This window comes from Amblyomma americanum, chromosome 11 (genome assembly GCF_052857255.1).
Source record: "Amblyomma americanum isolate KBUSLIRL-KWMA chromosome 11, ASM5285725v1, whole genome shotgun sequence".
NCBI lineage: Eukaryota > Metazoa > Arthropoda > Arachnida > Ixodida > Ixodidae > Amblyomma > Amblyomma americanum.
Window position 1 is genome coordinate 60,112,658 of NC_135507.1, and position 72,089 is coordinate 60,184,746.

The 72,089-nt window shown below is 43.6% G+C and overlaps 2 protein-coding genes across 3 annotated transcripts in view; both read left to right on the forward strand.

The window, feature by feature from the left end:
* LOC144110633 (uncharacterized) overlaps nucleotides 1-4,699 on the forward strand; it is a 13,167-nt gene extending 8,468 nt beyond the window's left edge. The window contains exons 2-3 of one of the 2 annotated variants that reach the window (XM_077643669.1): nucleotides 1,666-1,753; nucleotides 3,206-4,699. In XM_077643669.1, the coding sequence (XP_077499795.1) occupies nucleotides 3,253-3,951 (699 nt within the window). In that variant the 5' untranslated portion in view covers nucleotides 1,666-1,753; nucleotides 3,206-3,252 and the 3' untranslated portion in view covers nucleotides 3,952-4,699. Of the gene's footprint in view, nucleotides 1-938; nucleotides 1,754-3,205 lie in introns of those variants that run through there. The other variant, XM_077643670.1, reaches the window with a different exon arrangement.
* Nucleotides 4,700-17,693: 12,994 nt separating this feature from the next.
* Nucleotides 17,694-56,525, forward strand: LOC144110806 (uncharacterized). The gene is made up of 9 exons (XM_077643898.1): nucleotides 17,694-17,808; nucleotides 27,739-27,826; nucleotides 29,279-30,015; nucleotides 43,814-44,075; nucleotides 47,918-48,066; nucleotides 49,370-49,605; nucleotides 50,616-50,715; nucleotides 51,423-51,531; nucleotides 55,348-56,525. The coding sequence occupies exons 3-9, from the start codon at nucleotides 29,326-29,328 to the stop codon at nucleotides 56,007-56,009; spliced, it is 2,208 nt and encodes a 735-aa protein (XP_077500024.1). The 5' UTR covers nucleotides 17,694-17,808; nucleotides 27,739-27,826; nucleotides 29,279-29,325; the 3' UTR covers nucleotides 56,010-56,525.
* The last annotated feature ends 15,564 nt before the right edge of the window (nucleotides 56,526-72,089 follow it).

Sequence of the window (72,089 nt, forward strand, 5' to 3'; positions counted from 1 at the left end):
ATACAGCTTCTTCCCACATACCATCATAAGCTGGAGCTGCCTGCTGGGCGAAATTCATTCACTTACACTTCCATATTTTTTGGCTGCCATTGAATGTCATTAACACCTATGCTTTGTTCGTTTTATATTGTATCTATTATGTACCTTTATGTATGTACGCATGCATGAATCAACATATATACGCAACTGCTTACCATCTATCTTACATCCCTACTCCTGCAATAGGCCCTGTGGGGCTGCAGTAAGTATAAATAAATAAATCAATAAATAAATATGAATAAGCCGCTTGTGAAACTCTGCCTACATTCATGACTGCCGCACAGAATTTCTCAATGACAAAAAAGAAGTGTGTCGTTTAAGTGTTTCTTCTTAAGAAAGCTAATCATGTCCTAAAGAATTCTGCACGGCACTCAGTGTAATTGGCTAGATGCTTGAAAAAGGTGAATTATGATTTGTATGGTCCTATACTACTAAGTCTGAAGTGAATCTCTGCCGACATTCATAACCACTGCACAGAATTTCTTTGTTAAGAAAAAGCAATTTGTCAAAGCGTTTCCTGTTACTTGAGAAGGCTAATCACACACTAAAAGAACAAAGCGGCATGCTGTGTAACATTGGATGGGACGCTTGGAAGAGATGAACTATGACTGGTATGTTTGGATAACACTAAGTCCGGAGGGAAACTGCTCAGATTAATGATTGCTGGACAAAATTTCTGTGTGATGAATAAACAGTCTGTTGTTAAAGTGTTTACGTAAAAAAGCTGATCACACGACTTTATTATCAGCTCAAAAGTTTTTATGCCTTTTAATTGTTCAACTCACTAGAACTTTAGGTAGCTAATTTTGTTTACTGTTGGGATCGATCAGTGGAGTAATGTGGCACCTTATAGATAACATTTTTTAAGTTGTACCATACTACTGCGAACATAAATTGCACAGGCCTTTTCAAGAAGTGTTTAATCCCTATTGATAATTTTTGTATTGCTTTAGGGCCGGAAAACTGTAATAAGTGATTGTGGAATTGCGTTCATTTGAACATGTCTTCTGTGTTGTGTAGTCCATGCTGTTGAGTAGCTGTCTAAAACAACTGTTGAGGATAAAAATTAATTGCCTCAAAGTGTGCCATAAGGCTCCATGTTATACGTTCAAGCAGCTTTGAGGGGATGCTTGTCGGAGATATTGGATGATAGTCAACGGAGCTTGGGAGGTTACTTTATTCGAAGATTGGTATTCTTCTTGCTTTTTCTTGCTTATGAGTCATGTGAGTAACGAAGGAACTGTGATCAAATCGCTGCTTCCTCGTTTTAATTCACTGTAATGCTAAACCCAGCCTGCCTCAAGTGATGGAATGACAGCAAATGCAGAAGCAGCAATTATATTGCAGTTATGTCATGCCGCACGTGACCTATATGCACACGTTGACGTCACAGTCATTGTTCAGATGTTGAAACTGAAGAAGCAGGACTGAAGAATTTGACTATATATTATTTACTGATCATAGTTAAAGATCACGTGATGATTCATGCATAGTAGTGTCTTCTGCATCATTGTAGAGACGAAAACCTTCCATCAAAATTAGGTGTTCATGCTTCTTTAACAAAATACTGTGGTCTGCAGTCTTGCAGTTATTCTAATCAACTTTTTGCTCTGTTTCATTTTGCAGGCATCCAATGCAATACTGGCGACCAATGAGTGCACAAGCTGCCGGACGGACCATCTTCTAAAACCACTGCTTCCAGCATAGTCAGGCTGTACTGCTTGATGTTCATGATGTAAAATAGCATAATTAGTGATCTCAGACTTTGGTATCGTTGCACAAAATGAGACGTATCAGACCCTGCCTTGTTAACGCCTGGAACACTACCTCATCGTTGCAGCAACCAGCCATGACGTCTCAGTAGTTAGGGTGCTCGGCTGCTGACTCAAAAGACACGGGTTCAACCCCAGCCGCTGTGGTCGCATTTTGATGGAGGCACATTACTAGGAGGCCATGTAATGTGTGATGTCAGTACATGTTGAAGAACCCCAGGTGGTTGAAATTACCTGGAGCCCTCCACTATGGCATCCCTGATATCCTGACCTGCTGTGCGATGCTAAACCCCATAAAACAGCCAACCATCATTGCAACGTGAACAATGGATATCGTGAAACATTCTACAGGTGGAATTTTTCATGATTGCTGAGGAAACCTTGGGATCCAGTAGACATCAGCACAAGTTGCAGACGAAAGCTAGAGCGTAGACAGAAAAAAAAACTGCAGTACAAAAAGTGCATGTGTTTGTGTGGCTGTGCCTTCTGTGCATCATACTCTGTCTTGCTTTTTCCGCTGTAGTCTCACCAGTTTAGCTTCTCAGTTTCTATTGTCGTTTTGTCACCCTTTTGAGTTTCTGTGTCTCATTATTTCATGGCTTGTTGTTTTCTGTACGCTTCTGCATACATCTTTATAATGTGAGCTCTGCACAGCAATAGTAATACCTTTTGGTGTGCTTTCATATTTTGTAGGGCGATTTTAATCACTACTGTTTTATCTGATGTCTACAGGAGCTTCTAATGCGAGTGCTTGTGATCCTATTTACTGTTGGGAAATACTTATCTAGTCTGGTTCATTCTGATTTGCTATTAACAATTCATGCTTATCTTTATTGCTATGTATTACATTGGTGACACTGCTAACAGAAATGGTTTTGTCCTTGTGGTTTTCAATTTGACCATTTCCATTCTGCATTCATTTCATCACACGACCAATCCTTGTTTATGCTAGATTTAGTAGAGAAGTTTTGCCTTAGTAACTTTTTTTACTTCCTTTTGAGAGACAGAAAGAATACACTCGTTTCTGGCGTACTGTATCACTACTGAAAGCTCATAGACATTACGTTATTCGTGCAAAACTCTTGGGCAGGTTTGGAAGATCTCCATGAAGCCAGGTATTATACGAGCACTTTGTCTAAGTTGTTCCAACTCATAAGCTGGCTACAGAGTATGCTCATTGCTCTGAGTAATTGTTTCAAGGTAAAACCTCCCTCCAGCTCCATGGATATTTACAAATACTAGGAAATTTTGTTTAAAAACTCATCTTGCTTTAAGGCTCAACTCATTGACCTTGATATAAACAAGTTAAATGTGTAATATTGCCACCACCAAATGTTATACTAACACACATTGTCTCGTATTGCTCTGAAAACACCCTGCCTTTCTTTGTGCAGGCCTGGTCAAAGCTGATCCCAGGCTTGGAGTGCTGTCTGGAAAGAACATGAGTCAGCAGCTGCACCAGTCCCCCCACTGCAATCGGAGCTTCATGAAGAAAAACCACCCAGACCAGCACCTTCTCACCCAAATGGATGACCATCCCTACAAGTGTGACCATTGTGGGAGCAGCTTTGCTCAAAAGGTCACCCTGATGCACCACCTTCGAATCTACACTGGTGAGCGTTTATACAAGTGTGACCACTGTGACAGCAGCTTTTCTCGAAAGGGCCTCCTGGACCGACACCTTCGCACCCACACGGGTGAGCGTCCATACAAGTGTGACCACTGTGAGAGCAGCTTTGCTCAAAGGGGCACCCTGGTGCATCACCTTCGTACCCATACGGGTGAGCGTCCATATAAATGTGACCACTGTGACAGCAGCTTTGCTCAAAAGTGGAACCTGGTGCAACACCTTCGTACCCACACGGGTGAGCGTCCATACAACTGTGACCACTGTGGGAACAGCTTTGCTGAAAAAGGCACACTGGTGAAACACCTTCGCACCCACACGGGTGAGAGACCATTCCAGTGCCAGCTCTGCCCCATGGCCTTTAAACGGAGTACAGCCCTTGCTAAGCATGTGCGAGCACATAAGAGTGAAAGACCTTATCAGTGTCAGTTTTGCACAGTGATGTTTAAAGAAAAATACAGTTTAAAATGCCATGAGAACAACAAACATGCTTCAAAAACCACAGTTCCTTAAAATTTTGATACCGTTTCCCAGCATTAGATGTTAAAACTATTGCTAGCTAACTTGTCTCACTTTTTAATTTGCTTTGTTGTAAAGAAATGGCATTTACATTTCTTCAAAGTACTACCGCACAGAGCAATCCTTCGGTTGCTTATGCTCCTCCATAAGAAACGTGAATATACCAAGCTGGTACCGTCATGAATGAGACTTTAATCGTGGCATGTGCAGGTATGATCATGTCGTCACTTTATTAGTTTCAGTGCATTGAATGATGTACGTGAATTGTGGTTGCAGTGTTTGGCACTAGGGAGCAAATTGACTTATTTACGTCAGTGCAATGTTGCGTTCTTTTGTGGGTTTAATGCCACCAGAGAAGCATGCTGTTTCATTATTCTTTTCTTGCTTATATTGTGGCTGTATTATTGGGACTCAAGAGCAGAGAAACAAAGCTTAGCCGCCTGATGATAAAGATTGCTCGCTTTTGTTTGCAGGTTTTTAGAGTTTTCTCTTGGTTTAAATTTTTGAAGGCTTTACTGCACTAGATTCCTGTGCATTGTCTGTGTTCGAATAATCTGCTATCATTGCATGTTGCATATTTTTAATACAAATTGCATTGCCAGTCTTGACAAACTTGCTTTATAGATTTGGAGGCAAACATTCACCTCACTGTCTCAACAAAAGTTGTTGTCCTCATCATGGTGGGTGGAACAGCGCAAACAGACGAAAGACAAGAGAAAGACGCTGACAAGCGCTGACTCGCAACTAATGTATTTATTGAGAACATACATTTTATACTTAAAAAACACGTCACATGTAACAGCAATTGCGCTGGCACTTTGAAAGGTTACATCGCTACACACTTATCAACTGCAAGGTACACACTCAACAACGAGCCTCCCCACTCCCTTACTTTCAGTTCATGAATTATATAAAAACGAAACCTCCTTATCAACCAGAATCAAGGAAGGCTGGCCAACACACTCTGCTTGCCTTTTTCGAATGAAATATGCCTCCATAATTTCCTGGCTGTTTTATCTCTGTGGCGAAATAAAATCTTTCTTTTGGTGACCAAGGGGCAGCATTTTTTCTTTTTCTTTTCCTGTTTTCCGCACTCGCGGCAGTGATCTTTCAGATGGGAATAACTTGAATCCAAGAGTGAATTCATGTGCTCACACAAATAGTAATGCAACGGCCGGTTTGGCCTATGTAAACTTTCTTACAATAGAGTGGAAGCTCATAAACTACAGAGAAGGTGCAATCGACCAACCGTTACCTGTGTGCCACTTGGCATTGGAACAGGCTAACACTTTTATTTGTTCATGGCGATTGCTAATGGCTCGGCATAGCCCACTCAACATTTACGGAGCTGAAAAAAACGACGTCGACTTCGAAACGTCCAGCCACATTTGCCAATATGTGCTATCTTGTGTACATACGGAATAACAGACAGTTTCTTATGTAACTTTTCGCTTTTTGGTTTCACAAATTCCGCCCTTACCAATTGCAAAAGCTTTTCACAAGTTGATGAAATAACACTGTGTGAAAACCTGTGCTTTTTAGCCGACGGACTTGTGACAGCACATTATGTGGAATGCAATGATGACACGAGTTCTGAAGGCCAGACCGAATGCAAGACGTAGCAACTCCTTTTTTTACAATTTTCGAGTGCCTGGAAGAATAGTTTAAAAGAGGTTTCTGGTACATTGGTGAATACTCCCAACACACGCGGTCATTTTTGAAAAACAATTTGAGGCTTAAAAACTGGAGAGCATCTTTTGATGGAACCTCTAACGTGAATGTTATTCTCTTTACACTCTCGTGAAAGAGCTTCAAGATGCCCTGGTAGCTTCGCCGGGAGCGTCACGAAGAAGTAAGGACTTACGTTTTCTGGTTGATTTTTTCGAACACAACAAATAGCGGCTTGTTTTGTCCGATAAAGAAGGTCCTTTTGTTGCAGCCCCAGAAGGCATATTTGCAGAAAAGGCTTTCGAAGCCGCCGAGAAGTGCTTCAAATGGGTTAATGTAGATTGCAGTGGTGTAAAGTAGCGGGCTGTTTCACTGCTAAACGAGTGTAATTTTGGGTCCCTGGTGACGACGACACTAAAAGTGGAAGGTGATAAGTTAGATTGGTTTTTCTCTGCAAAAACTCATAAAAGCAACATTCCTATCAGAGCCATCGTTTCAGAAGCAGGCACTTGGCAATACTCGGTATCCAGTTAGCTGCAAAACCATCTTTCAAAGTTAGTTGTGGACGATCCATTTGTGGTTGACAAAGCAGATAGGTTGGCCCAGTTCCTAAAGCTTAGTAATCCGGCGTTGTGCTCGGGCTTCAGTGCCGACATTGAAGACCTATATTATTCTCTGCCTCACAAAGTCATGTTGGAAGCAGCCAAAAAGTGCATCGCTGAAGAAAATGATGAAGAACGTTTTATGGGTCGATGGGGGTTATCTGCCAAGACGTTTCTTGAAATATTGTCGTTTTATTTAAAATCCACATACGTTGGGTGGCGAGGTAAAGTGTATGTGCAAAAAAAGGGGATATGTATTGGATCGAAGGATTTGTAGACGATTTTCTGGTGCTGGTTGAGAAAGAAACTTCAGCAGGAGGATAGTGGATATCTTGAAGCTCTTTCGCGAGAGTGCAAAGGGATTGTCATTGACATTTGAGTTTCCATCATAAGATGCTCTCCAGTTTTTAAGCCTTAAATTGTTTTTGAAAAACGACCACGTGTGTTGGGGGTATTCACCAAGGTCCCAGAAACCTGTTTTAAACTATTGATCCGGGCACTCGAAATTTGTAAAAAATGAAATTGCTATGTCTTGCATTCGGTCTGGCCTTCTGAACACGTGTCATCTTTGCATTCCACATAGTGTGCTGTCACAAGTCCGTAGGTTAAAGACCGCAGGTTTGCCGGACAGTTATTTCATCAACTTGTGAAAAGCTTTTACAAAAATTCCTGTTGGAGAAACTCCGTGTTGGAGAAACATGAACAAATAAAAAGTGTTAGCCCGTCCAATGCCAAGTCACAGGTCACGGTTGGTCGATTGCGCCTGCTCAGTTGTTTATGAGCTTCCACTCTATTGTAAGAAAGTTTACATAGGCCAAACTGGCCGTTGCATTTAATATTCGTTTGTGTGAACACTTGAATTCACTCTCGGATTCAAGTTATTTCCATCTGAAAGATCACTGCCGCGAGTGCAGAAAACAGGAAAAGAAAAGGAAAAAATGCCACCCCTTGGTCACCAAAACAAAGATTTTGTTTCACCACAGAGATAAAACAGCCAGGGAAATGATAGAGGCATATTTCATTCGAAAAAGACAAGTAGAGTGTGTTAGTCAGCCTTCCTTGCTTCTGGTTGATAAGGAGGTTTTGTTTTTAGATAATTCATGAACTGAAAATAAGGGGGGTGACGGGAGGCTCGTTGTTGATGAGAGTGTACCTTGTAGCTGATAAGTGTGTAGCGATGTAATCTTTGTAAATGCCAATGTAATTGCTATGTTGCTGATATGTCACGTGTTTTTCGGGTATAAAATGTATGTTCTTCTCAATAAAATCATTAGTTGCGAGTCAGCGCTTGTCTGTGTCTTTCTCTTCTCGTCTGTTCGCACAGTTCCATACAACATGAACTGTTACCAACTCGCTCAACTTTCCATCCTTCTTCAGTGTTGTTCTGATTCCATTTTACAGCGGCAGTTTTGGGGTATTTAAGGATTTCTATAACAAGCCTCTTTATAGTATTATGCTTTACTTACAGAAACTCAAGTGAACATGCTTTGGTGACTGCATTTCTCAAGGCGCCATTGACTTAAAAAATTATTTCATTTGAGGAGCATCTTGTGGAGTTGCATTTGTTAAAAACCAGTGAACTTCGAGAAACTTCTACTTCATCCTTAGATTTAGCTATGTGTTGTGAGCATTAATACTTTTGAAAACAGAGGTGTATGCCAGAAAAAAGGTTTTACTTGACGTTTCTGCTCCCAGCACTGGGTCCTTGTTCATACCGAAGATGCATTCTGCTGGTTGGCGTGTCTTTGTTTTTCAGATGAACCCTATGTCTAGACAGTATGCCATTGCATTCTCAAACTTGCGCTTCAGTATTATATCTTTTTTTTCATGAATTTGATTTGGTCGCAAATGGTTTACTTCCTGCTTGGGAGTGTTTCATCAGTTGTAATTGCGTTACCAGCTTCCAGGATATGTAGTCAATCAAATCAATAAAAATTTTTTCATCCATGCAAAGTACAAGGATATAGCGCCCACAGAAAGCTGAAGCTGTCAGCAGCTTTGCTCTCAATAGCACCCTGATGCACCACGTTCGTACCCACATGGGTGAGCGTCCATACAAATGTGAGCACTGTGGCAAAACGACTGCCTTTACACATGATGGCAGTGCAAGCACATTGTGGACATGACACGGAGATACGCCGAATAACAACTGGTCGCTCCATTTATAGTGTTTCTAAATTTATGGGCCGAAAGATATGGCATGAGTATACAGAGATGAACTAAAAAAAATACAAATAATTTATTCAGCCATTCTTAGATGGAGCACACATGTTGCAAAGAGCGACGGATCAAGCAACTAAAAGAAAACGAAACCAAGCACTTCGACTCTTATTGATGCGATATGAATGCAAGCATTTCCTTCTTTATAGATCCAGCACTTCGGATTATTTGTGTGCGCACGTCTGCATGTTCGTCGGCTTCGTTTTAACAAGGAATATTTCAGTTTGCTGAAACAGAAATATAGATTTGGCAGGTTGGTCCATCACTATTTGGGATGACTACACTGTGTGAACAGCAGTTTTAAACCTGTTTTAATTACCATTATATATATGTATTAATACTTTTATCCCAACAGATATTTAAAACTATTGGGCCCTTGTTTTTATACCACAACCTCATGTGACATGCAAGGAACAAGCACTAAACTATAGGAGAATTCCGGTGAAATATCCCGTACATATTGCATGCAGAAGGTTAGAATCATACACCTCCATGGGGTGGCAGCGTAATTTAGGTGGTGTTGCTAATTTAGGTTGGCATCCACATGTTCTTGATGGTTGAAAAAGAGTAATATTGTAGTAATTAAAGACAACTGCACAGAAAGGATGTTATTTGGCGGAATGGTACTCCAGCTGTACATTCACATCTACTATCGAGCAGTAAATGTAGGCTTTACACTACTAAGCACAAATTTGCATACTTGTTCAATAACCGATCAGGGATGTTAGAATATTGTAGAAAATAAATTAAGGACTGCATAGGATTGGGCAAGTTGGTCAGACATGCTAAAGGGAAGAATGGCGCAGCATGAAGTAACGAGGACAGCTGGAGAGGACACACCCGCTTGAGCGTGTGTGCATGTGTGGAAGGCTGTTGCCTTGTATAAATTCAGCACAGTGGCAGCCAAACAATAAACTTGAAATTTGGCACTTGTGCATGTGTGTACTCTCCTGTCGTCCTCGTTACTTGATGCTGCACCATTCTTCCCTTTATATTTCCAAAAATAGTCATGCAAAATTCATGGACGACATGCCAAAAAGAAATGTAAAATGTCAATGAAATGGTGACCGCTGTACAAGCCCACATGGCTTCACAAATGTAGCAGGAAAGCTAAATTGTGAGATCTATAGGCGAGGGATGTAATTGCCACAATGATTCAAGATAATATTAAGGAAACTTGTATCACACAGCTTCGTCAACCCGGGCACACAATTTTTGCACGGAAGCTTTGTAAGCTGATTCCCAATAACTACATATAACCTAATACTGTGTGTCCCTGGACAGTGGTTGAGAGCAACAAATGCTCGTTTTCCCTTCAAGTGGCATCATATCCATTGTGTGAATTCCGCTCAATGCAGGAAAAGCACAATATTCCAAACGCTCATGGTATCGGGATTGCTTGTTTCCAAACTGTTGATGGTGCAGTGCACCTAAAGAAAGTAGCAAAAATGTGAGATCTTTGCCCCCCCCCCCCACCACGTCCCCTGGATTTGTCCCGCTTACCGTCTTCCCCCTCGCTCTCTTACGCTGACCTCCTCAAAGAGAATGCGCAGGTATTTCTGCGCACTCGTCGGCTGCCGGGCACCACAATGCCTCTTGACGTGGTCACCGCGTCACCATGAGGTGCAAAAACTTTTTTTGCTTGTTTTTCAGTTTTATATCGTCGCGATTAGCCTGCATCATGGAGTGTCCGCTGGCACGTGCCCACACTGCGTGATGTGGTGCTGCTGCGTATTTAAATGTTAAAGCAGGCCGGAAAAAGGTTAACTTTATTTTGTATTCCTCAAGGGAAATGCGACGAGCTGCTTATAAAACAATGGCTGCACATATAGGCAAGACGGACTTTGTCCAGACGAAAGGGACTCTTTTGTGTGAAGTACTATAGATATCTTGGTGTTTTCCAGCATGCTTTGCGGAGCATTTGCAAAATTTAAGAAACCACGTTATTTTTGTCTTCTCACAGTTGCTTTTATTTGTGTGACCATTTTCAGAAAAGTTTATGTCCGCGCTGGATTAGGTGGTAGGTTGAGAACAGTGAACCCAGGTGAACTCACAATCAGCCTTACTAAAGCTGCAATCTTTTATCGTATATGAATTTAATGTGCATCTAAATTCGTTTCAATCATTGGGCACATCTCTTTTCTGGCTGCTGAGCTCTTCATGACGGAAGTGGCCTTTCTGCTGTTGAGAACACTGAATCCAGGTGAACTCGCAATCAGTGGTAGCAAAGCTACAAACTTCAATCATTCATGACTCTAATGTGCATCGAAGTTAATTTTAATCATTGGGCATCTTTTTTTTCTTTGCCCTCTGAACTCTTCTTTACAAAACTGGCCTTTCCTCTCAACTTCTTCATAAATGGCATATAACATTGTTGTTAATGTCTACATTTTACTAAACTAAACTCTATGAGATGTCTTTTGCACACCAAAAGTCCCTTAGTTTCATTTGAAAGCTATTTTCAGCAATCTGTATCATATCGGCGGCAGCAGCCTGATTGCGCCCATTGCAGTACAAAGGCCGCTCTCATATCTCTCCAACTAGCCCTGTCTTGTGCCAGCTGCAGCCACCCTATACCTGCAAACTTCTTAATCTCCTCCGGCCACATAACTTTCTGCCGCACCCTACTACGCTTGCCTTCCCCTGGGATCCAGTCAGTTACCCTTAGCGACCATCGGTTATCTTGCCTTCATTGCATGCCTAAAGTGGAAAATTTTCTTGCCATTTAGAGCAAGCCTTGTGGTTTGCTTCTTTGTTGTCATGAGGGATACAATAATACTGAGGATGATTATACTTGGGATGATAATACTTGGGATAATACGGAGGGATGATAATACTTGTGCACAGCAGGTTTTACTTTCAGGAGCCGGAACAACAAGCCCTCCCCCCCATTGACCCTCCCGAGGCATCTTGTCTCTCTGGTGCGTGTAGGCAGGTTCAGACTGCTGTGCGCAACACGCCCTGAGAGTGTAATTCAAGGAGAACTGAGGAGGAAAGCAGCCGACGGGATGAGAGGGATGAGAGTGTCGCTACTTTCACAAAGACAGAAACAACAAACCTAACTTCGCCACCTAGCTGAATATAGGCTATTTCTGAGAACAGATAAGTGCACAGTGGACAACAGGCCCTGAAAATTGAAAAATTGGTTTTTGAGGAAAGGAAATAACGCAGTAAATGTCTCACATCATCTCGGTGGACACCCGAACCACCACCATAAGAGAAGGGAGGAAGGTGAGAATGAAAGAAGAAAGGAAGAATGTGTTGGGAGTTGGGGTAGTGGAGCTTTCCGGAATTATTTCAACTACCTGGAGATATTTAACATGCAATGATATTGCACAGCACACGGGCACCTTTTGCATTTTCCCTTCATTGAAACGCTGCCACCGTGGTTATGTTCAAACCCGGGTACTCCAGGTCAATACCCGAGTGCCCTAACCACTGAGCCAGCACTGGGGCCTGCCTGCTCCTTTCTAGCGGAGAAAGTGGAGGTAAGACAGACCTGCTGCAACGTGACAGTAACACCTGGTTGATCGCAAGGAACTAAAAACGTCGCAGCCTGTTCCGTACGCATAGCAATTTTGTGCTTTCTGCAATATCAATCCTTTGCACTTTGTGCCGTAGTTTATTTTTTATTCAAGAAGTGTGCCGTGAGGCATAAGTTGAGAAAAGGGGAAGGAATGGAGGAGATAAAAAGTTAAAACGAGTAAAGACCCATTTTGCTGAGGTAGCCGCAGAGGTTGCAGATAAAATGATTGTTCATGGTCCACTTCACATAGTCACGCTCACAGTTCCACCGCAGGCCCACCTCCGAAAGAGCCGTTTTCTAATAGCTGCCGTCGCTGGGCATGTCCACAACAAGTGAGGCAAATCACAAATGTCCGCTGCAGCGCCACAGTGAGGGCACCTGTCAGTTGCTGGCAGATCTTTTGCACGCCACCGATGACGGACAGATATGGTGTCAGAGCCGCCCCTGCCCGAATCTGGAGCACGGTTACCTTCCCCTGCCGAGTAAGATTACGTGTAGAGGGTGCGAACACTGAGGAACTGTAGCGTATTCGCTGGCGCAGAGCTTGGGAATTGTAAACATGAGACAGGAACGAACCTTGTGGAAGAGGGGAAGTTGGTGGGTCGTATGGTGTGTCAAGGTGCATGAGTCGTAGCATCCGCTTGAATGTTATGTGGATCCTGAGCATGGCACAGTGGCTACTGTGTGCAGAGCACATGAATTGATTATGTAATCTGGAATGTCCATCGAACAGCCTTAAGCTGTTTAAGAGCGGCGAGGGAGTCGGTGTAAATGTGAACTGTATTGAATGTGAGAACGAGCCAAAGGGAAGCAGTGGCATTGTAAATGGGTTGAAGTTCCAGTGCCCAGTGAGTGCACATATCCACGGTATATGTCGCACATAGAGTTAAGATGCGAATGGGAGGGACTATACAGAGCAGTAACTCCCCTCTCTCTGCAGTATGTGATGCATCCGTGTACAATATGCACCGTTCAGTCAGATACACAGCTGATATACCGACGGTGAAACAGTGGGGTGATTGTATGTGAGCTGGCAGTAGTAGTAGTTTTTAGGCGGTCAGTGGAGGCCAGCAGCTCTGCCATGGTTAGGACAGAAGTAATACCATCGGAGGGCTCTGTAACGGATAAGTCAGCAGATGTAAAGGTGCAGTCATGTTGTGGAAAAAACTGACAGGCTGATTATTGTGGAAATGTATCCTTATCCACATTTAGCGCGAGACGAATGCTCTCTGTGTAATCTACAACCTGAGAATTGGGAGCTCCATGGCGTGAAACACTGTCCAAAGATGTCGACTGCCCTGCGTACAGGACAAGCGGGCACACCATGCCGCCCAGCGTCGCCAGCTGCCTAGCCGCTTTGCAGAGCGCCGTGCACGTGCGGTAGCCCGGTGAAGAGCGGGAAAGAGATAAACCTGGATTAGACTTTCCATGTTTGGATCTGCACCAAACCCTGGCCAACCACCCACCGCGGGTATGTGCCATCATATTTCAGGCAACAACAACAACAGCGGGAAGTGCCGGTGGGTCGTCGGGTTGATGACGGTGGAGGGTGCACAGATTCAGGGGGGTGTATGTCCGGGTTTGGGTAGTCCATTTACAGTATAGTGGTAATAGTGTGCGTCGCGAAAACAGCAGACAGAGTAGAGACAGTGCTGAAGACAGGTTGAGTGTAAACAAACGATTGTCTGCGCGTTCTAAGTCCCATGATGTTATGCGTACGCTGCCGTATATTTTCTGTAGACGCGAAGGAGCGAGGGAGATAAAGATAGGGTTCTGATCACTACTCGAAGTATCTGAATCAGCAGTCCAACGACGTTAGTGGTGCTTAACCACCAAGTCAAATCAGGTGAGACCACCTCGGAGCGGTATTCGGGTGGTTTAAATGTTGAAAGGAATGATCTGAATGCCTGCCTTGGGTGTGTGGACCCCTTGAAGAATCCTATGGGTAACACCACGCGCCGTAGTAGTCTGCTGGCGTAAGCAACGTTAATTGAACCAACTTAGTTCCATTAACGTTGGGCGTAAGTGCCATGGAAAAACATATTGCTCAACTTACGCGCTGTATGATTCCACAGCGCTTTAGTTTGTGACCCAACCAGTAAACTGCATGGCAGCCAGCTTGCAGATTTCACGAGCCAAATGTGCGAAACAGAAGAAAAAGAAACGCTAACCACTGGCACTGGTTGACACAGAAAATAAAGCTGCATCGCTATGAGCATCAGTGATTGCAACAAATTCGAGTGGCGAGGTGCGTGATCATAGCATGCAAAAACTGTCGCATTTGCCTGTTTCTGCGCGACAACTTTTTTTGTTCTTGTACTGCGGATCTGGCTGCATGCGGCTCAATGCATGTCAAGCCGCAGCATGTCGCTAATGAAATTGGGCTTTGCCTTTGCGCGTGCTTTGCGGGTTCCTGACGCGTTCGCACTTTTACCAATCGGAGCAAAGCTCTGCAAATGTGTAGACAGATTCAAATCATTTTGCCGCGGTCAAAGCTGTCCGGGTAGCCAGGGTTAAGACAGTTGACTTTGATGCAGGTTGAATTAAGTACTTTCATTCAAAGTGGATAAATCATATCGCGTGCACCAGCTGACAAGTAAACGCAACAAGTGCTAAGGCACTGATTGCACTGGCGCTTGGCCTCTAATAAGTGAATGCGTCTCTGTGTTTTTCTGTGCGAGTCTTGCTCACACAGTCGTGAGAGAGATTATCGTAGCTTTGGCGGTCGTGACTATCGATGCACCATTTACTCTGTTTATGCGGTCCCTTCTGCTTTTCATCGCACAGCTAGCGCAATGCTCCGATTGTCGCGCTGTTTGATTTTGCGCGGTGGCCATAAAAAGCGTGGTACATATGCGCCGAGCAACTGTCATAACTGTCATTGAAAGCACTGCTGTCTGTTCCGGGGCCCGATGGAGGCGATGCATCCGGCGGTACTAGTAGCCACTTGGTCGCGCCGAAAAGTTGAAAGAGCATAGCTTATTAACATTGCTGCTTCAGCAAAGAAACCACCGCACTCTGCTGTAGCAATGAATAACGATTAAGTGTTTTAATAGCCGGAGCCAGGCCAGAATAAATCCTTGGTACCTTTCCATTGGAGTATTTATTTTTCCTTCTACGTGCGCTAGAAGCATCTATGGTAATATTGTTAAATGCACGAAGCATATAGACGTTGCTGATTGGGGCCTTGGAGTTTTATTTTGATTTGGACTGCTTTGCTTTGTTTCATTTTGCAGGTATCCTAACTGATGTTGAAAAGACGAGGACTGCAAATTCCTAGCATAATCTTAAGGGACTCATCTTTTAATGCTTGTGTCCTCTAAAACAGTGTATCCTTTGGTCTGACTATGTGTTGAGCATAGTTCAGTGTAGTAGTAGTAATAGTAATTTATTGGCGATATTATTCTATATACAATATGCCCTCAAGGTGAGGCTACAGGAGGAAGACGAAATATCCTCCTGACGAGGTCTACACACCGAATAATACATCCTGAACAACGGTGGCAGCATTGACAACAAAAGAACACTTTCACAACAATAAACAAAATATATTGGAATTGAAACAGTGAACAATGCAAAACATGCTGAACAACGATTAGCAGTAAATGCAAACACTTTCATGACATGCACATTTGGGTAGAAAAGTAAACAATGCACGAAAACTAAGTATACAGACTTAGTTTAAATTTATACACGAGGAAAAAGAATCCAGTTTCTTCTTAAGTGCACATACACTATGATTTTTTACAGGAATTTATGCAAGAGACTGATAGTACATAAGAATACAATATGGTTATCTATAGCTTGTTTTCCATAGTTTGTTCCAAGTATTGCAGTGGATGGGGCGACCGCACGTAAACCATATGTAACGTTTCTTCAATTATAAGCATTCCGGAAAGAACTGAAATTATGCTTAACTTTTAAAAAATGTGAACAGCCAAACTCAAATTGCAGGAATAAAAGAAACAGTGAACATGAAATGTTTGCAAAAGATTTGCTTTGACATCTGGGCATGAAAATAATGAACGCAGAGCCCTTTTCTGAACTGTAAAATTTATATGAATCAGTTTTGTTGCAGGTACCCCACACCAGGTTGCAGTACACAAGGTGGGAGTGAACAAGGGCACATTGTTTTTTAACCTGTAGTGGGAGCAGATGCCTTATGTGATAGATAACACAAATAGACCTGGCCATTTTCAGTCTCATGCAGTTTACGTGATCTGTCCACCCCATATCACTGTAAAAATATACACATAGAAATTGGCAAGTGTGGACTTGCTCGATGTTCAAGTCATTAAAAGCTAATTTGATGTGATGATCTAATAGTTTGTTTTTTGGATGGAAGAGCATAAAATTTGTATTGTTGATGTTTTATTGCAGTCGGTTAACAGAGAGCCAAACCGCGAACTCAGTTTAAGCCAGGCATCAGATTGCTGTTCAAACACTTGAAGACGAGCCAGAAGAAAGGCATTAGTATCGTTGGCATACAGCATAATATTAGGAGTTAATGGAATGTTGACAATGTCAATTATGTATAAAGTAAATAAAAGTGGCCCCAAAATTGAACACTGAGAGAGACCGAAATTTACCGAACCAAAACTAGATTCGATTTTACATCGTCAGCTTGAGCATACTGGATCCGTACAGTTAGATAACTCTCCAAAAGTGCATTTGCAACCGACTCCATAAGTGTCTCCTCTATAATATAGTATGGAATGCTTCACGGAATCGAAGGCGTTGCTCAAATCAAAGCAAAATTCTAACAAAAGAAGCCTATTTTGAAAATTATTAATTATAGCATTTTTAATATCAAACAGTGCTGATTGGGTTCATTTACCTGCCTGAAAGCCATACTGTTGGGGCGGATTAGATGCTTAGCTTGTAATAAGTTATTTACTGGCCTGAAAAGTACGCGCTCAGCTAATTTTGAAAACAGAGGCAATACCGAAACAGGACGATAATTGTACGGGTAATTTTTGTTGCCTCCTTTGAACAACACAGCAACATATGCAACTTTTATTTGCTGGGGAATACACCAGAGAGCAGCATTCTATTACAAATATGAGTAAGGAGTGCAGTTATAGCATTAACAGCACATTTTATGGAAAAAACAGCAACTTCATCAACTCCAGATGAGCACGTGTTTCCAAAAGCTTTAATGATGGAAAAACATCTACTAAAATAGGGGACAAAAATATAAAATCAGTATTGCAGGAGGGCAAGTAAGAATCTGCAGTCTGAGCTAAGCGGCAGCTAAGAGAAGATTGGTATGCTCTGGCAGTTAAAAACTGTTTGTTGAGTATATTAGCAAGTGGGTCTTTGGTGTAATTCATCCCATTGATTGATTTTTAGCTCAGAAGGATGATCATTTTCCCTGTTCTCTTTGATAGCCTTAATAGCTTGAGAAAGTAATATAGGGTTGTATAACAGAAATAAAGACTTTTTAAATCCATGCATGCGTCCCCTTTCAAGTATTCTTATGCTGGAAACCATGGTCAGCAAATTTTGTTAGCCTAATTACTGCACGAGATTGCCTTGTTTATTTATAGATTACTGGCCACACTACAAAATGAGCTTTAGCACGTGTGGCCCCACTTTTCACTGAAAATACCCTGCCTTTCCTGCTGCAGGTGTGGTTACAGCTGATCCCAAGGTCGCAATGCTTCGTGGGGAAAAGATGAGCAAGCAGCTGCACCAGTCCGCCCACTTCAGTTGGAATCCTCATAGAGCCACACCTTATCACCCATACGGGTGACCATCACTTCCAGTGTGACCACTGTGGAAAGAGCTTGGCACGAAAATATGACTTCATGAGGCACATTCATACCCACACTGGTGAGCGTCAACACAAGTGTAACCATTGCAGGAGCAGCTTTCCTCAAAAGCAAATCCTGGTGGCACACCTTCACCCCCACACTGGTGAGCGTCCGTACAAGTGCCAGCTTTGCCCCATGGCTTTTGCACGGAATGCAACCCTTGCAAGGCATGTGCGAGCCCGCAAGAAAGAAAAACCATATCAATGCCAGTTCTGTACAAAGGTGTTCAATGAAAAGCACCTTTTAGAACACCATGAGCTCAATACACACTCTGGAAAAACTGCACTTCTGTAAAGGTTTGTTGCCTTTTACTGAAATTGGATATGGGAGGCATTGCCAGCTAACAGCATAATAGCCTGATTGGGTAAAAGTATGCAAATTTCCATGGCCTCAAAGTAAACTGGCACCGGCCAATTTTTCAGGTCCTTTCTCTTATCCATAAGAAGTGTGATCATACTGAGCTGTTTCTGTAATTGACTGGGACTGGCATGGTATGTGCAAGGGAAATCTTTCATTGGAACATGGTATTTTGCACCAAGAGTAAAGTTTGGGTGTATAATTTAGTTACACCTTGCTAATTAAAACTTCATGGGACCAGTAGAAATGTTTGAATTATTGAACCCCTTCGAAAAAGACTAACGCGCACAGCTTGTATCACAGCAAGTTTACTTGATGAAAGATTGGGAAATAGTCGCCTGGTTTTGAGATGAAAACAGTGCAACAATGATTATTTTTAGCATTTCCATCAAGTCCTTTTTGCACGTGCTTTGTCGGGAGCATCAAAGCACAATGTCTTCAAAATGGGAAGGGCCCCCCTGAAGGGCCTCCCCGAGAGAGGTGTGCCGGCCTCTCCACAGGATGCAGTTCACGTTTAAAAAGGGCTTTTTTGTGAACTGTTTCCATGCCGGTCATTCCTAGATGCAACCTCCTTTCGGGAGCCCATTCGAACTAACCAATGCGAGATTCGTAGCGTCCGAATTAGTGGGCATCTGATGCCACAGCCTTGTATAGAGATTGGTTCGGACCATGCCAGCAATTCAAATTATGTTCGTAATTCCAAATTAATGAGGGTTTAATTAACGAACTCTTACTCTGTGCATTACTGACATTATTTCTTGTCCTTCCACCAGAAAAAGCATAGGCAGGTGAAAGAAAAGTGTTTTACAGTGTGCTGTGTTCTTTTTGTGTTTTACACTACCATGAGTACATAATGCTTGCTGTCTTATTGGGAGACAAGGACAAGGAGACAAAGCCCAACCTCCAAATGATATACGTTTCTTGCTTTTACTGGTAAGTTCTGAGGCTGTTCTTATTGTGTAAATTTTAGAAAAAAGAAAGAAAACTCTGCCACACCAGTCTTGTGCGTTATCGTTTGTTAAATACCGTATTTACACGATTGTAAGTCGACTCGTATGTAAGTAGGCCCCCCATATCACATTTCAGAAAAAATAAAAACTTAGAGTTGTTTAAGCTTGGCCTTTGAAAATAGAACGCAATAGCATTATCCTGCGGCCACCACTTATCATCAGCCGCTATCCGTTGCCGCGTGCGGGCATGCCTTCGGGCACATTCAAAAATGAAGATTTATTAGTCACTGGACTACTCCACACTTGTGCCATCGTCCAACTAGCGCTGCTGTTGGGATTGTTGTTTAGAGAAATCCCGCACTTCGCAAACAGCAACATCACGACATTGCGTGGAACAGCTGAAATTTGTACCTCGCTTCAGCTGCCACACCTGTATCACGTGTTGCAAACGTCGAACTTCCACCCTGGCATGCAGTTTGTTTTTTTGGCGTAAAGAACGACAGGAATCTTGAGTTTAGTCGTGAACGAGCACCGGTCGCTTACTGGACCCAAAGCACAAATGACGACTGACGAAGCACTACATTAAAAACTTGTGAAACGCGGCCGGCAGCAGTGAAATGCGTCAGAGCCAAAGAGAAACTACGCATGAGCAGCGTCGGGTCTTCCATAGGCTACCGACACTCCCAGGCGCCGCTATCATTCCAAATGGCGGTGTCGCCGCAATTGGAACAGCAGCCCTTCCATCAAATATTGACGCTCCCTTGAGCGCTGAGGGTGCAGTTAAAAGCAAAAAAAAACTTCGAGGATGGTTATTAAGAGTAGAACACGAATGAGTTTTTGGGCCGCCGCTCATCAGCAGCCGCGATCTGCAACCACACGTGGGAAGTGGAGAGGAGAAGGTGGGTGCCGGTTTCCTGCTTACCAACAGCCGCCTTAGGCCGTCGCGTGGGGGGGATCCCGGTTCTGCGCGTTGACATAGCAGCTTCTCAAGGCCAGCACCAGGAATGATGCGACAGAGCCGTGCAGCAAAAATGTAACCACGCTGTAGCATCCCTGATATATTGTTTATTTCACCTTTATTTATGATTTCATGCTTTGGTTTCGATCGTAAATCGACCTCCTCACTTTGGATTTTCAAATTTTGAAAAATAGTTAGGCTTACAATAGAGTAAATACGTTTAATGTAGTTTAAATTTTTTAGGCATTGTATATTCAGGAAAGCGAGTCTTGTCAAATATTATTTCAGTTAGGTGACAGAGTTGTGTGTTGCTGTCACAACAGCACTTCTTGTCTTATTCCATTTGACCTTAGTGGCTTTAACATTTCAGTATTTTTGCTGTCAGCCCTCACAGATGGGCTTATCGAAACTCGGTGAACTTGCTTTGGTGATTGGATTTGACAGGCGACCATTGACATAAAAATTATCGTAGTTTAAAGCAGCTTGCGGAAGTAAAGGTTTCAGACAGAATTTGAGCAAAAGATTTTCTCCTGTGCATTTAGAATTTCAGCAGTGTGGTGTGGGCTCCAATACTTCAGCTGCTTTTTTCATGTTGTGGGTTAACCAGTGTTTAACTGCATTGTAGTTGAGAATTTTTATCAGTTGTAACTGTATGATGTAATTTATGAGATTTGTGTATAAATCAATAAAATTTTCTGTTCATCTTCTCAGAGCACAAGAATGGATTAACCCTAAGGAGCTGAAGCTATTGATAGCTTTGTCAGGCAACTGCCTGTACACGATGACAGTGGAGATACGTTATATACATATAAACTTGTGTCATGTGGCATAAAAGGTCAATTAGATGCCGATGGGCTTAGTGTTGAGGAGTGCATATTATTTCTTTATTTGCAATGAAGGAGTGGTTTGAAAATGCTTATTTTGCAATGGCATCTTTCTAGGCAGCCTGTGGCAGGAGGCGACGCTCATTCGCTCCCATTTTCAGTAACAAGTTCCCTCACATCGTGAACACTGCTGGATTCAAAAAGCTTAACGCTTTTATTCGAGTTTCCACATCAATAGAAGCCTGTGAGTTCATTGACCCCCAAAACCCTGCTGCCTTTACAAACACTCAAGCGGGCAGTGGAGGCGGCCAGTGGTTTTGTCTGCTACGGTACTCGATTTGCTTTCGTTCGCTTATCATGCCGTTTGAAAACTTTTTATGTAGAGCTGTCTAGGCTGTCCAGTTTTAACGACTGCATCAGTGAGCAAATATAGCGCTCGCTATATTTGGCTTTGGAATGACATTGCACACTTTGTCATGTCATCTTCAAAGCACTTGCCAACTGTAAGCGAATGGCTGCCACCACGAGTAGACTGTGAAACAGAAAAAATTGTTCTGAAGTTTTGTTATGCGTGTGTTGCACTCACCCCCGGCGCTCCCATCCAAAGGTGACACGTGCCCCCCCCCCCCCCCCCCCCCCGTTCCTTGGTGCTTTAAATATACATCGCCTTTGAAATGGCGTTCCAGACTTTCATTATCTGTTCTAAGGTGCACTTGGCTTTTCTTTACAAAGGGACGACATAATCTGTTTACTGCGAAATCATAAAACTGGTTAGAAAATTTTCTTGGCATGTATTCCTATAGGGCGCGGTTATGATCCGGATGCATTCCAGCTTAAGTGGATTGAGGCGCAAACTCCCTCGATTGGGGTGACCACGGCGGCGGCGGCGGCGACAGAAGCAGCATCAAGGTTGTGTTGGGGATGTTAATTGAAAGACAGCTGCGACCTCGACGGAGGTCCCATGTTTCAGACAACAGGCCGGAGGGTACAAGGATGTTCATTCACACTCTGGGAATCGGCGTGGCTCTCCTTTCCTACGGAGGCATCGACCGGATCGGGACCGTATTGGTGACGTCGATGCAACAGTGTTCGAGGATTCCCCTGTCCATTGACCGAGCTGTGAGAGAGTATCAACACCGCCTCCTGCCGTGGGCATTACCACATTGGGCCTCTTCGATTATCCACCTCTTTCTGCCTGCTGGCTGACTTTGGGTTGCAAGAGCGCGGAGCGAGGCGCTCGATTTTCTCCAACTGCCCTGCGCACTTCCGGTGGCTGCCCAGAACGTGTTCACTTTTTTTTTTATTTTGACAGTGTACCTACTGGCTGGGTCAGCGGTTTCGGGCTACCACTGGCCAGCCAGACTTGCCAGGACGATTTTGTGGTATGGTAGCGAAAAATGGTTGTGGCCATTTTTATATAGACTAGAAGGACCACGGTTCTTTGTGCGATGTTTTGCGCGATGCAAGCGCTTGTCTCGACTAGACCATGGTGCATATCGTCTCTGTCGCCAGCAGTGGCCGCCTTTTGTGGTAGTTTTCGCTGTTCATTTATTTGGTTTGCATACGTGTGTGTGATCCAAGTTCGATCATCTCACCACCTCGAAAGCACAAATTTTCGCTTCATATTACGATCGCATGGATATGCACAAAATATTTCTGCTGTTAATTTCGTGCGCCCAGCTCATATTGCAATGGTGTTCGAGGCCTCTTTTGAGAGCGGCCGCGGATTCCTGCTCCCAGTCTGTGCGCATAATTCATGTGCTGAACGTGTTCATCGAGTTGTAGCATTGACACAGCATCGTATAGTATTTGCTGCATTCTGCGCAAAGGAAAGGCAGATATGCTTTGAGAAATGCTTGATTGATTGAAACATGTCCCTTGTTAAAAGCCCTCACCAGCACATTGCTCGAGGCATCTATGCGAGCATATATGTGGAAACACAGTTTTCACATTACGGCAGCCTAGGTGCGCTGATTCTGTCATCGTCAACTGTCGTAGAGCTTGATGCTCGGGCCTTCTGCCACAAATGGTTAAAACATCTAAGAAGTACCATACGCATGCATCTGCTCGTGTTTGGCTAATTAAAAACCTAAAGAGAATTCTCCAGCGCGGATCATAATGCAAGCAAATGCACCGCCGACACGCAAAGCAGGATTGTAGTCCCTTTCAGTCAAGTGCTAGCCACTATGGTAGAGCTGTGTTACATACAGATACGATACGCAGCTAAATTTGTACAGTAAACCTGCTTGCTCTAGATGCATTCAGCCAGCTGATAAGCTCTTTGGTCGAGATTATGCGTGCATTCCTTGCCGGCAGCAAAAGATAGCGGCTGACAGACTACATTTGAACGGAACGTATCATTATTTCAGATTGCTGGTTGGGAAATGAGATTTCGGCAATTTTGTATTTTGTTCGCATCAAGATGGGGCTTGTGTTCAGGAGGCATCACCGGCACAAGGTGTCATCCGCGATGGATAACTTCAAGGTAGAGGACCTCCTTGAAATTTTGGGAAGACTGGGCATTACAGTAGACCCCACTAAAAAAAGAGAAGCGACTTTGGGCATTCTGCGGGCGGAGGATGTGACAGTCAAGGAGGCAGACAAAACTTCGGAAACGATTCCCGAGTGGAGGCTCCTAGACAAGAAAGAACAGGAAAGGCAAAAACTTTGCGAGGAATGAGAAAGGGAATGGCAAGCCAAGTGTCGTGAGAGACAGGTTGAGCTAGAGAAACTGCACGCACAAGAGCTGCAGGAGCTCACACCTAAACTTCAGTTGCTGAAATGGGAAAAGGAAGAACTTGTTTGAGAAGTTTTCGAAGAGGAGAAATTTTTGCAACTTTCCTTGCAAATGTTCAAGTAAATTTGCGCTGAGGAGGAGCTAGACCAGGACTGCTGGTTAAAGACGCTGCTGACCATCCTCCCAGGTGATGTCAGCGGTGTATTAGTGCACCTGACCGACGAGGAGGTCAGCAACTATGAGACGGCGATAAGAGCTCTTTAGGGGTATTTTGCCATTCGTGTAGAGGCCCACTCTAAAGTACGAAGTGAAGGAAGCTGGCAGCGCTCCCATCTGAGTGTCATGCGACCTGCCCAGGAACCCCGCTTGGTCAGCTAGTGACACAGCTAGTGACACAATATTAGGTCAGCTAGTGACACAATATTAGCCAAGTAATGGAGACAACGCTTTGCTGTAAAAGAGTGACAGTGAGTCACTTGAATGCACCGCTGAAACCTCGGGCCAGAACGCAACGTTGGTGAGAGCGTGGTTGAGATCAAGTTGCGGGACAGGGAGTTAGGATCATTAGGTCGGATAGCAAGCCTTAAGAGAGAAAGTCGTTAGGCCCAGCAGAAAGTAAAATGCAGTCGAGACAATTTGGGGGTAAGACGTGCAGTGACTCATCGAAAGCGTGAGCCAATAGTTAGAATTCAAGTGGGATATGCAGCTCGGTACTGCATCAAAAAGCAGATGTGAAGGGTGAGGGCACTGCTAGAAAGGAAGGCACGCAGGACTGAACAACCAGGGTAGTGTCCAGAAGGCAGCTGTGCGCACAGAGAGCCAATCCATGCAATAGTTTCCAGAGAAAGGACAAAGTATGGGCACAAAACATTGTAGCACTGAGGACTGGTCAACATTGTAAATGCCTTAAACTGTCACCGCGGCTTTCCAGATGCGATAAGCACCGCTCTAAGGCCAAACTGACCAGACGGGTTCAGAAAAAGCAAAAGCCACTGGCCCCATTGTGGCGACACTGCAGAAGTCCTTTCACGGCAAGTGAAACTTGGGGCAAGCGACAGAGTAGCTCGCACTGTCCGCCAGTCAAAACTCTAGAATCAAGAGGAATACATACAAGGATTTCTTTCATCCTGCCCAGGTGTTGGGGAGGTGTGGCCGGGGTACGGAACATATAATTGTCGCATGGCGTCTGGAGCTCGCAGATGTCAACATGCACTTAAGACCTTTGGTATTTGTCTCGTCGCAGCTACTTAAGCCACTCTGCCACCGCGCAAGGTGCGACTCACGAACAGGCTAGCTCTTCGAAGAACTCCTGCGCTGGAGCCTCACTTTGCAGCATGCACTTGTACATAGGTTTAGCTGCGCATTGTGACAGTGTCCGCTGACAAGTGGAAGTACAGGGAAATAACTAATGGGCCAATGTGACGTAGATTCCTTCGAGGTTTAAGTTTGTCACCTTTGTTATGTGACTTTGCAAGTAAGGTTTCCTGCAGTATTTGTTAGTTGCTAGTGTCTACTGACACGGAAGCACAACCGAAGCCTCCCTTGGACATTGTATCTAAGCTAGCTCGTGACAGCTCCTAGAGATTGGCAGTATGTTGCTGCTTCGGCACTGTCTACATCTGCTCACTTGATTGGACATCTTAGCATTCTCATTTGGTCTTGCATGGTATAATATATAAATAGTGGTGTAGAGTTTTCCTTGCCTTTCCGTTGCCGATCTCCCTTGTTCCTTTTGCAGCCCGACAACACCATCGGAATTTCAACAGCACTGTTCTTGTCGGGATGCAAAATTGGAAAACTGGCCACTGGTGGCACTAAACTCACATCGCAGATGGTGGAGGCACCTGGCAGGCGCAGGATGCCTATAAGCGAGTGGCAGGTCGTTTATCTGCTGTAGGAGCATTAAAAAGGATAGCACGCACCGTGTGTAGCAACGGACGGGACACTGGAAACAGGTTAATTAGGATTGATATGGCTGGATACCTCAGACTGCTTTTCATGTGCAACATGTCTTGGTCCAATCACATCAGTTTAACTTGCAGTAAAGAACTTCAGAGACTCAGGTATCTACGGCGCACATTACACACAGCACCAAGTCATACAAAAACTTTCAGCCTGCAAAACTAATCCGACCGCTTATAGAATACATCTCTGCTGTTTGGAACCCATATCCACAATAAGTACTGCGAAAAAATTGAATCTGTCTAAAAGAAGGCAATTCGCTTTATCTACCGTTGCTACGACAGAGAATTTTCACCCCTGTCTAGTCTCGACACACTATGTCCAACCCCACTTTCATGGCGAAGGTGCTCCGAGTGCCTCAGGCATATATATATGTTCATTAGCTCTGTGCACCTCATGGCAGCGAGCACCTTGTTAGTTTTTCTACTCCATTATCAATTATGCGCAATCATAGTTCAAATATTTCTCCACTTTACGCATGCACTGATACATGTAAATACAGCTTCTTCCCACATACCATCATAAGCTGGAGCTGCCTGCTGGGCGAAATTCATTCACTTACACTTCCATATTTTTTGGCTGCCATTGAATGTCATTAACACCTATGCTTTGTTCGTTTTATATTGTATCTATTATGTACCTTTATGTATGTACGCATGCATGAATCAACATATATACGCAACTGCTTACCATCTATCTTACATCCCTACTCCTGCAATAGGCCCTGTGGGGCTGCAGTAAGTATAAATAAATAAATCAATAAATAAATATGAATAAGCCGCTTGTGAAACTCTGCCTACATTCATGACTGCCGCACAGAATTTCTCAATGACAAAAAAGAAGTGTGTCGTTTAAGTGTTTCTTCTTAAGAAAGCTAATCATGTCCTAAAGAATTCTGCACGGCACTCAGTGTAATTGGCTAGATGCTTGAAAAAGGTGAATTATGATTTGTATGGTCCTATACTACTAAGTCTGAAGTGAATCTCTGCCGACATTCATAACCACTGCACAGAATTTCTTTGTTAAGAAAAAGCAATTTGTCAAAGCGTTTCCTGTTACTTGAGAAGGCTAATCACACACTAAAAGAACAAAGCGGCATGCTGTGTAACATTGGATGGGACGCTTGGAAGAGATGAACTATGACTGGTATGTTTGGATAACACTAAGTCCGGAGGGAAACTGCTCAGATTAATGATTGCTGGACAAAATTTCTGTGTGATGAATAAACAGTCTGTTGTTAAAGTGTTTACGTAAAAAAGCTGATCACACGACTTTATTATCAGCTCAAAAGTTTTTATGCCTTTTAATTGTTCAACTCACTAGAACTTTAGGTAGCTAATTTTGTTTACTGTTGGGATCGATCAGTGGAGTAATGTGGCACCTTATAGATAACATTTTTTAAGTTGTACCATACTACTGCGAACATAAATTGCACAGGCCTTTTCAAGAAGTGTTTAATCCCTATTGATAATTTTTGTATTGCTTTAGGGCCGGAAAACTGTAATAAGTGATTGTGGAATTGCGTTCATTTGAACATGTCTTCTGTGTTGTGTAGTCCATGCTGTTGAGTAGCTGTCTAAAACAACTGTTGAGGATAAAAATTAATTGCCTCAAAGTGTGCCATAAGGCTCCATGTTATACGTTCAAGCAGCTTTGAGGGGATGCTTGTCGGAGATATTGGATGATAGTCAACGGAGCTTGGGAGGTTACTTTATTCGAAGATTGGTATTCTTCTTGCTTTTTCTTGCTTATGAGTCATGTGAGTAACGAAGGAACTGTGATCAAATCGCTGCTTCCTCGTTTTAATTCACTGTAATGCTAAACCCAGCCTGCCTCAAGTGATGGAATGACAGCAAATGCAGAAGCAGCAATTATATTGCAGTTATGTCATGCCGCACGTGACCTATATGCACACGTTGACGTCACAGTCATTGTTCAGATGTTGAAACTGAAGAAGCAGGACTGAAGAATTTGACTATATATTATTTACTGATCATAGTTAAAGATCACGTGATGATTCATGCATAGTAGTGTCTTCTGCATCATTGTAGAGACGAAAACCTTCCATCAAAATTAGGTGTTCATGCTTCTTTAACAAAATACTGTGGTCTGCAGTCTTGCAGTTATTCTAATCAACTTTTTGCTCTGTTTCATTTTGCAGGCATCCAATGCAATACTGGCGACCAATGAGTGCACAAGCTGCCGGACGGACCATCTTCTAAAACCACTGCTTCCAGCATAGTCAGGCTGTACTGCTTGATGTTCATGATGTAAAATAGCATAATTAGTGATCTCAGACTTTGGTATCGTTGCACAAAATGAGACGTATCAGACCCTGCCTTGTTAACGCCTGGAACACTACCTCATCGTTGCAGCAACCAGCCATGACGTCTCAGTAGTTAGGGTGCTCGGCTGCTGACTCAAAAGACACGGGTTCAACCCCAGCCGCTGTGGTCGCATTTTGATGGAGGCACATTACTAGGAGGCCATGTAATGTGTGATGTCAGTACATGTTGAAGAACCCCAGGTGGTTGAAATTACCTGGAGCCCTCCACTATGGCATCCCTGATATCCTGACCTGCTGTGCGATGCTAAACCCCATAAAACAGCCAACCATCATTGCAACGTGAACAATGGATATCGTGAAACATTCTACAGGTGGAATTTTTCATGATTGCTGAGGAAACCTTGGGATCCAGTAGACATCAGCACAAGTTGCAGACGAAAGCTAGAGCGTAGACAGAAAAAAAAACTGCAGTACAAAAAGTGCATGTGTTTGTGTGGCTGTGCCTTCTGTGCATCATACTCTGTCTTGCTTTTTCCGCTGTAGTCTCACCAGTTTAGCTTCTCAGTTTCTATTGTCGTTTTGTCACCCTTTTGAGTTTCTGTGTCTCATTATTTCATGGCTTGTTGTTTTCTGTACGCTTCTGCATACATCTTTATAATGTGAGCTCTGCACAGCAATAGTAATACCTTTTGGTGTGCTTTCATATTTTGTAGGGCGATTTTAATCACTACTGTTTTATCTGATGTCTACAGGAGCTTCTAATGCGAGTGCTTGTGATCCTATTTACTGTTGGGAAATACTTATCTAGTCTGGTTCATTCTGATTTGCTATTAACAATTCATGCTTATCTTTATTGCTATGTATTACATTGGTGACACTGCTAACAGAAATGGTTTTGTCCTTGTGGTTTTCAATTTGACCATTTCCATTCTGCATTCATTTCATCACACGACCAATCCTTGTTTATGCTAGATTTAGTAGAGAAGTTTTGCCTTAGTAACTTTTTTTACTTCCTTTTGAGAGACAGAAAGAATACACTCGTTTCTGGCGTACTGTATCACTACTGAAAGCTCATAGACATTACGTTATTCGTGCAAAACTCTTGGGCAGGTTTGGAAGATCTCCATGAAGCCAGGTATTATACGAGCACTTTGTCTAAGTTGTTCCAACTCATAAGCTGGCTACAGAGTATGCTCATTGCTCTGAGTAATTGTTTCAAGGTAAAACCTCCCTCCAGCTCCATGGATATTTACAAATACTAGGAAATTTTGTTTAAAAACTCATCTTGCTTTAAGGCTCAACTCATTGACCTTGATATAAACAAGTTAAATGTGTAATATTGCCACCACCAAATGTTATACTAACACACATTGTCTCGTATTGCTCTGAAAACACCCTGCCTTTCTTTGTGCAGGCCTGGTCAAAGCTGATCCCAGGCTTGGAGTGCTGTCTGGAAAGAACATGAGTCAGCAGCTGCACCAGTCCCCCCACTGCAATCGGAGCTTCATGAAGAAAAACCACCCAGACCAGCACCTTCTCACCCAAATGGATGACCATCCCTACAAGTGTGACCATTGTGGGAGCAGCTTTGCTCAAAAGGTCACCCTGATGCACCACCTTCGAATCTACACTGGTGAGCGTTTATACAAGTGTGACCACTGTGACAGCAGCTTTTCTCGAAAGGGCCTCCTGGACCGACACCTTCGCACCCACACGGGTGAGCGTCCATACAAGTGTGACCACTGTGAGAGCAGCTTTGCTCAAAGGGGCACCCTGGTGCATCACCTTCGTACCCATACGGGTGAGCGTCCATATAAATGTGACCACTGTGACAGCAGCTTTGCTCAAAAGTGGAACCTGGTGCAACACCTTCGTACCCACACGGGTGAGCGTCCATACAACTGTGACCACTGTGGGAACAGCTTTGCTGAAAAAGGCACACTGGTGAAACACCTTCGCACCCACACGGGTGAGAGACCATTCCAGTGCCAGCTCTGCCCCATGGCCTTTAAACGGAGTACAGCCCTTGCTAAGCATGTGCGAGCACATAAGAGTGAAAGACCTTATCAGTGTCAGTTTTGCACAGTGATGTTTAAAGAAAAATACAGTTTAAAATGCCATGAGAACAACAAACATGCTTCAAAAACCACAGTTCCTTAAAATTTTGATACCGTTTCCCAGCATTAGATGTTAAAACTATTGCTAGCTAACTTGTCTCACTTTTTAATTTGCTTTGTTGTAAAGAAATGGCATTTACATTTCTTCAAAGTACTACCGCACAGAGCAATCCTTCGGTTGCTTATGCTCCTCCATAAGAAACGTGAATATACCAAGCTGGTACCGTCATGAATGAGACTTTAATCGTGGCATGTGCAGGTATGATCATGTCGTCACTTTATTAGTTTCAGTGCATTGAATGATGTACGTGAATTGTGGTTGCAGTGTTTGGCACTAGGGAGCAAATTGACTTATTTACGTCAGTGCAATGTTGCGTTCTTTTGTGGGTTTAATGCCACCAGAGAAGCATGCTGTTTCATTATTCTTTTCTTGCTTATATTGTGGCTGTATTATTGGGACTCAAGAGCAGAGAAACAAAGCTTAGCCGCCTGATGATAAAGATTGCTCGCTTTTGTTTGCAGGTTTTTAGAGTTTTCTCTTGGTTTAAATTTTTGAAGGCTTTACTGCACTAGATTCCTGTGCATTGTCTGTGTTCGAATAATCTGCTATCATTGCATGTTGCATATTTTTAATACAAATTGCATTGCCAGTCTTGACAAACTTGCTTTATAGATTTGGAGGCAAACATTCACCTCACTGTCTCAACAAAAGTTGTTGTCCTCATCATGGTGGGTGGAACAGCGCAAACAGACGAAAGACAAGAGAAAGACGCTGACAAGCGCTGACTCGCAACTAATGTATTTATTGAGAACATACATTTTATACTTAAAAAACACGTCACATGTAACAGCAATTGCGCTGGCACTTTGAAAGGTTACATCGCTACACACTTATCAACTGCAAGGTACACACTCAACAACGAGCCTCCCCACTCCCTTACTTTCAGTTCATGAATTATATAAAAACGAAACCTCCTTATCAACCAGAATCAAGGAAGGCTGGCCAACACACTCTGCTTGCCTTTTTCGAATGAAATATGCCTCCATAATTTCCTGGCTGTTTTATCTCTGTGGCGAAATAAAATCTTTCTTTTGGTGACCAAGGGGCAGCATTTTTTCTTTTTCTTTTCCTGTTTTCCGCACTCGCGGCAGTGATCTTTCAGATGGGAATAACTTGAATCCAAGAGTGAATTCATGTGCTCACACAAATAGTAATGCAACGGCCGGTTTGGCCTATGTAAACTTTCTTACAATAGAGTGGAAGCTCATAAACTACAGAGAAGGTGCAATCGACCAACCGTTACCTGTGTGCCACTTGGCATTGGAACAGGCTAACACTTTTATTTGTTCATGGCGATTGCTAATGGCTCGGCATAGCCCACTCAACATTTACGGAGCTGAAAAAAACGACGTCGACTTCGAAACGTCCAGCCACATTTGCCAATATGTGCTATCTTGTGTACATACGGAATAACAGACAGTTTCTTATGTAACTTTTCGCTTTTTGGTTTCACAAATTCCGCCCTTACCAATTGCAAAAGCTTTTCACAAGTTGATGAAATAACACTGTGTGAAAACCTGTGCTTTTTAGCCGACGGACTTGTGACAGCACATTATGTGGAATGCAATGATGACACGAGTTCTGAAGGCCAGACCGAATGCAAGACGTAGCAACTCCTTTTTTTACAATTTTCGAGTGCCTGGAAGAATAGTTTAAAAGAGGTTTCTGGTACATTGGTGAATACTCCCAACACACGCGGTCATTTTTGAAAAACAATTTGAGGCTTAAAAACTGGAGAGCATCTTTTGATGGAACCTCTAACGTGAATGTTATTCTCTTTACACTCTCGTGAAAGAGCTTCAAGATGCCCTGGTAGCTTCGCCGGGAGCGTCACGAAGAAGTAAGGACTTACGTTTTCTGGTTGATTTTTTCGAACACAACAAATAGCGGCTTGTTTTGTCCGATAAAGAAGGTCCTTTTGTTGCAGCCCCAGAAGGCATATTTGCAGAAAAGGCTTTCGAAGCCGCCGAGAAGTGCTTCAAATGGGTTAATGTAGATTGCAGTGGTGTAAAGTAGCGGGCTGTTTCACTGCTAAACGAGTGTAATTTTGGGTCCCTGGTGACGACGACACTAAAAGTGGAAGGTGATAAGTTAGATTGGTTTTTCTCTGCAAAAACTCATAAAAGCAACATTCCTATCAGAGCCATCGTTTCAGAAGCAGGCACTTGGCAATACTCGGTATCCAGTTAGCTGCAAAACCATCTTTCAAAGTTAGTTGTGGACGATCCATTTGTGGTTGACAAAGCAGATAGGTTGGCCCAGTTCCTAAAGCTTAGTAATCCGGCGTTGTGCTCGGGCTTCAGTGCCGACATTGAAGACCTATATTATTCTCTGCCTCACAAAGTCATGTTGGAAGCAGCCAAAAAGTGCATCGCTGAAGAAAATGATGAAGAACGTTTTATGGGTCGATGGGGGTTATCTGCCAAGACGTTTCTTGAAATATTGTCGTTTTATTTAAAATCCACATACGTTGGGTGGCGAGGTAAAGTGTATGTGCAAAAAAAGGGGATATGTATTGGATCGAAGGATTTGTAGACGATTTTCTGGTGCTGGTTGAGAAAGAAACTTCAGCAGGAGGATAGTGGATATCTTGAAGCTCTTTCGCGAGAGTGCAAAGGGATTGTCATTGACATTTGAGTTTCCATCATAAGATGCTCTCCAGTTTTTAAGCCTTAAATTGTTTTTGAAAAACGACCACGTGTGTTGGGGGTATTCACCAAGGTCCCAGAAACCTGTTTTAAACTATTGATCCGGGCACTCGAAATTTGTAAAAAATGAAATTGCTATGTCTTGCATTCGGTCTGGCCTTCTGAACACGTGTCATCTTTGCATTCCACATAGTGTGCTGTCACAAGTCCGTAGGTTAAAGACCGCAGGTTTGCCGGACAGTTATTTCATCAACTTGTGAAAAGCTTTTACAAAAATTCCTGTTGGAGAAACTCCGTGTTGGAGAAACATGAACAAATAAAAAGTGTTAGCCCGTCCAATGCCAAGTCACAGGTCACGGTTGGTCGATTGCGCCTGCTCAGTTGTTTATGAGCTTCCACTCTATTGTAAGAAAGTTTACATAGGCCAAACTGGCCGTTGCATTTAATATTCGTTTGTGTGAACACTTGAATTCACTCTCGGATTCAAGTTATTTCCATCTGAAAGATCACTGCCGCGAGTGCAGAAAACAGGAAAAGAAAAGGAAAAAATGCCACCCCTTGGTCACCAAAACAAAGATTTTGTTTCACCACAGAGATAAAACAGCCAGGGAAATGATAGAGGCATATTTCATTCGAAAAAGACAAGTAGAGTGTGTTAGTCAGCCTTCCTTGCTTCTGGTTGATAAGGAGGTTTTGTTTTTAGATAATTCATGAACTGAAAATAAGGGGGGTGACGGGAGGCTCGTTGTTGATGAGAGTGTACCTTGTAGCTGATAAGTGTGTAGCGATGTAATCTTTGTAAATGCCAATGTAATTGCTATGTTGCTGATATGTCACGTGTTTTTCGGGTATAAAATGTATGTTCTTCTCAATAAAATCATTAGTTGCGAGTCAGCGCTTGTCTGTGTCTTTCTCTTCTCGTCTGTTCGCACAGTTCCATACAACATGAACTGTTACCAACTCGCTCAACTTTCCATCCTTCTTCAGTGTTGTTCTGATTCCATTTTACAGCGGCAGTTTTGGGGTATTTAAGGATTTCTATAACAAGCCTCTTTATAGTATTATGCTTTACTTACAGAAACTCAAGTGAACATGCTTTGGTGACTGCATTTCTCAAGGCGCCATTGACTTAAAAAATTATTTCATTTGAGGAGCATCTTGTGGAGTTGCATTTGTTAAAAACCAGTGAACTTCGAGAAACTTCTACTTCATCCTTAGATTTAGCTATGTGTTGTGAGCATTAATACTTTTGAAAACAGAGGTGTATGCCAGAAAAAAGGTTTTACTTGACGTTTCTGCTCCCAGCACTGGGTCCTTGTTCATACCGAAGATGCATTCTGCTGGTTGGCGTGTCTTTGTTTTTCAGATGAACCCTATGTCTAGACAGTATGCCATTGCATTCTCAAACTTGCGCTTCAGTATTATATCTTTTTTTTCATGAATTTGATTTGGTCGCAAATGGTTTACTTCCTGCTTGGGAGTGTTTCATCAGTTGTAATTGCGTTACCAGCTTCCAGGATATGTAGTCAATCAAATCAATAAAAATTTTTTCATCCATGCAAAGTACAAGGATATAGCGCCCACAGAAAGCTGAAGCTGTCAGCAGCTTTGCTCTCAATAGCACCCTGATGCACCACGTTCGTACCCACATGGGTGAGCGTCCATACAAATGTGAGCACTGTGGCAAAACGACTGCCTTTACACATGATGGCAGTGCAAGCACATTGTGGACATGACACGGAGATACGCCGAATAACAACTGGTCGCTCCATTTATAGTGTTTCTAAATTTATGGGCCGAAAGATATGGCATGAGTATACAGAGATGAACTAAAAAAAATACAAATAATTTATTCAGCCATTCTTAGATGGAGCACACATGTTGCAAAGAGCGACGGATCAAGCAACTAAAAGAAAACGAAACCAAGCACTTCGACTCTTATTGATGCGATATGAATGCAAGCATTTCCTTCTTTATAGATCCAGCACTTCGGATTATTTGTGTGCGCACGTCTGCATGTTCGTCGGCTTCGTTTTAACAAGGAATATTTCAGTTTGCTGAAACAGAAATATAGATTTGGCAGGTTGGTCCATCACTATTTGGGATGACTACACTGTGTGAACAGCAGTTTTAAACCTGTTTTAATTACCATTATATATATGTATTAATACTTTTATCCCAACAGATATTTAAAACTATTGGGCCCTTGTTTTTATACCACAACCTCATGTGACATGCAAGGAACAAGCACTAAACTATAGGAGAATTCCGGTGAAATATCCCGTACATATTGCATGCAGAAGGTTAGAATCATACACCTCCATGGGGTGGCAGCGTAATTTAGGTGGTGTTGCTAATTTAGGTTGGCATCCACATGTTCTTGATGGTTGAAAAAGAGTAATATTGTAGTAATTAGAGACAACTGCACAGAAAGGATGTTATTTGGCGGAATGGTACTCCAGCTGTACATTCACATCTACTATCGAGCAGTAAATGCAGGCTTTACACTACTAAGCACAAATTTGCATACTTGTTCAATAACCGATCAGGGATGTTAGAATATTGTAGAAAATAAATTAAGGACTGCATAGGATTGGGCAAGTTGGTCAGACATGCTAAAGGGAAGAATGGCGCAGCATGAAGTAACGAGGACAGCTGGAGAGGACACACCCGCTTGAGCGTGTGTGCATGTGTGGAAGGCTGTTGCCTTGTATAAATTCAGCACAGTGGCAGCCAAACAATAAACTTGAAATTTGGCACTTGTGCATGTGTGTACTCTCCTGTCGTCCTCGTTACTTGATGCTGCACCATTCTTCCCTTTATATTTCCAAAAATAGTCATGCAAAATTCATGGACGACATGCCAAAAAGAAATGTAAAATGTCAATGAAATGGTGACCGCTGTACAAGCCCACATGGCTTCACAAATGTAGCAGGAAAGCTAAATTGTGAGATCTATAGGCGAGGGATGTAATTGCCACAATGATTCAAGATAATATTAAGGAAACTTGTATCACACAGCTTCGTCAACCCGGGCACACAATTTTTGCACGGAAGCTTTGTAAGCTGATTCCCAATAACTACATATAACCTAATACTGTGTGTCCCTGGACAGTGGTTGAGAGCAACAAATGCTCGTTTTCCCTTCAAGTGGCATCATATCCATTGTGTGAATTCCGCTCAATGCAGGAAAAGCACAATATTCCAAACGCTCATGGTATCGGGATTGCTTGTTTCCAAACTGTTGATGGTGCAGTGCACCTAAAGAAAGTAGCAAAAATGTGAGATCTTTGCCCCCCCCCCCCCACCACGTCCCCTGGATTTGTCCCGCTTACCGTCTTCCCCCTCGCTCTCTTACGCTGACCTCCTCAAAGAGAATGCGCAGGTATTTCTGCGCACTCGTCGGCTGCCGGGCACCACAATGCCTCTTGACGTGGTCACCGCGTCACCATGAGGTGCAAAAACTTTTTTTGCTTGTTTTTCAGTTTTATATCGTCGCGATTAGCCTGCATCATGGAGTGTCCGCTGGCACGTGCCCACACTGCGTGATGTGGTGCTGCTGCGTATTTAAATGTTAAAGCAGGCCGGAAAAAGGTTAACTTTATTTTGTATTCCTCAAGGGAAATGCGACGAGCTGCTTATAAAACAATGGCTGCACATATAGGCAAGACGGACTTTGTCCAGACGAAAGGGACTCTTTTGTGTGAAGTACTATAGATATCTTGGTGTTTTCCAGCATGCTTTGCGGAGCATTTGCAAAATTTAAGAAACCACGTTATTTTTGTCTTCTCACAGTTGCTTTTATTTGTGTGACCATTTTCAGAAAAGTTTATGTCCGCGCTGGATTAGGTGGTAGGTTGAGAACAGTGAACCCAGGTGAACTCACAATCAGCCTTACTAAAGCTGCAATCTTTTATCGTATATGAATTTAATGTGCATCTAAATTCGTTTCAATCATTGGGCACATCTCTTTTCTGGCTGCTGAGCTCTTCATGACGGAAGTGGCCTTTCTGCTGTTGAGAACACTGAATCCAGGTGAACTCGCAATCAGTGGTAGCAAAGCTACAAACTTCAATCATTCATGACTCTAATGTGCATCGAAGTTAATTTTAATCATTGGGCATCTTTTTTTTCTTTGCCCTCTGAACTCTTCTTTACAAAACTGGCCTTTCCTCTCAACTTCTTCATAAATGGCATATAACATTGTTGTTAATGTCTACATTTTACTAAACTAAACTCTATGAGATGTCTTTTGCACACCAAAAGTCCCTTAGTTTCATTTGAAAGCTATTTTCAGCAATCTGTATCATATCGGCGGCAGCAGCCTGATTGCGCCCATTGCAGTACAAAGGCCGCTCTCATATCTCTCCAACTAGCCCTGTCTTGTGCCAGCTGCAGCCACCCTATACCTGCAAACTTCTTAATCTCCTCCGGCCACATAACTTTCTGCCGCACCCTACTACGCTTGCCTTCCCCTGGGATCCAGTCAGTTACCCTTAGCGACCATCGGTTATCTTGCCTTCATTGCATGCCTAAAGTGGAAAATTTTCTTGCCATTTAGAGCAAGCCTTGTGGTTTGCTTCTTTGTTGTCATGAGGGATACAATAATACTGAGGATGATTATACTTGGGATGATAATACTTGGGATAATACGGAGGGATGATAATACTTGTGCACAGCAGGTTTTACTTTCAGGAGCCGGAACAACAAGCCCTCCCCCCCATTGACCCTCCCGAGGCATCTTGTCTCTCTGGTGCGTGTAGGCAGGTTCAGACTGCTGTGCGCAACACGCCCTGAGAGTGTAATTCAAGGAGAACTGAGGAGGAAAGCAGCCGACGGGATGAGAGGGATGAGAGTGTCGCTACTTTCACAAAGACAGAAACAACAAACCTAACTTCGCCACCTAGCTGAATATAGGCTATTTCTGAGAACAGATAAGTGCACAGTGGACAACAGGCCCTGAAAATTGAAAAATTGGTTTTTGAGGAAAGGAAATAACGCAGTAAATGTCTCACATCATCTCGGTGGACACCCGAACCACCACCATAAGAGAAGGGAGGAAGGTGAGAATGAAAGAAGAAAGGAAGAATGTGTTGGGAGTTGGGGTAGTGGAGCTTTCCGGAATTATTTCAACTACCTGGAGATATTTAACATGCAATGATATTGCACAGCACACGGGCACCTTTTGCATTTTCCCTTCATTGAAACGCTGCCACCGTGGTTATGTTCAAACCCGGGTACTCCAGGTCAATACCCGAGTGCCCTAACCACTGAGCCAGCACTGGGGCCTGCCTGCTCCTTTCTAGCGGAGAAAGTGGAGGTAAGACAGACCTGCTGCAACGTGACAGTAACACCTGGTTGATCGCAAGGAACTAAAAACGTCGCAGCCTGTTCCGTACGCATAGCAATTTTGTGCTTTCTGCAATATCAATCCTTTGCACTTTGTGCCGTAGTTTATTTTTTATTCAAGAAGTGTGCCGTGAGGCATAAGTTGAGAAAAGGGGAAGGAATGGAGGAGATAAAAAGTTAAAACGAGTAAAGACCCATTTTGCTGAGGTAGCCGCAGAGGTTGCAGATAAAATGATTGTTCATGGTCCACTTCACATAGTCACGCTCACAGTTCCACCGCAGGCCCACCTCCGAAAGAGCCGTTTTCTAATAGCTGCCGTCGCTGGGCATGTCCACAACAAGTGAGGCAAATCACAAATGTCCGCTGCAGCGCCACAGTGAGGGCACCTGTCAGTTGCTGGCAGATCTTTTGCACGCCACCGATGACGGACAGATATGGTGTCAGAGCCGCCCCTGCCCGAATCTGGAGCACGGTTACCTTCCCCTGCCGAGTAAGATTACGTGTAGAGGGTGCGAACACTGAGGAACTGTAGCGTATTCGCTGGCGCAGAGCTTGGGAATTGTAAACATGAGACAGGAACGAACCTTGTGGAAGAGGGGAAGTTGGCGGGTCGTATGGTGTGTCAAGGTGCATGAGTCGTAGCATCCGCTTGAATGTTATGTGGATCCTGAGCATGGCACAGTGGCTACTGTGTGCAGAGCACATGAATTGATTATGTAATCTGGAATGTCCATCGAACAGCCTTAAGCTGTTTAAGAGCGGCGAGGGAGTCGGTGTAAATGTGAACTGTATTGAATGTGAGAACGAGCCAAAGGGAAGCAGTGGCATTGTAAATGGGTTGAAGTTCCAGTGCCCAGTGAGTGCACATATCCACGGTATATGTCGCACATAGAGTTAAGATGCGAATGGGAGGGACTATACAGAGCAGTAACTCCCCTCTCTCTGCAGTATGTGATGCATCCGTGTACAATATGCACCGTTCAGTCAGATACACAGCTGATATACCGACGGTGAAACAGTGGGGTGATTGTATGTGAGCTGGCAGTAGTAGTAGTTTTTAGGCGGTCAGTGGAGGCCAGCAGCTCTGCCATGGTTAGGACAGAAGTAATACCATCGGAGGGCTCTGTAACGGATAAGTCAGCAGATGTAAAGGTGCAGTCATGTTGTGGAAAAAACTGACAGGCTGATTATTGTGGAAATGTATCCTTATCCACATTTAGCGCGAGACGAATGCTCTCTGTGTAATCTACAACCTGAGAATTGGGAGCTCCATGGCGTGAAACACTGTCCAAAGATGTCGACTGCCCTGCGTACAGGACAAGCGGGCACACCATGCCGCCCAGCGTCGCCAGCTGCCTAGCCGCTTTGCAGAGCGCCGTGCACGTGCGGTAGCCCGGTGAAGAGCGGGAAAGAGATAAACCTGGATTAGACTTTCCATGTTTGGATCTGCACCAAACCCTGGCCAACCACCCACCGCGGGTATGTGCCATCATATTTCAGGCAACAACAACAACAGCGGGAAGTGCCGGTGGGTCGTCGGGTTGATGACGGTGGAGGGTGCACAGATTCAGGGGGGTGTATGTCCGGGTTTGGGTAGTCCATTTACAGTATAGTGGTAATAGTGTGCGTCGCGAAAACAGCAGACAGAGTAGAGACAGTGCTGAAGACAGGTTGAGTGTAAACAAACGATTGTCTGCGCGTTCTAAGTCCCATGATGTTATGCGTACGCTGCCGTATATTTTCTGTAGACGCGAAGGAGCGAGGGAGATAAAGATAGGGTTCTGATCACTACTCGAAGTATCTGAATCAGCAGTCCAACGACGTTAGTGGTGCTTAACCACCAAGTCAAATCAGGTGAGACCACCTCGGAGCGGTATTCGGGTGGTTTAAATGTTGAAAGGAATGATCTGAATGCCTGCCTTGGGTGTGTGGACCCCTTGAAGAATCCTATGGGTAACACCACGCGCCGTAGTAGTCTGCTGGCGTAAGCAACGTTAATTGAACCAACTTAGTTCCATTAACGTTGGGCGTAAGTGCCATGGAAAAACATATTGCTCAACTTACGCGCTGTATGATTCCACAGCGCTTTAGTTTGTGACCCAACCAGTAAACTGCATGGCAGCCAGCTTGCAGATTTCACGAGCCAAATGTGCGAAACAGAAGAAAAAGAAACGCTAACCACTGGCACTGGTTGACACAGAAAATAAAGCTGCATCGCTATGAGCATCAGTGATTGCAACAAATTCGAGTGGCGAGGTGCGTGATCATAGCATGCAAAAACTGTCGCATTTGCCTGTTTCTGCGCGACAACTTTTTTTGTTCTTGTACTGCGGATCTGGCTGCATGCGGCTCAATGCATGTCAAGCCGCAGCATGTCGCTAATGAAATTGGGCTTTGCCTTTGCGCGTGCTTTGCGGGTTCCTGACGCGTTCGCACTTTTACCAATCGGAGCAAAGCTCTGCAAATGTGTAGACAGATTCAAATCATTTTGCCGCGGTCAAAGCTGTCCGGGTAGCCAGGGTTAAGACAGTTGACTTTGATGCAGGTTGAATTAAGTACTTTCATTCAAAGTGGATAAATCATATCGCGTGCACCAGCTGACAAGTAAACGCAACAAGTGCTAAGGCACTGATTGCACTGGCGCTTGGCCTCTAATAAGTGAATGCGTCTCTGTGTTTTTCTGTGCGAGTCTTGCTCACACAGTCGTGAGAGAGATTATCGTAGCTTTGGCGGTCGTGACTATCGATGCACCATTTACTCTGTTTATGCGGTCCCTTCTGCTTTTCATCGCACAGCTAGCGCAATGCTCCGATTGTCGCGCTGTTTGATTTTGCGCGGTGGCCATAAAAAGCGTGGTACATATGCGCCGAGCAACTGTCATAACTGTCATTGAAAGCACTGCTGTCTGTTCCGGGGCCCGATGGAGGCGATGCATCCGGCGGTACTAGTAACCACTTGGTCGCGCCGAAAAGTTGAAAGAGCATAGCTTATTAACATTGCTGCTTCAGCAAAGAAACCACCGCACTCTGCTGTAGCAATGAATAACGATTAAGTGTTTTAATAGCCGGAGCCAGGCCAGAATAAATCCTTGGTACCTTTCCATTGGAGTATTTATTTTTCCTTCTACGTGCGCTAGAAGCATCTATGGTAATATTGTTAAATGCACGAAGCATATAGACGTTGCTGATTGGGGCCTTGGAGTTTTATTTTGATTTGGACTGCTTTGCTTTGTTTCATTTTGCAGGTATCCTAACTGATGTTGAAAAGACGAGGACTGCAAATTCCTAGCATAATCTTAAGGGACTCATCTTTTAATGCTTGTGTCCTCTAAAACAGTGTATCCTTTGGTCTGACTATGTGTTGAGCATAGTTCAGTGTAGTAGTAGTAATAGTAATTTATTGGCGATATTATTCTATATACAATATGCCCTCAAGGTGAGGCTACAGGAGGAAGACGAAATATCCTCCTGACGAGGTCTACACACCGAATAATACATCCTGAACAACGGTGGCAGCATTGACAACAAAAGAACACTTTCACAACAATAAACAAAATATATTGGAATTGAAACAGTGAACAATGCAAAACATGCTGAACAACGATTAGCAGTAAATGCAAACACTTTCATGACATGCACATTTGGGTAGAAAAGTAAACAATGCACGAAAACTAAGTATACAGACTTAGTTTAAATTTATACACGAGGAAAAAGAATCCAGTTTCTTCTTAAGTGCACATACACTATGATTTTTACAGGAATTTATGCAAGAGACTGATAGTACATAAGAATACAATATGGTTATCTATAGCTTGTTTTCCATAGTTTGTTCCAAGTATTGCAGTGGATGGGGCGACCGCACGTAAACCATATGTAACGTTTCTTCAATTATAAGCATTCCGGAAAGAACTGAAATTATGCTTAACTTTTAAAAAATGTGAACAGCCAAACTCAAATTGCAGGAATAAAAGAAACAGTGAACATGAAATGTTTGCAAAAGATTTGCTTTGACATCTGGGCATGAAAATAATGAACGCAGAGCCCTTTTCTGAACTGTAAAATTTATATGAATCAGTTTTGTTGCAGGTACCCCAACCAGGTTGCAGTACACAAGGTGGGAGTGAACAAGGGCACATTGTTTTTTAACCTGTAGTGGGAGCAGATGCCTTATGTGATAGATAACACAAATAGACCTGGCCATTTTCAGTCTCATGCAGTTTACGTGATCTGTCCACCCCATATCACTGTAAAAATATACACATAGAAATTGGCAAGTGTGGACTTGCTCGATGTTCAAGTCATTAAAAGCTAATTTGATGTGATGATCTAATAGTTTGTTTTTTGGATGGAAGAGCATAAAATTTGTATTGTTGATGTTTTATTGCAGTCGGTTAACAGAGAGCCAAACCGCGAACTCAGTTTAAGCCAGGCATCAGATTGCTGTTCAAACACTTGAAGACGAGCCAGAAGAAAGGCATTAGTATCGTTGGCATACAGCATAATATTAGGAGTTAATGGAATGTTGACAATGTCAATTATGTATAAAGTAAATAAAAGTGGCCCCAAAATTGAACACTGAGAGAGACCGAAATTTACCGAACCAAAACTAGATTCGATTTTACATCGTCAGCTTGAGCATACTGGATCCGTACAGTTAGATAACTCTCCAAAAGTGCATTTGCAACCGACTCCATAAGTGTCTCCTCTATAATATAGTATGGAATGCTTCACGGAATCGAAGGCGTTGCTCAAATCAAAGCAAAATTCTAACAAAAGAAGCCTATTTTGAAAATTATTAATTATAGCATTTTTAATATCAAACAGTGCTGATTGGGTTCATTTACCTGCCTGAAAGCCATACTGTTGGGGCGGATTAGATGCTTAGCTTGTAATAAGTTATTTACTGGCCTGAAAAGTACGCGCTCAGCTAATTTTGAAAACAGAGGCAATACCGAAACAGGACGATAATTGTACGGGTAATTTTTGTTGCCTCCTTTGAACAACACAGCAACATATGCAACTTTTATTTGCTGGGGAATACACCAGAGAGCAGCATTCTATTACAAATATGAGTAAGGAGTGCAGTTATAGCATTAACAGCACATTTTATGGAAAAAACAGCAACTTCATCAACTCCAGATGAGCACGTGTTTCCAAAAGCTTTAATGATGGAAAAACATCTACTAAAATAGGGGACAAAAATATAAAATCAGTATTGCAGGAGGGCAAGTAAGAATCTGCAGTCTGAGCTAAGCGGCAGCTAAGAGAAGATTGGTATGCTCTGGCAGTTAAAAACTGTTTGTTGAGTATATTAGCAAGTGGGTCTTTGGTGTAATTCATCCCATTGATTGATTTTTAGCTCAGAAGGATGATCATTTTCCCTGTTCTCTTTGATAGCCTTAATAGCTTGAGAAAGTAATATAGGGTTGTATAACAGAAATAAAGACTTTTTAAATCCATGCATGCGCCCCCTTTCAAGTATTCTTATGCTGGAAACCATGGTCAGCAAATTTTGTTAGCCTAATTACTGCACGAGATTGCCTTGTTTATTTATAGATTACTGGCCACACTACAAAATGAGCTTTAGCACGTGTGGCCCCACTTTTCACTGAAAATACCCTGCCTTTCCTGCTGCAGGTGTGGTTACAGCTGATCCCAAGGTCGCAATGCTTCGTGGGGAAAAGATGAGCAAGCAGCTGCACCAGTCCGCCCACTTCAGTTGGAATCCTCATAGAGCCACACCTTATCACCCATACGGGTGACCATCACTTCCAGTGTGACCACTGTGGAAAGAGCTTGGCACGAAAATATGACTTCATGAGGCACATTCATACCCACACTGGTGAGCGTCAACACAAGTGTAACCATTGCAGGAGCAGCTTTCCTCAAAAGCAAATCCTGGTGGCACACCTTCACCCCCACACTGGTGAGCGTCCGTACAAGTGCCAGCTTTGCCCCATGGCTTTTGCACGGAATGCAACCCTTGCAAGGCATGTGCGAGCCCGCAAGAAAGAAAAACCATATCAATGCCAGTTCTGTACAAAGGTGTTCAATGAAAAGCACCTTTTAGAACACCATGAGCTCAATACACACTCTGGAAAAACTGCACTTCTGTAAAGGTTTGTTGCCTTTTACTGAAATTGGATATGGGAGGCATTGCCAGCTAACAGCATAATAGCCTGATTGGGTAAAAGTATGCAAATTTCCATGGCCTCAAAGTAAACTGGCACCGGCCAATTTTTCAGGTCCTTTCTCTTATCCATAAGAAGTGTGATCATACTGAGCTGTTTCTGTAATTGACTGGGACTGGCATGGTATGTGCAAGGGAAATCTTTCATTGGAACATGGTATTTTGCACCAAGAGTAAAGTTTGGGTGTATAATTTAGTTACACCTTGCTAATTAAAACTTCATGGGACCAGTAGAAATGTTTGAATTATTGAACCCCTTCGAAAAAGACTAACGCGCACAGCTTGTATCACAGCAAGTTTACTTGATGAAAGATTGGGAAATAGTCGCCTGGTTTTGAGATGAAAACAGTGCAACAATGATTATTTTTAGCATTTCCATCAAGTCCTTTTTGCACGTGCTTTGTCGGGAGCATCAAAGCACAATGTCTTCAAAATGGGAAGGGCCCCCCTGAAGGGCCTCCCCGAGAGAGGTGTGCCGGCCTCTCCACAGGATGCAGTTCACGTTTAAAAAGGGCTTTTTTGTGAACTGTTTCCATGCCGGTCATTCCTAGATGCAACCTCCTTTCGGGAGCCCATTCGAACTAACCAATGCGAGATTCGTAGCGTCCGAATTAGTGGGCATCTGATGCCACAGCCTTGTATAGAGATTGGTTCGGACCATGCCAGCAATTCAAATTATGTTCGTAATTCCAAATTAATGAGGGTTTAATTAACGAACTCTTACTCTGTGCATTACTGACATTATTTCTTGTCCTTCCACCAGAAAAAGCATAGGCAGGTGAAAGAAAAGTGTTTTACAGTGTGCTGTGTTCTTTTTGTGTTTTACACTACCATGAGTACATAATGCTTGCTGTCTTATTGGGAGACAAGGACAAGGAGACAAAGCCCAACCTCCAAATGATATACGTTTCTTGCTTTTACTGGTAAGTTCTGAGGCTGTTCTTATTGTGTAAATTTTAGAAAAAAGAAAGAAAACTCTGCCACACCAGTCTTGTGCGTTATCGTTTGTTAAATACCGTATTTACACGATTGTAAGTCGACTCGTATGTAAGTAGGCCCCCCATATCACATTTCAGAAAAAATAAAAACTTAGAGTTGTTTAAGCTTGGCCTTTGAAAATAGAACGCAATAGCATTATCCTGCGGCCACCACTTATCATCAGCCGCTATCCGTTGCCGCGTGCGGGCATGCCTTCGGGCACATTCAAAAATGAAGATTTATTAGTCACTGGACTACTCCACACTTGTGCCATCGTCCAACTAGCGCTGCTGTTGGGATTGTTGTTTAGAGAAATCCCGCACTTCGCAAACAGCAACATCACGACATTGCGTGGAACAGCTGAAATTTGTACCTCGCTTCAGCTGCCACACCTGTATCACGTGTTGCAAACGTCGAACTTCCACCCTGGCATGCAGTTTGTTTTTTTGGCGTAAAGAACGACAGGAATCTTGAATTTAGTCGTGAACGAGCACCGGTCGCTTACTGGACCCAAAGCACAAATGACGACTGACGAAGCACTACATTAAAAACTTGTGAAACGCGGCCGGCGGCAGTGAAATGCGTCAGAGCCAAAGAGAAACTACGCATGAGCAGCGTCGGGTCTTCCATAGGCTACCGACACTCCCAGGCGCCGCTATCATTCCAAATGGCGGTGTCGCCGCAATTGGAACAGCAGCCCTTCCATCAAATATTGACGCTCCCTTGAGCGCTGAGGGTGCAGTTAAAAGCAAAAAAAAACTTCGAGGATGGTTATTAAGAGTAGAACACGAATGAGTTTTTGGGCCGCCGCTCATCAGCAGCCGCGATCTGCAACCACACGTGGGAAGTGGAGAGGAGAAGGTGGGTGCCGGTTTCCTGCTTACCAACAGCCGCCTTAGGCCGTCGCGCGGGGGGGATCCCGGTTCTGCGCGTTGACATAGCAGCTTCTCAAGGCCAGCACCAGGAATGATGCGACAGAGCCGTGCAGCAAAAATGTAACCACGCTGTAGCATCCCTGATATATTGTTTATTTCACCTTTATTTATGATTTCATGCTTTGGTTTCGATCGTAAATCGACCTCCTCACTTTGGATTTTCAAATTTTGAAAAATAGTTAGGCTTACAATAGAGTAAATACGTTTAATGTAGTTTAAATTTTTTAGGCATTGTATATTCAGGAAAGCGAGTCTTGTCAAATATTATTTCAGTTAGGTGACAGAGTTGTGTGTTGCTGTCACAACAGCACTTCTTGTCTTATTCCATTTGACCTTAGTGGCTTTAACATTTCAGTATTTTTGCTGTCAGCCCTCACAGATGGGCTTATCGAAACTCGGTGAACTTGCTTTGGTGATTGGATTTGACAGGCGACCATTGACATAAAAATTATCGTAGTTTAAAGCAGCTTGCGGAAGTAAAGGTTTCAGACAGAATTTGAGCAAAAGATTTTCTCCTGTGCATTTAGAATTTCAGCAGTGTGGTGTGGGCTCCAATACTTCAGCTGCTTTTTTCATGTTGTGGGTTAACCAGTGTTTAACTGCATTGTAGTTGAGAATTTTTATCAGCTGTAACTGTATGATGTAATTTATGAGATTTGTGTATAAATCAATAAAATTTTCTGTTCATCTTCTCAGAGCACAAGAATGGATTAACCCTAAGGAGCTGAAGCTATTGATAGCTTTGTCAGGCAACTGCCTGTACACGATGACAGTGGAGATACGTTATATACATATAAACTTGTGTCATGTGGCATAAAAGGTCAATTAGATGCCGATGGGCTTAGTGTTGAGGAGTGCATATTATTTCTTTATTTGCAATGAAGGAGTGGTTTGAAAATGCTTATTTTGCAATGGCATCTTTCTAGGCAGCCTGTGGCAGGAGGCGACGCTCATTCGCTCCCATTTTCAGTAACAAGTTCCCTCACATCGTGAACACTGCTGGATTCAAAAAGCTTAACGCTTTTATTCGAGTTTCCACATCAATAGAAGCCTGTGAGTTCATTGACCCCCAAAACCCTGCTGCCTTTACAAACACTCAAGCGGGCAGTGGAGGCGGCCAGTGGTTTTGTCTGCTACGGTACTCGATTTGCTTTCGTTCGCTTATCATGCCGTTTGAAAACTTTTTATGTAGAGCTGTCTAGGCTGTCCAGTTTTAACGACTGCATCAGTGAGCAAATATAGCGCTCGCTATATTTGGCTTTGGAATGACATTGCACACTTTGTCATGTCATCTTCAAAGCACTTGCCAACTGTAAGCGAATGGCTGCCACCACGAGTAGACTGTGAAACAGAAAAAATTGTTCTGAAGTTTTGTTATGCGTGTGTTGCACTCACCCCCGGCGCTCCCATCCAAAGGTGACACGTGCCCCCCCCCCCCCCCCCCCGTTCCTTGGTGCTTTAAATATACATCGCCTTTGAAATGGCGTTCCAGACTTTCATTATCTGTTCTAAGGTGCACTTGGCTTTTCTTTACAAAGGGACGACATAATCTGTTTACTGCGAAATCATAAAACTGGTTAGAAAATTTTCTTGGCATGTATTCCTATAGGGCGCGGTTATGATCCGGATGCATTCCAGCTTAAGTGGATTGAGGCGCAAACTCCCTCGATTGGGGTGACCACGGCGGCGGCGGCGGCGACAGAAGCAGCATCAAGGTTGTGTTGGGGATGTTAATTGAAAGACAGCTGCGACCTCGACGGAGGTCCCATGTTTCAGACAACAGGCCGGAGGGTACAAGGATGTTCATTCACACTCTGGGAATCGGCGTGGCTCTCCTTTCCTACGGAGGCATCGACCGGATCGGGACCGTATTGGTGACGTCGATGCAACAGTGTTCGAGGATTCCCCTGTCCATTGACCGAGCTGTGAGAGAGTATCAACACCGCCTCCTGCCGTGGGCATTACCACATTGGGCCTCTTCGATTATCCACCTCTTTCTGCCTGCTGGCTGACTTTGGGTTGCAAGAGCGCGGAGCGAGGCGCTCGATTTTCTCCAACTGCCCTGCGCACTTCCGGTGGCTGCCCAGAACGTGTTCACTTTTTTTTTTATTTTGACAGTGTACCTACTGGCTGGGTCAGCGGTTTCGGGCTACCACTGGCCAGCCAGACTTGCCAGGACGATTTTGTGGTATGGTAGCGAAAAATGGTTGTGGCCATTTTTATATAGACTAGAAGGACCACGGTTCTTTGTGCGATGTTTTGCGCGATGCAAGCGCTTGTCTCGACTAGACCATGGTGCATATCGTCTCTGTCGCCAGCAGTGGCCGCCTTTTGTGGTAGTTTTCGCTGTTCATTTATTTGGTTTGCATACGTGTGTGTGATCCAAGTTCGATCATCTCACCACCTCGAAAGCACAAATTTTCGCTTCATATTACGATCGCATGGATATGCACAAAATATTTCTGCTGTTAATTTCGTGCGCCCAGCTCATATTGCAATGGTGTTCGAGGCCTCTTTTGAGAGCGGCCGCGGATTCCTGCTCCCAGTCTGTGCGCATAATTCATGTGCTGAACGTGTTCATCGAGTTGTAGCATTGACACAGCATCGTATAGTATTTGCTGCATTCTGCGCAAAGGAAAGGCAGATATGCTTTGAGAAATGCTTGATTGATTGAAACATGTCCCTTGTTAAAAGCCCTCACCAGCACATTGCTCGAGGCATCTATGCGAGCATATATGTGGAAACACAGTTTTCACATTACGGCAGCCTAGGTGCGCTGATTCTGTCATCGTCAACTGTCGTAGAGCTTGATGCTCGGGCCTTCTGCCACAAATGGTTAAAACATCTAAGAAGTACCATACGCATGCATCTGCTCGTGTTTGGCTAATTAAAAACCTAAAGAGAATTCTCCAGCGCGGATCATAATGCAAGCAAATGCACCGCCGACACGCAAAGCAGGATTGTAGTCCCTTTCAGTCAAGTGCTAGCCACTATGGTAGAGCTGTGTTACATACAGATACGATACGCAGCTAAATTTGTACAGTAAACCTGCTTGCTCTAGATGCATTCAGCCAGCTGATAAGCTCTTTGGTCGAGATTATGCGTGCATTCCTTGCCGGCAGCAAAAGATAGCGGCTGACAGACTACATTTGAACGGAACGTATCATTATTTCAGATTGCTGGTTGGGAAATGAGATTTCGGCAATTTTGTATTTTGTTCGCATCAAGATGGGGCTTGTGTTCAGGAGGCATCACCGGCACAAGGTGTCATCCGCGATGGATAACTTCAAGGTAGAGGACCTCCTTGAAATTTTGGGAAGACTGGGCATTACAGTAGACCCCACTAAAAAAAGAGAAGCGACTTTGGGCATTCTGCGGGCGGAGGATGTGACAGTCAAGGAGGCAGACAAAACTTCGGAAACGATTCCCGAGCGGAGGCTCCTAGACAAGAAAGAACAGGAAAGGCAAAAACTTTGCGAGGAATGAGAAAGGGAATGGCAAGCCAAGTGTCGTGAGAGACAGGTTGAGCTAGAGAAACTGCACGCACAAGAGCTGCAGGAGCTCACACCTAAACTTCAGTTGCTGAAATGGGAAAAGGAAGAACTTGTTTGAGAAGTTTTCGAAGAGGAGAAATTTTTGCAACTTTCCTTGCAAATGTTCAAGTAAATTTGCGCTGAGGAGGAGCTAGACCAGGACTGCTGGTTAAAGACGCTGCTGACCATCCTCCCAGGTGATGTCAGCGGTGTATTAGTGCACCTGACCGACGAGGAGGTCAGCAACTATGAGACGGCGATAAGAGCTCTTTAGGGGTATTTTGCCATTCGTGTAGAGGCCCACTCTAAAGTACGAAGTGAAGGAAGCTGGCAGCGCTCCCATCTGAGTGTCATGCGACCTGCCCAGGAACCCCGCTTGGTCAGCTAGTGACACAGCTAGTGACACAATATTAGGTCAGCTAGTGACACAATATTAGCCAAGTAATGGAGACAACGCTTTGCTGTAAAAGAGTGACAGTGAGTCACTTGAATGCACCGCTGAAACCTCGGGCCAGAACGCAACGTTGGTGAGAGCGTGGTTGAGATCAAGTTGCGGGACAGGGAGTTAGGATCATTAGGTCGGATAGCAAGCCTTAAGAGAGAAAGTCGTTAGGCCCAGCAGAAAGTAAAATGCAGTCGAGACAATTTGGGGGTAAGACGTGCAGTGACTCATCGAAAGCGTGAGCCAATAGTTAGAATTCAAGTGGGATATGCAGCTCGGTACTGCATCAAAAAGCAGATGTGAAGGGTGAGGGCACTGCTAGAAAGGAAGGCACGCAGGACTGAACAACCAGGGTAGTGTCCAGAAGGCAGCTGTGCGCACAGAGAGCCAATCCATGCAATAGTTTCCAGAGAAAGGACAAAGTATGGGCACAAAACATTGTAGCACTGAGGACTGGTCAACATTGTAAATGCCTTAAACTGTCACCGCGGCTTTCCAGATGCGATAAGCACCGCTCTAAGGCCAAACTGACCAGACGGGTTCAGAAAAAGCAAAAGCCACTGGCCCCATTGTGGCGACACTGCAGAAGTCCTTTCACGGCAAGTGAAACTTGGGGCAAGCGACAGAGTAGCTCGCACTGTCCGCCAGTCAAAACTCTAGAATCAAGAGGAATACATACAAGGATTTCTTTCATCCTGCCCAGGTGTTGGGGAGGTGTGGCCGGGGTACGGAACATATAATTGTCGCATGGCGTCTGGAGCTCGCAGATGTCAACATGCACTTAAGACCTTTGGTATTTGTCTCGTCGCAGCTACTTAAGCCACTCTGCCACCGCGCAAGGTGCGACTCACGAACAGGCTAGCTCTTCGAAGAACTCCTGCGCTGGAGCCTCACTTTGCAGCATGCACTTGTACATAGGTTTAGCTGCGCATTGTGACAGTGTCCGCTGACAAGTGGAAGTACAGGGAAATAACTAATGGGCCAATGTGACGTAGATTCCTTCGAGGTTTAAGTTTGTCACCTTTGTTATGTGACTTTGCAAGTAAGGTTTCCTGCAGTATTTGTTAGTTGCTAGTGTCTACTGACATGGAAGCACAACCGAAGCCTCCCTTGGACATTGTATCTAAGCTAGCTCGTGACAGCTCCTAGAGATTTGCAGTATGTTGCTGCTTCGGCACTGTCTACATCTGCTCACTTGATTGGACATCTTAGCATTCTCATTTGGTCTTGCATTGTATAATATATAAATAGTGGTGTAGAGTTTTCCTTGCCTTTCCGTTGCCGATCTCCCTTGTTCCTTTTGCAGCCCGACAACACCATCGGAATTTCAACAGCACTGTTCTTGTCGGGATGCAAAATTGGAAAACTGGCCACTGGTGGCACTAAACTCACATCGCAGATGGTGGAGGCACCTGGCAGGCGCAGGATGCCTATAAGCGAGTGGCAGGTCGTTTATCTGCTGTAGGAGCATTAAAAAGGATAGCACGCACCGTGTGTAGCAACGGACGGGACACTGGAAACAGGTTAATTAGGATTGATATGGCTGGATACCTCAGACTGCTTTTCATGTGCAACATGTCTTGGTCCAATCACATCAGTTTAACTTGCAGTAAAGAACTTCAGAGACTCAGGTATCTACGGCGCACATTACACACAGCACCAAGTCATACAAAAACTTTCAGCCTGCAAAACTAATCCGACCGCTTATAGAATACATCTCTGCTGTTTGGAACCCATATCCACAATAAGTACTGCGAAAAAATTGAATCTGTCTAAAAGAAGGCAATTCGCTTTATCTACCGTTGCTACGACAGAGAATTTTCACCCCTGTCTAGTCTCGACACACTATGTCCAACCCCACTTTCATGGCGAAGGTGCTCCGAGTGCCTCAGGCATATATATATGTTCATTAGCTCTGTGCACCTCATGGCAGCGAGCACCTTGTTAGTTTTTCTACTCCATTATCAATTATGCGCAATCATAGTTCAAATATTTCTCCACTTTACGCATGCACTGATACATGTAAATACAGCTTCTTCCCACATACCATCATAAGCTGGAGCTGCCTGCTGGGCGAAATTCATTCACTTACACTTCCATATTTTTTGGCTGCCATTGAATGTCATTAACACCTATGCTTTGTTCGTTTTATATTGTATCTATTATGTACCTTTATGTATGTACGCATGCATGAATCAACATATATACGCAACTGCTTACCATCTATCTTACATCCCTACTCCTGCAATAGGCCCTGTGGGGCTGCAGTAAGTATAAATAAATAAATCAATAAATAAATATGAATAAGCCGCTTGTGAAACTCTGCCTACATTCATGACTGCCGCACAGAATTTCTCAATGACAAAAAAGAAGTGTGTCGTTTAAGTGTTTCTTCTTAAGAAAGCTAATCATGTCCTAAAGAATTCTGCACGGCACTCAGTGTAATTGGCTAGATGCTTGAAAAAGGTGAATTATGATTTGTATGGTCCTATACTACTAAGTCTGAAGTGAATCTCTGCCGACATTCATAACCACTGCACAGAATTTCTTTGTTAAGAAAAAGCAATTTGTCAAAGCGTTTCCTGTTACTTGAGAAGGCTAATCACACACTAAAAGAACAAAGCGGCATGCTGTGTAACATTGGATGGGACGCTTGGAAGAGATGAACTATGACTGGTATGTTTGGATAACACTAAGTCCGGAGGGAAACTGCTCAGATTAATGATTGCTGGACAAAATTTCTGTGTGATGAATAAACAGTCTGTTGTTAAAGTGTTTACGTAAAAAAGCTGATCACACGACTTTATTATCAGCTCAAAAGTTTTTATGCCTTTTAATTGTTCAACTCACTAGAACTTTAGGTAGCTAATTTTGTTTACTGTTGGGATCGATCAGTGGAGTAATGTGGCACCTTATAGATAACATTTTTTAAGTTGTACCCTACTACTGCGAACATAAATTGCACAGGCCTTTTCAAGAAGTGTTTAATCCCTATTGATAATTTTTGTATTGCTTTAGGGCCGGAAAACTGTAATAAGTGATTGTGGAATTGCGTTCATTTGAACATGTCTTCTGTGTTGTGTAGTCCATGCTGTTGAGTAGCTGTCTAAAACAACTGTTGAGGATAAAAATTAATTGCCTCAAAGTGTGCCATAAGGCTCCATGTTATACGTTCAAGCAGCTTTGAGGGGATGCTTGTCGGAGATATTGGATGATAGTCAACGGAGCTTGGGAGGTTACTTTATTCGAAGATTGGTATTCTTCTTGCTTTTTCTTGCTTATGAGTCATGTGAGTAACGAAGGAACTGTGATCAAATCGCTGCTTCCTCGTTTTAATTCACTGTAATGCTAAACCCAGCCTGCCTCAAGTGATGGAATGACAGCAAATGCAGAAGCAGCAATTATATTGCAGTTATGTCATGCCGCACGTGACCTATATGCACACGTTGACGTCACAGTCATTGTTCAGATGTTGAAACTGAAGAAGCAGGACTGAAGAATTTGACTATATATTATTTACTGATCATAGTTAAAGATCACGTGATGATTCATGCATAGTAGTGTCTTCTGCATCATTGTAGAGACGAAAACCTTCCATCAAAATTAGGTGTTCATGCTTCTTTAACAAAATACTGTGGTCTGCAGTCTTGCAGTTATTCTAATCAACTTTTTGCTCTGTTTCATTTTGCAGGCATCCAATGCAATACTGGCGACCAATGAGTGCACAAGCTGCCGGACGGACCATCTTCTAAAACCACTGCTTCCAGCATAGTCAGGCTGTACTGCTTGATGTTCATGATGTAAAATAGCATAATTAGTGATCTCAGACTTTGGTATCGTTGCACAAAATGAGACGTATCAGACCCTGCCTTGTTAACGCCTGGAACACTACCTCATCGTTGCAGCAACCAGCCATGATGTCTCAGTAGTTAGGGTGCTCGGCTGCTGACTCGAAAGACACGGGTTCAACCCCAGCCGCTGTGGTCGCATGTTGATGGAGGCAAATTACTAGGAGGCCATGTAATGTGTGATGTCAGTACATGTTGAAGAACCCCAGGTGGTTGAAATTACCTGGAGCCCTCCACTATGGCATCCCTGATATCCTGACCTGCTGTGCGATGCTAAACCCCATAAAACAGCCAACCATCATTGCAACGTGAACAATGGATATCGTGAAACATTCTACAGGTGGAATTTTTCATGATTGCTGAGGAAACCTTGGGATCCAGTAGACATCAGCACAAGTTGCAGACGAAAGCTAGAGCGTAGACAGAAAAAAAAACTGCAGTACAAAAAGTGCATGTGTTTGTGTGGCTGTGCCTTCTGTGCATCATACTCTGTCTTGCTTTTTCCGCTGTAGTCTCACCAGTTTAGCTTCTCAGTTTCTATTGTCGTTTTGTCACCCTTTTGAGTTTCTGTGTCTCATTATTTCATGGCTTGTTGTTTTCTGTACGCTTCTGCATACATCTTTATAATGTGAGCTCTGCACAGCAATAGTAATACCTTTTGGTGTGCTTTCATATTTTGTAGGGCGATTTTAATCACTACTGTTTTATCTGATGTCTACAGGAGCTTCTAATGCGAGTGCTTGTGATCCTATTTACTGTTGGGAAATACTTATCTAGTCTGGTTCATTCTGATTTGCTATTAACAATTCATGCTTATCTTTATTGCTATGTATTACATTGGTGACACTGCTAACAGAAATGGTTTTGTCCTTGTGGTTTTCAATTTGACCATTTCCATTCTGCATTCATTTCATCACACGACCAATCCTTGTTTATGCTAGATTTAGTAGAGAAGTTTTGCCTTAGTAACTTTTTTTACTTCCTTTTGAGAGACAGAAAGAATACACTCGTTTCTGGCGTACTGTATCACTACTGAAAGCTCATAGACATTACGTTATTCGTGCAAAACTCTTGGGCAGGTTTGGAAGATCTCCATGAAGCCAGGTATTATACGAGCACTTTGTCTAAGTTGTTCCAACTCATAAGCTGGCTACAGAGTATGCTCATTGCTCTGAGTAATTGTTTCAAGGTAAAACCTCCCTCCAGCTCCATGGATATTTACAAATACTAGGAAATTTTGTTTAAAAACTCATCTTGCTTTAAGGCTCAACTCATTGACCTTGATATAAACAAGTTAAATGTGTAATATTGCCACCACCAAATGTTATACTAACACACATTGTCTCGTATTGCTCTGAAAACACCCTGCCTTTCTTTGTGCAGGCCTGGTCAAAGCTGATCCCAGGCTTGGAGTGCTGTCTGGAAAGAACATGAGTCAGCAGCTGCACCAGTCCCCCCACTGCAATCGGAGCTTCATGAAGAAAAACCACCCAGACCAGCACCTTCTCACCCAAATGGATGACCATCCCTACAAGTGTGACCATTGTGGGAGCAGCTTTTCTCGAAAGGGCCACCTGGACCGACACCTTCGCACCCACACGGGTGAGCGCCCATACAAGTGTGACCACTGTGAGAGCAGCTTTGCTCAAAGGGGCACCCTGGTGCACCACCTTCGTACCCATACGGGTGAGCGTCCATACAAGTGTGACCAATGTGACAACAGCTTTGCTCTTAAGAGCACCCTGAGAATCCACATTCGTACCCACACGGGTGAGCGTCCATACAAATGCGACCACTGCGGGAGTAGCTTTACTCAAAAGGAGACACTGGTGAAACACATTCGCACCCACACAGGTGAAAGACCATTCCAGTGCCAGCTCTGCCCCATGGCCTTTAAACGGAGTACAGCCCTTGCTAAGCATGTGCGAGCACATAAGAGTGAAAGACCTTATCAGTGTCAGTTTTGCACAGTGATGTTTAAAGAAAAATACAGTTTAAAATGCCATGAGAACAACAAACATGCTTCAAAAACCACAGTTCCTTAAAATTTTGATACCGTTTCCCAGCATTAGATGTTAAAACTATTGCTAGCTAACTTGTCTCACTTTTTAATTTGCTTTGTTGCGAAAAAATCGCATTTACATTTCTTCAAAGTACTACCGCACAGAGCAATCCTTCGGTTGCTTATACTCCTCCATGAGAAACCTGAATATACCAAGCTGGTACCGTCATGAATGAGACTTAAATCGTGCCATGTGCAGGTATGATCATGTCGTCACTTTATTAGTTTCAGTGCATTGAATGATGTACGTGAATTGTGGTTGCAGTGTTTGGCACTAGGGAGCAAATTGACTTATTTACGTCAGTGCAATGTTGCGTTCTTTTGTGGGTTTAATGCCACCAGAGAAGCATGCTGTTTCATTATTCTTTTCTTGCTTATATTGTGGCTGTATTATTGGGACTCAAGAGCAGAGAAACAAAGCTTAGCCGCCTGATGGTAAAGATTGCTCGCTTTTGTTTGCAGGTTTTTAGAGTTTTCTCTTGGTTTAAATTTTTGAAGGCTTTACTGCACTAGATTTCTGTGCATTGTCTGTGTTCAAATAATCTGCTATCATTGCATGTTGCATATTTTTAATACAAATTGCATTGCCAGTCTTGACAAACATGCTTTATAGATTTGGAGGCAAACATTCACCTCACTGTCTCAACAAAAGTTGTTGTCCTCATCATGGTGGGTGGAACAGCGCAAACAGACGAAAGACAAGAGAAAGACGCAGACAAGCGCTGACTCGCAACTAATGTATTTATTGAGAACATACATTTTATACTTAAAAAACATGTGACATGTAACATAGCAATTGCACTGGCACTTTCAAAGGTTACATCGCTACATACTTATCAGCTGCAAGGTACACTCTCATCAACAACGAGCCTCCCCTCACCCCCCTTATTTTCAGTTCATGAATTATCTAAAAACGAAACCTCCTTATCAACCAGAATCAAGGAAGGCTGGCCAACACACTCTGCTTGCCTTTTTCGAATGAAATATGCCTCCATAATTCCCTGGCTGTTTTATCTCTGTGGTGAAATAAAATCTTTGTTTTGGTGACCAAGGGGCAGCATTTTTTCTTTTTCTTTTCCTGTTTTCCGCACTCGCGGCAGTGATCTTTCAGATGGGAATAACTTTTATCCAAGAGTGAATTCAAGTGCTCACACAAATAGTAATGCAACGGCCGGTTTGGCCTATGTAAACTTTCTTACAATAGAGTGGAAACTCAGAAACAACTGAGGAGGCGCAATCGACCAACCGTGACCCGCGTGCTACTTGGCATTGGAACAGGCTAACACTTTTATTTGTTCATGGTGATTGCTAATGGCTTGGCATAGCCCACTCAACATTTACGGAGCTGAAAAAAACGACGTCGACTTCAAAACGTCCAGCCACATTTGCAAATTGTGTGCTATCTTTTGTACATACGAAATAACAGACAGTTTCTTATGTAACTTTTCGCTTTTTGGTTTCACAAATTCCGCCCTTACCAATTGCAAAAGCTTTTCACAAGTTGTTGAAATAACACTGTGTGAAAACCTGCGCTTTTTAGCCGACGGACTTGTGACAGCACATTATGTGGAATGCAATGATGACACGAGTTCTGAAGGCCAGACCGAATGCAAGACGTAGCAACTCCTTTTTTTACAATTTTCGAGTGCCTGGAAGAATAGTTTAACACAGGTTTCTGGTACATTGGTGAATACTCCCAACACACGCGGTCATTTTTGAAAAACAATTTGAGGCTTAAAAACTGGAGAGCATCTTTTGATGGAACCTCTAACGTGAATGTTATTCTCTTTACACTCTCGTGAAAGAGCTTCAAGATGCCCTGGTAGCTTCGCCGGGAGCGTCGCGAAGAAGTAAGGACTTACGTTTTCTGGTTGATTTTTTCGAACACAACAAATAGCGGCTTGTTTTGTCCGATAAAGAAGGTCCTTTTGTTGCAGCCCCAGAAGGCATATTTGCAGAAAAGGCTTTCGAAGCCGCCGAGAAGTGCTTCAAATGGGTTAATGTAGATTGCAGTGGTGTAAAGTAGCGGGCTGTTTCACTGCTAAACGAGTGTAATTTTGGGTCCCTGGCGACGACGACACTAAAAGTGGAAGGTGATAAGTTAGATTGGTTTTTCTCTGCAAAAACTCATAAAAGCAACATTCCTATCAGAGCCATCGTTTCAGAAGCAGGCACTTGGCAATACTCGGTATCCAGTTAGCTGCAAAAGCATCTTTCAAAGTTAGTTGTGGACGATCCATTTGTGGTTGACAAAGCAGATAGGTTGGCCCAGTTCCTAAAGCTTAGTAATCCGGCGTTGTGCTCGGGCTTCAGTGCCGACATTGAAGACCTATATTATTCTCTGGCTCACAAAGTCATGTTGGAAGCAGTCAAAAAGTGCATCGCTGAAGAAAATGATGAAGAACGTTTTATGGGTCAATGCGGGGTATCTGCCGAGACCTTTCTTGAAATATTGTCGTTTTATTTAAAATCCACATACGTTGGGTGGCGAGGTGAAGTTTATGTGCAAAAAAAGGGGATATGTATTGGATCGAAAGTGGTACCCACATACATTAAGCAATATTTTTCTAGGTCTAGTGGACAGAGCTATTAACAAACACATTGATGGACTGGCGATAAGCATTTTGAGATTTGTAGACGATTTTCTGGTGCTGGTTGAGAAAGAAAACTTCAGCAGGAGGATAGTGGACATCTTGAATCTCTTTCGCGAGAATGCAAAAGGAGTGTCATTCACGTTTGAGTTTCCATCATAAGATGCTCTCCAGTTTTTAAGCCTTAAATTGTTTTTCAAAAACGACCACGTGTGTTGGGGGTATTCACCAAGGTCCCAGAAATCTGTATTAAACTATTCATCCGGGCACTCGAAATTTGTAAAAAATGAAATTGCTATGTCTTGCATTCAGTCTGGCCTTCTGAACACGTGTCATCTTTGCATTCCACATAGTGTGCTGTCACAAGTCCGTAGGTTAAAGACCGCAGGTTTGCCGGACAGTTATTTCATCAACTTGTGAAAAGCTTTTACAAAAATTCCTTTTGGAGAAACTCCATGTTGGAGAAGCTCCATGTTGGAGAAACTCCGTGTTGGAGAAACATGAACAAATAAAAAGTGTTAGCCCGTCCAATGCCAAGTCACAGGTCACGGTTGGTCGATTGCGCCTGCTCAGTTGTTTATGAGCTTCCACTCTATTATAAGAAAGTTTACATAGGCCAAACTGGCCGTTGCATTTAATATTCGTTTGTGTGAACACTTGAATTCACTCTCGGATTCAAGTTATTTCCATCTGAAAGATCACTGCCGCGAGTGCTGAAAACAGGAAAAGAAAAGGAAAAAATGCCGCCCCTTGGTCACCAAAACAAAGATTTTGTTTCACCACAGAGATAAAACAGCCAGGGAAATGATAGAGGCATATTTCATTCGAAAAAGACAAGCAGAGTGTGTTAGTCAGCCTTCCTTGCTTCTGGTTGATAAGGAAGTTTCGTTTTTAGATAATTTATGAACTGAAAATAAGGGGGTTGAGGGGAGGCTCGTTGTTGATGAGAGTGTACCTTGTAGCTGATAAGTGTGTAGCGATGTAATCTTTGTAAATGCCAACGTAATTGCTATGTTGCTGATATGTCACGTGTCTTTTTGGGTATAAAATGTATGTTCTTCTCAATAAAATCATTAGTTGCGAGTCAGCGCGCTTGTCTGTGTCTTTCTCTTCTCGTCTGTTCGCACAGTTCCATCCAACATGAACTGTTACCAACTCGCTCAACTTTCCATCCTTCTTCAGTGTTGTTCTGATTCCATTTTACAGCGGCAGTTTTGGGGTATTTAAGGATTTCTATAACAAGCCTCTTTATAGTATTATGCTTTACTTACAGAAACTCAAGTGAACATGCTTTGGTGACTGCATTTCTCAAGGCGCCATTGACTTAAAAAATTATTTCATTTGAGGAGCATCTTGTGGAGTTGCATTTGTTAAAAACCAGTGAACTTCGAGAAACTTCTACTTCATCCTTAGATTTAGCTATGTGTTGTGAGCATTAATACTTTTGAAAACAGAGGTGTATACCAGAAAAAAGGTTTTACTTGACGTTTCTGCTCCCAGCACTGGGTCCTTGTTCATATCGAAGATGCATTCTGCTGGTTGGCGTGTCTTTGTTTTTCAGATGAACCCTATGTCTAGACAGTATGCCATTGCATTCTCAAACTTGCGCTTCAGTATTATATCTTTTTTTTCATGAATTTGATTTGGTCGCAAATGGTTTACTTCCTGCTTGGGAGTGTTTCATCAGTTGTAATTGCGTTACCAGCTTCCAGGATTTGTAGTCAATCAAATCAATAAAAATTTTTTCATCCATGCGAAGTACAAGGATATAGCGCCCACAGAAAGCTGAAGCTGTCAGCAGCTTTGCTCTCAATAGCACCCTGATGCACCACGTTCGTACCCACATGGGTGAGCGTCCATACAAATGTGAGCACTGTGGCAAAACGACTGCCTTTACACATGATGGCAGTGCAAGCACATTGTGGACATGACACGGAGATACGCCGAAAAACAACTGGTCGCTCCATTTATAGTGTTTCTAAATTTATGGGCCGAAAGATATGGCATGAGTATACAGAGATGAACTAAAAAAAATACAAATAATTTATTCAGCCATTCTTAGATGGAGCACACATGTTGCAAAGAGCGACGGATCAAGCAACTAAAAGAAAACGAAACCAAGCACTTTGACTCTTATTGATGCGATATGAATGCAAGCATTTCCTCCTTTATAGATCCAGCACTTCGGATTATTTGTGTGCGCACGTCTGCATGTTCGTCAGCTTCGTTTTAACAAGGAATATTTCAGTTTGCTGAAACAGAAATATAGATTTGGCAGGTTGGTCCATCACTATTTGGGATGACTACACTGTGTGAACAGCACTTTTAAACCTGTTTTAATTACCATTATATATATGTATTAATACTTTTATCCCAACAGATATTTAAAACTATTGGGCCCTTGTTTTTATACCACAACCTCATGTGACATGCAAGGAACAAGCACTAAACTATCGGAGAATTCCGGTGAAATATCCCGTACATATTGCATGCAGAAGGTTAGAATCATACACCTCCATGGGGTGGCAGCGTAATTTAGGTGGTGTTGCTAATTTAGTTTGGCATCCACATGTTCTTGATGGTTGAAAAAGAGTAATATTGTAGTAATTAGAGACAACTGCACAGAAAGGATGTTATTTGGCGGAATGGTACTCCAGCTGTACATTCACGTCTACTATCGAGCAGTAAATGTAGGCTTTACACTACTAAGCACAAATTTGCATACTTGTTCAATAACCGATCAGGGATGTTAGAATATTGTAGAAAATAAATTAAGAACTGCATAGGATTGGGCAAGTTGGTCAGACATGCTAAAGGGAAGAATGGCGCAGCATGAAGTAACGAGGACAGCTGGAGAGGACACACCCGCTTGAGCGTGTGTGCATGTGTGGAAGCCTGTTGCCTTGTATAAATTCAGCATAGTGGCAGCCAAACAATAAACTTGAAATTTGGCACTTGTGCATGTGTGTACTCTCCTGTCGTCCTCGTTACTTGATGCTGCACCATTCTTTCCTTTAGATTTCCAAAAATAGTCATGCAAAATTCATGGACGACATGCCAAAAAGAAATGTAAAATGTCAATGAAATGGTGACCGCTGTACAAGCCCACATGGCTTCACAAATGTAGCAGGAAAGCTAAATTGTGAGATCTATAGGCGAGGGATGCAATTGCCACAATGATTCAAGATAATATTAAGGAAACTTGTATCACACAGCTTCATCAACCCGGGCACACAATTTTTGCACGGAAGCTTTGTAAGCTGATTCCCAATAACTACATATAACCTAATACTGTGTGTCCCTGGACAGTGGTTGAGAGCAACAAATGCTCGTTTTCCCTTCAAGTGGCATCGTATCCATTGTGTGAATTCCGCTCAATGCAGGAAAAGCACAATATTCCAAACGCTCATGGTATCGGGATTGCTTGTTTCCAAACTGTTGATGGTGCAGTGCACCTAAAGAAAGTAGCAAAAATGTGAGATCTTTGCCCCCCCCCACCACGTCCCCTGGATTTGTCCCGCTTACCGTCTTTCCCCTCGCTCTCTTACGCTGACCTCCTCAAAGAGAATGCGCAGGTATTTCTGCGCACTCGTCGGCTGCCGGGCACCACAATGCCTCTTGACGTGGTCACCGCGTCACCATGAGGTGCAAAAACTTTTTTTGCTTGTTTTTCAGTTTTATATCGTCGCGATTAGCCTGCATCATGGAGTGTCCGCTGGCACGTGCCCACACTGTGTGATGTGGTGCTGCTGCGTATTTAAATGTTAAAGCAGGCCGGAAAAAGGTTAACTTTATTTTGTATTCCTCAAGGGAAATGCGACGAGCTGCTTATAAAACAATGGCTGCACATATAGGCAAGACGGACTTTGTCCAGACGAAAGGGACTCTTTTGTGTGAAGTACTATAGATATCTTGGTGTTTTCCAGCATGCTTTGCGGAGCATTTGCAAAATTTAAGAAACCACGTTATTTTTGTCTTCTCACAGTTGCTTTTGTTTGTGTGACCATTTTCAGAAAAGTTTATGTCCGCGCTGGATTAGGTGGTAGGTTGAGAACAGTGAACCCAGGTGAACTCACAATCAGCCTTACTAAAGCTGCAAACTTTTATCGTATATGACTTTAATGTGCATCTAAATTCGTTTTAATCATTGGGCACATCTCTTTTCTGGCTGCTGAGCTCTTCTTGACGGAAGTGGCCTTTCTGCTGTTGAGAACACTGAATCCAGGTGAACTCGCAATCAGTGGTAGCAAAGCTACAAGCTTCTATCATTCATGACTCTAATGCGCATCGAAGTTATTTTTAATCATTGGGCATCTTTTTTTTCTTTGCCCTCTGAACTCTTCTTTACAAAACTGGCCTTCCCTCTCAACTTCTTCATAAATGGCATATAACATTGTTGTTAATATCTACATTTTACTAAACTAAACTCTATGAGATGTCTTTTGCACACCAAAAGTCCCTTAGTTACATTTGAAAGCTATTTTCAGCAATCTGTATCATATCGGCAGCAGCAGCCTGATTGCGCCCATTGCAGTACAAAGGCCGCTCTCATATCTCTCCAACTAGCCCTGTCTTGTGCCAGCTGCAGCCACCCTATACCTGCAAACTACTTAATCTCCTCCGGCCACATAACTTTCTGCCGCACCCTACTACGCTTGCCTTCCCTTGGGATCCAGTCAGTTACCCTTAGCGACCATCAATTATCTTGCCTTCAATTACATGCCTGAAGTGCAAAATTTTCTTGCCATTTAGAGCAAGCCTTGTGGTTTGCTTCTTTGTTGTCATGAGGGATACAATAATACTGAGGATGATTATACTTGGGATGATAATACTTGGGATAATACGGAGGGATGATAATACTTGTGCACAGCAGGTTTTACTTTCAGGAGCCGGAACAACAAGCCCTCCCCCCATTGACCCTCCCGAGGCGTCTTTTCTCTCTCGTGCGTGCAGGCAGGTTCAGATTGCTGTGCAACGCGCCCTCCAGTGGGAGAGTGTAATTCAAGGAGAACTGAGGAGGAAAGCAGCCGACGAGATGAGAGTGTTGCTACTTTCACCAAGACAGAAACAACAAACCTAACTGCGCCACCTAGCTGAATATAGGCTATTTCTGAGAACAGATAAGTGCACAGTGGACAACAGGCCCTGAAAATTGAAAAATTGGTTTTTGAGGAAAGGAAATGATGCAGTAAATGTCTCACATCATCTCAATGGACACCAGAACGCCCACCATAAGGGAAGGGAGGAAGGTGGGAATGAAAGAAGAAAGGAACAATGGGTTGCGAGTTGGGGTAGTGGAGGTTTCAGGAATTATTTCAACCACCTGGATATATTTAACGTGCACTGATATCACACAGCACACAGGCACCTTTTGCATTTTGCCTCCATTGAAACGCTGCCACCGTGGTTATGTTCAAACCCGGGTACTCCAGGTCAATACCCGAGTGCCCTAACCACTGAGCCAGCACTGCGGCCTGCCTGCTCCTTTCTAGCGGAGAAAGTGGAGGTAAGACAGACCTGTTGCAACGTGACAGCAACATGTGGTTGATCGCAAGGAACTAAAAACGTCGCAGCCTGTTCCGTACGCATAGCAATTTTGTGCTTTCTGCAATATCAATCCTTTGCACTTTGTGCCGTAGTTTATTTTTATTCAAGAAGTGTGCCGTGAGGCATAAGTTGAGAAAAGGGGAAGGAATGGAGGAGATAAAAAGTTAAAACGAGTAAAGACCCATTTTGCTGAGGTAGCCGCAGAGGTTGCAGATAAAATGATTGTTCATGGTCCACTTCACGTAGTCACGCTCACAGTTCCACCGCAGGCCCACCTCCGAGAGAGCCGTTTTCTAATAGCTGCCGTCGCTGGGCATGTCCACAACAAGTGAGGCAAATCACAAATGTCCGCTGCAGTGCCACAGTGAGGGCACCTGTCAGTTGCTGGCAGATCTTTTGCACGCCACCGATGACGGACAGATATGGTGTCAGAGCCGCCCCTGCCCGAATCTGGCGCACGGTAACCTTCTCCTGCCGAGTAAGATTACGTGTAGAGAGTGCGAACACTGAGGAACAGTAGCGTATTCGCTGGCGCAGAGCTTGGGAATTGTAAACATGAGACAGGAACGAACCTTGTGGAAGAGGGGAAGTTGGCGGGTCGTATGGTGTGTCAAGGTGCATGAGTCGTAGCATCCGCTTGAATGTTATGTGGATCCTGAGCATGGCACAGTGGCTACTGTGTGCAGAGCACATGAATTGATTATGTAATCTGGAATGTCCATCGAACAGCCTTAAGCTGTTTAAGAGCGGCGAGGGAGTCGGTGTAAATGTGAACTGCATTGAATGTGAGAACGAGCCAAAGGGAAGCAGTGACATTGTAAATGGGTTGAAGTTCCAGTGCCCAGGGAGTGCACATATCCACGGTATATGTCGCATGAGAGTTAAGATGGGAATGGGAGGGACTATGCAGAGCAGTAACTCCCTTCTCTATGCAGTATGTGATGCATCCGTGTACAATATGCACCGTTCAGTCAGATACACAGCTGATATACCGACGGTGAAACAGTGGGGTGATTGTATGTGAGCTGGCAGTATGACAACAGAGCGAATGTCTTTAAACGATGAAGTTGGAGAGAATGTTTGCGAACTCTGTTTGCCACCCGTTGGTCAATGAGTTCACTGAGTGTATTAAGTTGGGAGAACTCCTGAGGCATGGGTATGGGTGTTAAACGGGACAGATATGTTATGGCACGCATAGCATCACGACTGATTGCTTAATTCAGAAGATTCCCACTGTCTTCTGTTTATGGCCCACACTACTATGTGTCTTCGGGTGGGACTAATATTGGCCAATGTTTTCTTTTTATGGCCCACACTACTATATGTCTTCGGGTGAGACGTTGAATTTGTGCCTGATATAAGTGCCTGAAGGATAAGCGCACAACCTGGTGGGTCGTATGAGCACGCGCGCCACCAGAGTGCGCAGCTATGCAACGAATTAGACCTAGAGTAGCGTCAGCCGATTTACGAGTGGCTGTTAGCGGTGGGGCGCCAGTCGCAGATTCATGAAGACGAAGGTTAAGAATACGAACAGTTTCTACCTGAGGAATCAGAGAACTATCTATCATATAATTTAAAGAGGGAACTTTCCGTGAGCCAGCTTTACTTTCAATGCAAATGAAACACTTTTTTGTAAGTGAGAGGGTTAGACTCAGAGGTGAGAGGCAAGATTTCAATCTGGATGGCATTTGGATGACAGCGCCACAAGGCTATATCATCGGCATACGCAAGCACACGGACAGAAGGGTGGTCTCTAAGGCTCGAACAAAAGGAATAAAAGCTACATAATAATCTGGGGACGAGAACGGAGGCCTGGGGCACTCCTCTATTGGAAGTGAAGTTACCAAAGGGCTTTCCATGGACATGCACACTGAAGGTTCAATTTGATAAAAAAGCGTGAATGGAGAGGAGAAAGCAGTGAGGGAAACTAAGAGTTTGAAGAGAGTCAAGAATGGCAGAGTGAAGGATGTTATAATATGGCTTTGCTACGTCTGTATCGATCACGGTTCAAACAAGGTGACTCTGCGGAGAGTGGTGAAGCACCAGCCAAAGTAGGAAGACCGTCATTCGTTCCAATTTGTTGGCAGAAACTGATTTGGAATCCGGGTAACAGTCATGGGATTCCAGCCACCAGCACAAGAGTTTGCCGAGAATGAGGTTGACAGATGGTAGGCGTGAGGGAAATTGGATGAAGGGCCGAGAGAGATACTGGAGGCTGACCAGCTGACTTGGATATTAATTGGAACCACAATGGAATGCTTCCACTCTCCTGGCATGAGGCCAGAATGCCACAGTTCGCTGAAAGAGTCAAGTAAGGCTTGCAAAACAGTCCCTCCCAATTTACGAAATAAGAAGTTAGGAATATGCTGTCGTGCCCGGGAGTAGTAGTAGTTTTTAGGCGGTCAGTGGAGGCCATCAGCTCTGCCATGGTTAGGACAGAAGTAATACCATCGGAGGGCTCTGTAACGGATAAGTCAGCAGATGTAAAGGTGCAGTCATGTTGTGGAAAAAACTGACAGGCTGATTATTGTGGAAATGTATCCTTATCCACATTTAGCGCGAGACGAATGCTCTCTGTGTAATCTACAACCTGAGAATTGGGAGCTCCATGGCGTGAAACACTGTCCAAAGATGTCGACTGCCCTGCGTACAGGACAAGCGGGCACACCATGCCGCCCAGCGTCGCCAGCTGCCTAGCCGCTTTGCAGAGCGCCGTGCACGTGCGGTAGCCCGGTGAAGAGCGGGAAAGAGATAAACCTGGATTAGACTTTCCATGTTTGGATCTGCACCAAACCCTGGCCAACCACCCACCGCGGGTATGTGCCATCATATTTCAGGCAACAACAACAACAGCGGGAAGTGCCGGTGGGTCGTCGGGTTGACGTCGATGGAGGGTGCACAGATTCAGGGGGGTGTGTGTCCGGGTTTGGGTAGTCCATTTACAGTATAGTGGTAATAGTGTGCGTCGCGAAAACAGCAGACAGAGTAGAGACAGTCCTGAAGACAGGTTGAGTGTAAACAAACGATTGTCTGCGCGTTCTAAGTCCCATGATGTTATGCGTACGCTGCCGTATATTTTCTGTAGACGCGAAGGAGCGAGGGAGATAAAGATAGGGTTCTGATCACTACTCCAAGTATCTGAATCAGCAGCCCAACGACGTTAGTGGGGCCTAACCACCAAGTCAAATCAGGTGAGACCACCTCGGAGCGGTATTCGGGTGGTTTAAAAGTTGAAAGGAATGATCTGAATGCCTGCCTTGGGTGTGTGGACCCCTTGAAGAATCCTATGGGTAACCCCACGCGCCGTAGTAGTCTGCCGGCGTAAGCAACGTTAATTGAACCAACTTTGTTCCATTAACGTTGGGCGTAAGTGCCATGGAAAAAAATATTGCTCAACTTACGCGCTGTATGATTCCACAGCGCTTTATTTTGTGACCCAACCAGTAAACTGCATGGCAGCCAGCTTGCAGATTTCACGAGCCAAATGTGCGAAACAGAAGAAAACGAAACGATAACCACTGGCACTGGCAAACCACTTGCAAGGTTGACACAGAAAATTAAGCTGCATCGCTATGAGCATCAGTGATTGCAACAAATTCGAGTGGCGAGGTGCGTGATCATAGCATGCAAAAACTGTCGCATATGCCTGTTTCTGCGCGACAACTTTTTTTGTTCTTGTACTGCAGATCTGGCTGCATGCAGCTCAATGCATGTCAAGCCGCAGCATGTCGCTAATGAAATTGGGCTTTGCCTTTGCGCGTGCTTTGCGGGTTCCTGACGCGTTCGCGCTTTTACCAATCGGAGCAAAGCTCTGCAAATGTGTAGACAGATTCAGATCATTTTGCCGCGGTCAAAGCTGTCCGGGTAACCAGGGTTAACACAGTTGACTTTGATGCAGGTTGAATTAAGTACTTTCATTCAATGTGGTTAAATCATATCGCGTGCACCAGCGGACAAGTAAACGCAACAAGTGCTAAGGCACTGATTGCACTGGCGCTTGGCCTCTAATAAGTGAATTCGTCTCTGTGTTTTTCTGTGCGAGTCTTGCTCACGCAGTCGTGAGAGAGCTTTTCGTAGCTTTGGCGGTCGTGACTATCGATGCACCATTTACTTTGTTCATGCGATCCCTTCTGCTTTTCATCGCACAGCTAGCGAAAATCTCCAATTGTCGCGCTGTTTGATTTTGCGCGGTGGTCATAAAAAGCGTGGTACATATGCGCCGAGCAACTGTCATAACTGTCATTGAAAGCACTGCTGTCTGTTCCGGGGCCCGATGGAGGCGATGCATCCGGCGGTGCTAGTAGCCACTTGGTCGCGCCGAAAAGTTGAAAGAAAGAGCATAGCTTATTAACATTGCTGCTTCAGCAAAGAAACCACCGCACTCTGCTGTAGCAATGAGTAACGATTAAGTGTTTTAATAGCCGGAGCCAGGCCAGAATAAATCCTTGGTACCTTTCCATTCGAGTATTTATTTTTCCTTCTACGTGCGTGCGCTAGAAGCATCTATGGTAATATTGTTAAATGCACGAAGCATATAGACGTTGCTGATTGGGGCCTTGGAGTTTTATTTTGATTTGGACTGCTTTGCTTTGTTTCATTTTGCAGGTATCCTAACTGATGTTGAAAAGACGAGCACTGCAAATTGCTAGCATAATCTTAAGGGACTCATTGGTTAATGCTTGTGTCCTCTAAAACAGTGTATCCTTTGATCTGACTATGTGTTGAGCATAGTTCAGTGTAGTAGTAGTAGTAATAGTAATTTATTAGCGATATTATTCTATATACAATATGCCCTCAAGGTGAGGCTATAGGAGGAAGACGAAGTATGCCTCCTGACGAGGTCTACACACCAAATAATACATCCTGAACAACGGTGGCAGCATTGACAACAAAAGAACACTTTCACAACAATAAACAAAATATATCGCAATTGAAACAGTGAACAATGCAAAACATGCTGAACAACAGTTAGCAGTAAACGAAAACACTTTCATGATATGCACATTCGGGTAGAAAAGTAAACAATGCACAACAACTAAGTATACAGAGTTGAAATTTATACAGGAGGAAAAAGAAGCCAGTTTTTTCTTAAACACACATACACTATGATTTTTTACAGGAATTTATGCAAGAGACTGATAGTACATAAGTATACAATTTGGTTATCTATAGCTTGTTTTCCATAGTTTGTTCCAAGTATTGCAGTGGATGGGGCGACCGCACGTAAACCATATGTAACGTTTCTTCAATTATAAGCATTCTGGAAAGAACTAAAATTATGCTTAACTTTATAAAGAATGTGAACAGCCAAAGCCAAATTGTAGGAATAAAAAAAACTGCGAACATGAAATGTTTTGAAAAGATTTGCTTTGACATCTGGGCTTGAGGATAATGAACGTAGAGCCCTTTTCTGAAGTGAAAACAATTTATATGAATCAGTTTTGTTGCAGGTACCCCACACCAGGTTGCAGTACACAAGGTGGGAGTGAACAAGGGCACATTGTTTTTTAACCTGTAGTGGGAGCAGATGCCTTATATGATAGATAACACAAATAGACCTGGCCATTTTCAGTCTCATGCAGTTTACGTGATCTGTCCACCCCATGTCACTGTAAAAATATACACCTAGAAATTGGCAAGTATGGACTTGCTCGATGTTCAAGTCATTAAATGCTAATTTGATGTGATGATCTAATAGTTTGTTTTTTGGATGGAAGAGCATAAAATTTGTATTGTTGATGTTTTATTGCAGTCGGTTAACAGATAGCCAAACCGCGAACTCAGTTTAAGCCAGGCATCAGATTGCTGTTCAAATACTTGAAGACGAGCCAGAAAAAAGGCATTAGTATCGTTGGCATACAGCATAATATTAGAAGTTAATGGAAAGTTGACAATGTCAATTATGTATAAAGTAAATAAAAGTGGTCCCAAATTTGAACACTGAGGGACACCGAAATTTACTGAACCAAAACTAGATTGGATTTTGCTTCGTCAATCTGAGCATACTGGATCCGTACAGTTAGATAACTCTCCAAAAGTGCATTTGCAACGGACTCCATAAGTCTCTACTTTGTAATATAGTATGGAATGCTTCACGGAATCGACGGCATTGCTCAAATCAAAGCGAAATTCCAACAGAAAGAAGCCTATTTTGAAAATTATAATTATAGCGTTTTTAATATCAAACAGTGTTGATTGGGTTGATTTACCTGCCTGAAAGCCATACTGTTGGGGCAGATTAGATGCTTAGCTTGTAATAAGTTATTTAGTGGCCTGAAAAGTACACGCTCTGCTAATTTTGAAAACAGAGGCAATACCGAAACAGGATGATAATTGTACGGGTCATTTTTGTTGCCTCTTTTAAACACAGCAACATGCGCAACTTTTAATTTGCTGGGGAATACACCAGAGAGCAGCATTCTATTACAAATATGAGTAAGAAGTGTAGTGATAATATTAACAGCACATATTATGGAAAAAACAGCAACTTCATCATCTCTAGGTGAGCACGTGTGTCCAAAAGCATTAGTGATAGAAACAACATCTGCTCACATAGGGGACAAAAATATAGAATTAATATTGCAGCAGGGCAAGTATAAGTCAACAGTCAGAGTTAAGTGACAGCTAACAGAAGACTGGTATGCTCTGGCAGCTAAAAACTGTTCGCTGAGTACATTAGCTAGTGAGTCTCCGGCATAATTCACCCCATTGATTCTTAGCTCAGAAGGAAAATCATTTTCCCTGTTTTCTGTGATGGCCTTAATACCTTGAGAAAGTAATATAGGGTTGTCTAACACAAATAAAAACTTATTGAATTATAAATTTTTACCGGGAATTTTTAAATTCATGCATGCGCCAATTTTCATGTATCCTCATGCTGGAAACCTGGTCAGGGAAATTTGTTAGCCTGATTACTGTGTGAGATTGCCTTGTTTATTTACAGGTTACTGCCCACACCAATAAATGAGCTGTAATATGTGTGGTCGTGCATTTCACTGAAAGTACCCTGTGTTACGTCTCGCCTACGACGCGCGGTATAGCCGGCGCGGATGCAACGGACGCCGCGGCTTCGTTCAAAGTGGCGGTCATTTTGGGCCCGTTCATCGCTGCCGCAACGCCTCCCGCCAAGCGCGTCCAGGCAGGTTTCAGTGCCACGTGTCGTCGTGCGTGCGTGTGTGTGTGTGTGTGCATGTTGGTGCCCACGCTTGTCAAAGCGCGGCAGCCGGGGAGAGGAGCTCCCCAACTGGGAGGCGAGGAGGTCTGACCGGCGCCGGCTCGGCGGACGCGCCCGTCACGTCTGGACATGTTCAAGCGTCGCCGTATCGGACGCCTCTTCCCAAGCCGTTCCCTCTTGCCCTCGACTCCGAGGGTATAAAACGCCGCTGCCCCAGACGCCGGGGGAGACTTCGATTCCTTCCTTCGAGTAGCGTGGTCGCCCTGACCGGCTGCTCTTTTGCGATGCCAGAATAAACAAGTTGTTCTGTTGCCAGTCGACTCATCCTTTGCCGGGACCTTCGGATGTTTCCAGCTTTGCCCCAGGCCGCCAGGCCAACGCTACCCTTGGGGCTTGCAACCCTTTTGCAACAATTGGTTGCCAGCGGTGGGATCCCGACAACGGAGGCCAGCAGCGAAGATATGCGGTCAACTGTATGCTGAGCAGCACAACGACCATCCGGGAGCAGTGCAACGAGCCCTGTGTGATGACTGGTTGCCTGCAGCGGAACGACTGCGCTGAATTCTTGGCTGCGAGGTTTGGTGAGTGCGGGACTTTCTTCTTCTGAGTTTTGCCAGGCTTTTGTTAGTGTCAGAAACAGAGCTGGTAATTGTGTTGTCGTTGCTGCCGGGTTAGTTTGCGGCAAGACAATAGTAGGCAGTAGAGAAAGCAGCATTCGGAGCAGCCATGGATTTGAAGTCGTTGCGCAAAC

Bases quoted from the DNA above. Each gene is read 5' to 3' on its own strand.
- LOC144110806 (XM_077643898.1), top strand. From the start codon at position 29,326: ATGAGTCAGCAGCTGCACCAGTCCCCCCACTGCAATCGGAGCTTCATG. The intron at 49,606-50,615 runs GCAAAAACTTTG...GCGGCTTTCCAG, and splicing joins GACAAGAAAGAACAGGAAAG to ATGCGATAAGCACCGCTCTA. The intron at 50,716-51,422 runs GCAAGTGAAACT...TTCCTTTTGCAG, and splicing joins ACTGCAGAAGTCCTTTCACG to CCCGACAACACCATCGGAAT.